General features: G+C 36.2%; 1 long non-coding RNA gene and 2 other non-coding genes across 3 annotated transcripts; 1 reads left to right on the forward strand and 2 right to left on the reverse strand.

Annotated features, from left to right (window-relative positions):
- Positions 1-18,235: 18,235 nt before the first annotated feature.
- On the reverse strand, positions 18,236-20,531 carry LOC128280413 (uncharacterized). The gene is made up of 4 exons (XR_008270578.1): positions 20,383-20,531; positions 19,141-19,211; positions 18,377-18,460; positions 18,236-18,295 (listed from the first exon to the last, which is right to left on the reverse strand). It is a non-coding gene; the product is annotated as an uncharacterized LOC128280413 (long non-coding RNA).
- Positions 20,532-44,670: 24,139 nt separating this feature from the next.
- LOC128282329 (small nucleolar RNA R71) lies at positions 44,671-44,777 on the reverse strand. Its single transcript, XR_008272573.1, has one exon. It is a non-coding gene; the product is annotated as a small nucleolar RNA R71 (small nucleolar RNA).
- Positions 44,778-55,722: 10,945 nt separating this feature from the next.
- On the forward strand, positions 55,723-55,829 carry LOC128282606 (small nucleolar RNA R71). The gene has a single exon (XR_008272932.1). It is a non-coding gene; the product is annotated as a small nucleolar RNA R71 (small nucleolar RNA).
- The last annotated feature ends 16,260 nt before the right edge of the window (positions 55,830-72,089 follow it).

The following is a 72,089-nucleotide window of genomic DNA, read 5'->3' on the forward strand; positions in this document are numbered from 1 at the left end:
GCTCTCAAATCATTAACAACCCTTCGACTCAACGCATCCGCCACCACATTAGCCTTTCCTGGGTGGTACTCTATCGAACAGTCGTAGTCTTTAAGCAACTCCACCCATCTTCGTTGCCTAAGGTTCAACTCCTTCTGAGTCAACAGATACTTTAGGCTTTTATGATTTGTGTATATGATGCACTTTTCCCCATATAAGTAGTGTCTCCAAATTTTTAACGCAAAAATCACCGCTGCTAGCTCCAAATCATGCGTAGGGTAATTCACCTCATGAGCCTTAAGCTGTCGCGATGCATAAGCGACCACCTTGCCCTCTTGCATCAGTACGCAACCTAACCTCACATGCGACGCATCGCTGTATACAGTAAAGTCCTTCCCAGACACCGGTTGAATCAACACTAGCGCTTCGATCAATACCTTTTTCAACCGATCAAAAGCTTTTTGCTGTTTCTCGGTCCAGACAAATGGTACTCCTTTCCTTATGAGTTTTGTCAAGGGTGCCGCCATCACCGAGAAACCTTCCACAAACCTTCTGTAGTAACCTGCCAACCCTAGGAAACTCCGAATTTCCGATACTGACCTAGGTGGCTTCTATTCCAAAATCACTTCAATTTTACGAGGATCCACCTTAATCCCCTCGGCAGAAACCACATGCCCTAGGAAGGTTACCTCCCTCAACCAGAATTCACACTTGCTGAATTTCGCATAGAGCTCATTCTCCCTTAACACTTGTAGCACAATACGGAGATGCTCATCATGCTTCGCCTCTGTTTCAGAGTATACCAGGATATCGTCGATAAAGACGACTACGAACCGATCCAAGTAAGGTTGGAATATTCAATTCATCAGATCCATAAAAGCTGCAGGTGCGTTCGTTAGCCCAAACGACATGACCACAAACTCATAATGTCCATATCGAGTTCGAAATGCTATTTTATGAATATCCCCTTCTTTTACCCTTAGCTGATGGTATCCAGAACGAAGATCGATTTTGGATAATACCGAAGCTCCCCTCAGTTGATCGAACAGATCACCAATCCTTGGTAGTGGATATTTATTCTTAATCGTCAGTTTGTTCAACTGGCGATAATCGATGCACATGCGCATCGTTCCGTCCTTTTCTTCACAACAGACCGGTGCTCCCAAGGAGACACACTAGGCCTAATGAAGCCTCTATCTAACAACTCTTGAATTTGAGCCTTCGTTCCACTAACTCCTTGGTGCCATCCTATAGGGTGCAATAGATCTGGAGCTGTTCCAGCAACAAATCGATTCCAAACTCCACTTCCGATTTGAGGTAATCCAGAAGCTCTTAGGAAAAACATCCCGAATTCCCTAACAATTCGATGGTCTCCACATCAGATCCTCGCCACTTGGCTTACCAAAGCGATATGCCTCGCATCCCTTGCACATCGTTTTCCACCCTCAACGCCGATACTACATTGGATAAGTAATCCTTCGTTCTCCAATAATCATTACCTCTTCATCATTGACATCCTTAACACCATCCTCTTAGTCGCACAATCCAAAGTTGCCTTATGCTTGGTCAACCAATCCATCCCTAGTATCAAATCGAATTCTTCAAACAAGAACTCCATCAAATCCCCACGAAAACCCCGCCTTGAATCTCCGAGGCACCTCCTTGAAGAGTTTCTCTACCTTAACCGAATGACCTAAAGGACTTATCACAGACACCCCACATACGGTCTCCTCAAGTGCACGCCCAAAGGCCCTGTAAATGTTATATGCCACATATGAATGGGTTGATCCCACATCAATCGAGCAAAGATAAGGTACACCATAGATAAAAACGTATCAGTTATGACATCAAAAGTCACCCTCCTCATGGCGATGAGCAAGATACACCAAAGTGGCCGACGAGCATCCGCGTTATCGATACCCTATTTGGGTGCCCCACGTCCAAGGCCATTACCACCGCGACCTTGTCCACGACCTCTTGGCGTGGCGGTCCATCCTCACGAGTTGAGCGACCAGACACCCCTTGTTCGCCACCGAGCTGAGTGGCCCTCCTAGGACAATCCTTAATCCTATGCTCCTTAGACCCACAACGAAGACAAGCCCGTAACGCTTCCAAGACTCTCCTTGATGCGTTTTGCCGCAATCCCCACAAACTTGTGGTCTACGTGTTCACCGGAATCGCTCGAATCGGTTCCTCCATCCTAACTCTCTTAACATTTCGATTTGTAGCACCCATTGGTCCAAGATCCCTCCCGAACCGATTCCGATCCCTATCACGATTCTTCCATTCGGTTTGTTTCACCTCCTCGGCTATCTTAGCCTTCTCTACCAAAGGCAATGAAATCTCACTCTCTCATGAGCTATGAGCACCCTTAACTCATCTCTCGAGACCATCCTCAAAACGAACGCGTGTGCTCAGATTCAAGGAAACGATGCCATTAGCATACGGACTCAATCGTAGAAACTCCGCCTCATATTCAAAGAATGGTCTTATTTCCGAGTCGATTCAGAACTCCTTTCTGCGTGCATCCACATAGCTAGCTCCAACATATTTTGCCTTAAAGGTCTGCATTTGAACAGCTCCCATGTTACCCTCTCAACTGGGTACCTCTCTCACAAGAATCCACCATCGATATGCTTCATTCCGCAGAATGAAACCGCCCTTTCAACTTCATTCTCTTGGCGAGTCCAGTCATCCATGATCCGCTCGGTGGCTTCCAACCAAGATTCACCACATTTGGGGCCACCCAGACACGCCCTAAAATCTAAGCTCGTTGTTCAAGTCGTTCGAAATAGACCCCTATTCATGGGCCCGACGTTAGCTCGCCACCCTTTCCAAAACCCTCAACATGGCTCGAGACAAAGCGTCATCCCCGCGGCCCGATCATACGGCCCATTTTCATTAACCGGTGGTGGACGTACCTCGCCGGTGGCATGTGTTCGATGACGCAGATCCGGCTTGAGTGCTACCTCGGCCTCGACCACGGCCTCTTCCCCAAGTAGCCCTTTGTACGCATAACGATTTATCGACACGAAATTTATGACATTAGTGTCTTGGTTTCACTGTTTATTACTGTAATGTCTTATGAAGCAGATAGAGTTTTAGAGTTATTTCACAGAATCACAATTTAGCTACTTGCCGATCTTGTAGTCCTAATACTACATCATCAATAGCGCTATCCCTAAGGCTCAAGATTATCTACAGATTATTTACAAGACAGTTCTATATAAATATTTAAAGCGTAAAAGAACACTTACAGACTGGTGCGGGATTCAGCAGCCACTTCCTTATCATCCATAAAAAACCCATGTTTTTGTTTCAGAAAATAAAAAGATTTCATTTGAAAACACTTTCATTTTAAACTATTGATTTAACCTCGCTCAATAGAAAATTTTGAACATCTTTGAAAAACTTATGAATTTTTTTTTAAAAGATTTTTCGGACCGATCCACGTACCGAGTTATTGCAACTGAGCTCGATACCACTAAATGTAACACCCCAAACCCGGCCTAGACGATATGACCGGATCTGATGCGCCACATCGAAGCGTTCAAAACATTCCGTATTACTTAGTTTGGAAAAACTTAGTTGGTGTTGTAAAAGGTACTTTTAAAAGTAGGTTAAAGTGAACGGAAGCTGTGCACCAGGTAGGAAACCAGGAAGAAGAGGAGGTGAGTCCGTCGGACTGCTTAAGTACCAAGCTCCCTTCGGATCCAATCCTAGACATGCACACCGCCATTGCCACACTCTAACATCTCGTATAATTTTTGCGAAAATCGTGTGATTATGCCCATCTTAAGAAAATGATTAAGGTTGAAAAACGTTTGCTTAAAATATTTATTCTCTTGGAAAAACATTTACTTTGCGGAAACTTTGCGCGTCATCGTGATCTTTTAAAACAAGTAGTTTTTATAAAACGAAACCTAGTGCTAACCAGTTTAATAATTCCCAAAATAAAATTAATTAAAAGAGCGACCTTATTACAACTTTAAGCACAATAAAAATAATCCAAATTAAATGCTAAATTTATTTAAAATCGGCAATCAATCTTTGTGGCCACTCTAAATCCCGCCCAGCTCCAAGTCCACCAACTAGGGCTCACCTGCAAGGATGGAAGGGGAAGGGGTGAGTTTGGGAAAACTCGGTGTATCTGAAGCCCATCCAAAGCCCAAATCAGCTCGAGCCCATTGGGCCTAAGCCCTATCTGAGATAACGAAGACACAAGAGAACAAAGCCCTTTTCGAATTGAGAGCAAGGCCTTAGCCCTTTTAACATAACAAGATGGCCCATAGGCCCAGTTCAAGAACATATGTAACAATATCAAGAATGAATGCAAACCCAACTGGGAGACTACTCAACCCACCAACCGCTACACCGCCTGCACCAGCCCTACACACCATGTGGGAATATCTCAACCCACCCAAACCTTACACTCCACAGCCAAAGAACGCCACTCAATTATCATCGATTGAGGCAAAGCCTCCAAGACGTGGATGAACCACATTCAAGATTTCCTCCATCAATACCCCAATCCCATGCAACAGATATTAATAAAAGCATATCATGCAAAATACAGATCAATCGGTCATGTAGTTTAGCCAATTTAAACCCTAGGGTATTTGGTAATTATGCTCTTTAGGGTAATTTCAGTAACTTACGCAACTACACAAGTTACTTCATAATTTTAGCGCTTTTATGCAATTTGGTTCCACCATCTAACTAACATGCTACTTTGCCCATATTTTACCCATATTGGTCCGTAAGCCCATTGGGCCCGATTTTGGCCCATCGAGGCCCTATTTTCAAGCACGTTGAAACGTCACACAAACTTACTTACCACTTTGCGATGCTAGATCTAACAATTATTCTATGTCTTGAGAGCATTCAGATACTCACAAGCCTATGAAATGCCTAATTTGGCATTTCGCTTTTGTCGAATTGAACTAAGAAAAGGTGTTCGACACACCGATTCAAGAACGATCTCATCGAGATCTCTTCGATATCCTACAATTGATTAGCACAGTGCTTATTTACAAACTATAATCACTAAATTCCAAAACTTACTCACCCATGATCGAACCATGTCCCTAAAAGCCTTTGAAACCTTACCTTTTTGTCAAAATCGATAGCTAGCTCCGAATCCGATTGCTCCAATGATTCACGCTTTCAATCCAACCCTTAAGAAGACTCTAATCACCGAGAGAAAACATTAGTTACAAACCCTTAAAGCCTTATGCTCAAATCGACAGCCTCCCTAATTTTTAGGGATTTCGGCTTTTCCTAACATCGCAAAATAAGAACAGATCTGAGATGATAAGTACTTACCCCTTACTCCTACTTGATTTCCACACAATCTAGTGTAGATTTATCCTTAGAACAATGGTAAAACCCGAATCCAGGAGTTTGAAGAAGTTTCGGCTATAAGCCCCTAAACCAGTGGTACTTTCGGCTTTTGGGTGGTGAAGAAGATGATAATGTGGAACTATAACCTTGAAGTAGAATTGCTGTCAGGTATCTAGGATTAAGATAAGATAATCGTAGATTTAATAAAAACAAAAGAACATAGAAGAACCTGGCTTTGAAGAAATCGGCACAAGCAGTGATCACAGGATTTCGGCTTTTATAGATTCGGCAAAAGTATTGATGAATAGCAGCTATGATGAATAGTTTTGAAGTAGAAAAATAGAAGAAGAAGAATAGAGGAGGTGGTAGTTTCGGCTAGAGAGGAAAAAGAGAGGAAAAATAGCCCTAAGGTGTTAAAGCAGAAGAAAAACGGCACCACTCAATACCCTAAGTGCCGAAATACCAACCTAATACCCCCTGCCAATTTTCCCTCTTCAATTCCCATAATTCGGCCAACTCCTAGCCTCATCCAAATCCCTTAAATCTCTCCCCTTATACCTCCTTAATCCAAGCATTTAAACTGATCCAACTCTCTTCTAGCAGAATCCACCTGAACTCCAACACTTACCCCTCCTGCACTTAAAAAAATAAATAAATCTATTTGTCAACACAGGGAATCGATCCCATGCCTTCCCCACTGCTCCACATGCCACTTTTCTAGGAGCCTAGTGGCGTCACCCTTGCCACTTTACCAAGGCTCTTTTTGTGATGCAATTTACCCACAACTCTACTTAAGGGCCACTTAGCCAGAACCCCTAACTCCTAAGTCTAAAATTCCAAAAATTCAATTGGGTTTTGGCCAACTCATGGGCCTTCCATAAGCCCATTTACTTACTCAAAATATTAATTTCACATCCAAATACAATAATTTAAAGTCTTTATAAAATATTGAAAACCACGAATAAATCCGAAAAAAATCAGGATGTTACAATAATTATCAAATTCATTTTCTTATTTCATTATTCTCCATTTTTGAAACTTAGAAAAAGAAAAGGAAAGAACAAAAGATAGGGTTCGGTCAATTTGAAGCTCAATTAAGGTATGAGTTTAGCCCGGTTTTTGATAATTTCTACGTTTTTTAGATCGTTGCTTAGTAATCTTCAAGACCCAAGCTTTAATTTTTGATTTTGATGAATATTTTGAGTTGTGCCATCGTTGATAGCTTGTGATTTTTGTTATTTGATGATGAAATATAAAGATATGTTTTAGATTAACATATTTTGTATTGGAGTTTTTGATGATTTTGAGTAATTAGGACTAAATTGCAAAAAATAATAATTTGAGGGACTAAAATGTGAACTTAATGAAATATATGGGTTGGTATAGGTATGGGTACTATTCAGCCTAACATGGGTACTTTGAAATTTTGTGTATTTTGTGTTTTGTGCAATAGGGAGTAAATTGTAAAAATTATAAATGTCAGGGGTAAAATGGTAATTTTCCCATTTATGTGTTTTTGGACTAAATTGAATGAAAATATATTTTAATGAGCTTAATTTGAATATGTTTAGATCAAGAACCAAAGAAATCGAATTTGGATCGGGGAAAAACGAAAGTTGTCGACTAGCAACCCTGTCTCCTTTTATAACGTCTAAGGTAAGTTTTTAGGCAAATAGATGTACTTAGTTTTAAATGAATACAAAATATATATGCTGGAATGAAATTTATGATTTTATTTAAGCTATAGTCGAATATGTTTAAGCTTAATTACTATGTTTTCGAATTGGTTTCGATCGAGTTACGAAGTCTGGAAGCCCCGTATGAACCTTAGGAATAGTTAAGATACGTATGTCATGACATAGGATTCTGATTTATGTGCGAGTAAGACCATGGCATCGATATGTGATTCTGATATGTGTTTACAAGTAAGACCCTGTCTGGGATAGTGGCATCGATATGTGATTACATGTAAGAACACGTCTGGGACGTTGGCATTGTACGACTTGTGTGATTATCTGAGTGTCCTATCCAATTCCGAATGGTTCATCGGGCAAAGGTAAATCATGATCGGATGTGTAAAATGAGCAAAAAGGGACACGTATGATTTAGCTTGTTAGCTATCAGTGATAAGGTAAGTATGTGACTTGCATGATGATATAAGTTATATATGATGTAAAGAATAAACTTACATGATTTAAATAAGTGTATTCAGCTTTAAATAAATGGTGTGAATATTATGGAAATATTCTTGGATATGCATTTATATGTAATCATGTATATTCGGCCATGAAAGTAGTTTATGTACATGATATTATAATTGGATTCTTGAGCTTATATAAGTGTGCATATGTGAGTTTGATTATATAATGACATTTTAACTTAGAAAGTCAATTAATACATGGTTAATATTGTTATGTGAGCATTTAGCCAAGCTAGTATTGTGCATGAAAATTTAATAATTATCTAATTTGTAGGTTTAAGGTTAATCTTGATATTGATAATAAAATTTGGATTTGCTTAAAATGGGTTGGACATATCATTGGGTTGTTTATTTGCTTTTGACTTACTAAGCAATAATGGCTTACTGTGTGTATTCTTGTCTCTGCTTTTCTGATTTTGGAATCAAGCTACGAGCTCGGGGTCGTCAAGAAGTTCATCACACTACCAAATTGTTTTGGTACCTTTATAAGTCAAACTCGAATTATGGCATGTATAGGCTGGGATGTGTTTTTGAAATGTTGAAATTCGGATATGTAAAGTTAAAGCCATGCGAAAATGGCTTACTTCGAAATTTGGTTTTTAATTGTGCTTGATTGTGGTTTAAAATGTGTTAGTTTTTATGCTATGAAATGGGAATGAATAACATAGGTGATGGATAGAAAATATTTTGGAATGGATGAATAGTGATATGAGTTTGAGTATTAAAAGTGGATTACGAGCTTGAAAGTGGCATAAATGAATTGGCCATAAATAACAATTGTTTGGTTTGGACATGTTTTATACTAGAATATGTATGTAGGTGAATATGATTATTATGATTAGTTTTGACCTAATATGCTTTTAGATTAATTGTTTGACATGTTAGGTATGATAATTCGCTGATGGAAACTTTGGTTGTATATGTGATTTTAAATGATATGTTCGGTCATGGTATAATTAATAGTACTTGTAAAAGGACTATTAATTGTTTTGAACATGGTAATTACATACAATTTGATTTGGTTGTATAGATGAGAAAATACTTATATTATATTCTAGATAATTAGTAAAATAGGTATGGTTGATAAATGGGTTTAATGTAAAGTTTGGATTATATGCTCGTAAGTCAAAAATGTTTGGAGTAAGGTGGTTAGTAATTTAGACATGATCTATGTCTATTGCTAAGTATAAAACCTATATATTTTGTAACATATATGTTCGGTTATCATGACAAGGCATATCCTTGAGTCATAAAGAACAGTTTTATAAAGGAACCATTACTTGGTGTTAATTTGCACAAATATATGGTACTATTTAGGATAGTCACTTTGAAAATATATTTGTTAAGACATGTGTTTGAACAATGTTTTGATATGTGATTTGTTAGTATAAATTAAATTATTAGTAGACATTTAAGTGATGCTAAAGCTTGGATTTGAGTAATGATTTCTTTAATAAATTTAAGAGTCGATATATATATCTTGTTGCATTATAATAATTGAATTATTCATTTAGGGGTATATTTTATCTTTGTTAAGTTCAACATATACCTTAATTTTATAAATATTATATTACATATTATTGCTTATAAATGATATGATGTATATAGGTATGATGTTAAATGTTTCGAAATTAAGAGTTGTGTTAGTTTGTGAAATAAATATAGAGTGACTTTCGAAACTTGTTCATGTATATATATATATGTATGACTGTACAGAATTGTGTTTTATTCTGTAATGCCTTAAGACCCTATTCCAGCGATGGATACAGATGTTACAACCATCTTTGGCGTTACCATGGTTGACCTCCAAACCACCACCACCCTATCCTTTTTTGTCCTTTTTCAACCCATCAATAGAAGAGCCACCACAACTTGGATTTGACTATCTTTTTCTGTTTCCTAAAGTCATTAACTCTGAAAAAAATATCTAAATGGGATTGGATACAATTTGGGTCAAACTATCAGTACCTATTATCAAACTAGTGAGAGGAAAATCCTCCAAAGCAACATTATCAAGTCTGGGATATGATATGATATAAACAAAAAGGGGAACATCCAGACAAAATCAGAAGTAAAACAAAAACAAAAGAAGGAAAACAAAAGAGGAGAAACTCTATTGCCAAAATTATCAAGTTGCATAAAACAAAATCAGAAGCAAAACAAAGGGAACATCCAAACAAGCCAAACAATCGATTAAACCCATGATTTTCAGGAACAAAGGAAACAGTTCCTCCAAAGGGACAACCAAATGTCGACAAGTGAAATTTTGGGTCGGGTCAATGATTAGCAAGATCTCAAAATCGAAATCAGACTAGGTATTGTAGAAAAAGGAGGATGGTAGATGGATCAGAAGAAGAGTAGCAAAGATGGTCGATGACGAAAGCTAGGGTTGAGGTGAGGTAAGCGCAGTCCTTGGAAAAGGATTTGAATCGAGTCACAAGGTCAGCTTCTCCATTTATTCTCCTCCTCTTCTTCTTCATTTTATCTTTTTCTTATCCGCCTCTTCTTCTTCTTCTTTTTCTCTTCTTTTTCTACTTCCTAAACCTTAAACTAGTGCTAAAAGGGTTGTTTAAATTGGTGCTACCCTTCCAGCTAGCCGGTTAGTGACAACAAGGACTCTATTAAATGTCTTATCACTTTTCTATTAGTTTGTGACAGAAAATGGTTAAAATGATTATTTTGTTATTTTTCAAAAGTTGAGTGACTGAATTGAAACTAGAGTGACTATTTTGTCAGGTGCATCAAAGTTGAGTGACTGTTGGTATAATTTACCATATTTTTATTAATAAGGATTTTTAATCTAAAAAACACGTAATGTAAACTTAATTGTGAGTTATCCTGCTCAGTTATCATAATTTCAAATTTAAATAATAACAATTATATTCTAAAAATAATTATAGATTTTGTTGAACAATCTCATTATAGATTCTAATAATATCTGCTCTTTTTGACATAATATCTAAAACTACTCATAGCTCCTCCCCAATCCATAAATAGGAGTATAAAGTGCTTCAGCGCACTCGAACCCACATCCTACTACATTAGTAACAATACCATGCCAATCGAGTTAAGACTTAAGCAGCAAAAATAATTATGTTATTAAAAATGTATCTTATCATTTATATTAATAGATTGTGCAAAATTTTAAAATTATATATACTTTTTGCTATAATATAGTAATATGTTATAATCTTCTCCCTAAAGTATTCACTACAAGAAAATAGACTTTTAGCGGCGTTTTTTTTAGCCTTTAGCGGCGCTTTTAAGCGCCACTAAAACTTTTAGCAGCGCTTCTTAAAACGCTGCAAAAAACGCTGCTATAGGAAACACCACAAAAATTTGTAGCGTTTACTTAAAAAAAAACGCCGCTAAAAGCCATGGCTTTTAGCGGCATTTTGTTGGGAAAGCACTGCTAAAAGTCATGGCTTTTAGCGGCGCTTTTACCACAAACACCGCTAATTTTGGTAGATTTACAAAAAAAAATTTCACCAATATCCAGCCCTTCCTGCATTAAAATCCAACCAAAATAACAAATATAGTATAAAATGCAGCCAAAAACAGCAAATTTAGCATAAAAATACAACAAAAAACATTAATTCTAAATGATACTTCAAATTTAACGAAAGATATATGATATAATTAATAAATAAATTATAATTTAAAATATTCTTACAATAATGTTAAACGTGACAAAGTTAAAACATTCTTACAATGAGAAAACTAATGTCTAAGATGGCGGCTTTGCGATTTTTGAAACATCTCGCATCATCTGCTGAAGTCAGAGTGGAGGTCATCGTACTTTTTGCTCTTCTCTGCGCCATCGCTGCTGCCTTTGTCTCCTCACTCGTGCCTCTCGCCTCCTCATCTGCCGCCGCCTCCCTCGTTAGTGCCGCCGCTCTCCTCTCTCTTTGCCTCGGCTCTAAGTTGTTGCTTGGAGTTCTTCATATTTTCGTTGAACCTCGGCAATTTGCTCAACCGTGTTCTCTTACATCCGAGCCATCCGTGTCGTTAACCTCTCGAACTTGACTTGAGCTTGACTTCGGAAGGCATGTATTGTGGGAGCGGATCCAAAATATTGGGTCGGGGTAACACCGGATCCTTGAAATCGAACCCATTGTACCTTTCAGACCCAATACTTTAGTGATAATTCATTATCAATGTTCTCAAGATTAACATAACTATCAGTCGAAGCAATCGCTTCATATTCCGTCTTTTTCTCCTTTAGTTTCTCCTAAAAAATCAATTAAAGAGTTAGAAACGAAATATATAATAAAAGGAATGCAACATAACTTAACATTATTTAAAACTACTAATGATGAATTGAATTAAACAATTATAATTAAACATTATAAATATTTAGAATAAATCAAATATTATTAAGTAAATATACCATAATTTCTCCAGCTTCGGATGTCATAGGAGATCCATCTTTCTTCCTATGTGTAATCTCAAAAAGCTGAAGGCGTCCAATTTTTTGTCCAGATTTAACTTCCTACAATATAGTAGTAAAAATATTATTTAATAGTAGAAATTTAATAGTAGAAAGTTATTAATATTTGAAAGAATTAATAAATTCATAATACCTCGGCCTCAGCTACAGAAGCAAAACTTCTCGACCTCGCCGGTGCGTGAATTTTGTTTTTGCTCACGCTTGTTCCAACTCGCTCACGGTCCTACATAATGAAATTATTATTACGTATATAGTAAACACTATATATAAGAGTTTGGAAATACGTAATACCTCTCCTTTCTTTGAATTCCAGAATCTAACCGCATCTTCCCATTGGTACATCAGCATTCCCGGCAGGACATTTCTCAATTTTTCCTCGAGGCTTATGTCTTTCTGAAAATATTGTTTTTTAAAAGTGCTTTTATTGTCTCTCCATTTTTTACCTAATGCCTTCTTTATATAATCATTGGAGACCTCTAAAGCAAATCTCTCCTAAAAAAACACAAGTTTAGAATGTAAATATAAATGAAACTTAAACCAAAGTATTATAAATTACATTCACATTTTGTTACCTTAATATTAGCGAGAGCCTGATTTTTGTTGCTATCAGGCATGTGATGCCATGATTCGTAGTTAATGGGCAACATATTGGCATTTCGTCCTAAAATGCCCAAATAGCCTGCTAAAAGTCTAGCTTCAGATCCAACAGGCTGACCATGAGTATTTCTATTTACTTTGACACGCTCGACAGGATCTAAGTCATATAAATCTCTAAGAAACGTACGTCCTCGAACTCTGCGCGTCCCACCACTTTCAGCTGAAAAATGATATACTATAATTATATTAAAATTGACAAATAAATCAATAATAAAAGTCAACACATGTAAAATGAACTTAACATTACTTTGAAATTCTTCAGTTTCGTCAAGTGTCTCCGACACATTCAAGATCCAACAAGCGTCTGCTGTTCACTATTTCCTTCTTCCGAATTTGGAGTATTCGGACAATACTTAAATCTCGTAATCTTTTCTACGCATTTTCCTACAATACACATAAAATAGTTAAAGTTTTAGTAACAAATTACAACAATAATAAAGACATATAAAATAGTTAAATTATATAACATGATCAAGATTAAAATTATAATATTACATATAATTAAAAAATCGTAAAATCTTACTACATCATTATTCGTAAATATCTTCATCCACATCATGTCGAACCCATTAATGTTGTGTACTAGTACTAGGAATATTTTCATCTAAGTTTTGTTCTGGAAAAGGTAATGTTTCTGATCTTTTGACGATGTCATCTCTACTTCCATTACCCATGTCAAACAAGTCTCTAAGGGTGTTCCGGAGTACAACATATCAATCCTCATCAGTTGGATCTTTCGAATAAAAAACTTGTTTCACTTGAGATGAAAATACATATGGCTCATCCATCAATTGTTGTCCTGTGTGAATCAAACGAGAGAAATTCACCATTGTAAAACCAAATTCATCTTTTTTAATTCCTCGAGCAGTATTAACATCAGCCCAATCACACCGAAATAAGACAACTTTCCATCTGCCATAGTAATCCAACTCAATAATGTCGGTAAGAAGCCCGCAATACTCCACATTACCCTCAATCAGATTACTGTCCCTAGCACTAGCATAACTTGTAATTGAAGAATTAACAATAACTCCACAATTTTGAGTTCTTCTCATTCTCTCGCGATACTTTGTATGAAATCCGTATCCATTGATGAGAAAGGCACTATATCTTTTTATTACTCTGTCCGGACCTTGGGAAAGCCATTTAACTTCGTCATTGACGTCCTTTCCACTCCAAACCTATTGAATCAAAAGTAAATTGAATAATTAACTAAATTTCGCGATTATATGTAACTTATTAACTTTAGTTACATACTGTTTAGCTTAACCATTCATGAAAAGATTCTGTGAATAACTTATTAATCTCTCGATGTTGAAATCTTCGAGAGCGTGCACGAGATCTCAAAATTTGTTTGTACTCACAATGTTAAAAACAAGTTTAATTGGTTAGAAGATAAACAAATCAAAACGGCGAATATGTGAGGAAATTTTAGAACTTACTTGCGTAACGGTTCAACTAAATCGTAGTGAAAAAGTACATATCGATGTGCTTGTATCCACGATATATCATCTAATTCTGCAATTTCGACTTTGTCGACTGATTCTCCATAACTTTGGAATAAATAAGTTTCGGCCAAGTTATGATCATTGAGCCCAACATTTCTAGTTGGTCTATTCAATCGTGTTTCAACATCTTCTAAATATCTAGAACAGAAGGTCATGCACTCCTCTGCCAAGTAGCCTTCAGCAATTGATCCTTCTGGATAACGCTTATTGCGACAATAAGATTTCAATTTCCTTAGGAACCTAAACACGATATACAATATTTATCAAAAGTTGTAACTAAATGTATAGAGGCGAATGAATAAATACTTGACAAATAAATTAGCACCTTTCTATAGGATACATCCATCGATAAGAAACAGGTCCACCAAGTATTTCTTCGTGAGGGAGATGGAATACCAAGTGCACCATAATAGTGAAGAAGGAAGGTGGAAAGATCTTCTCCAAATTGCATAAAGTCAAAGCAGCTTGATCTTGTACTTTCTTAAGTTCTTCAACATCCAAAACTTTGCCACAAATAGTTTTCATTATATTAGATAATTCAATTATACAGGACATCACATTTTTTGACATGCAGCACCGTAAAGCAATTGGGAGTAAATCTTGCATCAAGATGTGGTAATAATGTGATTTTAATGAATATAATCTTTGATTTTTAAGACTCACACATCGAGATATATTTGACACATATGCATCTGGGACCTTTATATCCTTCAACACCATGCAAAACACCTCTTTCTCTTTCTTTGACATTGAAAAAATAGAAGGCGTCAATCGATATTTCCATTCGGAAGTACTTGAGGATGAAGATCACGCCAAATTCTCATGTCAACTAAATCAAGTCGACTCTGAAGATTGTCTTTTGATTTTCCATCGACATTTAAAATTGTCCCAATTATGTTCTCACAGACATTCTTCTCAATATGCATGACATCAAGATTGTGGCGTAAAATGTTGTGCTCCCAATAAGGCAACTAAAAAAAAATGCTCATTTTTTTCCACAATTCCGCCTCATTAGGATCATCATCTTCGTCAGACTCATCATCAGATTCATCCCTTTATCTTCTCCTTGTTTGCGTAATAAGTGGTTGATTCATCGTCCCGTAACTAAAGTTGATATCTTTTAACATAAACAAGATTTCAGATCCAACGGTCTGTTCAGGAGCTCCTCTGTACTCTTCAGTACCGTCAAATAGAGTCCTCTGAAATCTAAATTTATGATTTCCATCTAACCACCGGTGATGGCCTATGTAAGAGAACTTCTTCCCATTATACAACCATTTCGAACAAGTTTACCCAGCACAACAAGGACAGGCATATCGTCTTTTAGTACTCCAACCCGATAAATTAGCAAAAGCCGAGAAATCATTAATTGTCCACAATAAAGCTGCACGTAAATTAAAGTTCTCCTTTCTTAATACATCATATGTCTCAACACCCGATCATAACTGTTTTAACTCTTCAATAAGTGGCTGCAAATAGATGTCAATATCATTTCCGGGACCTTTCTCTCCAGGGATAATCATTGATAAAATAAATGAAGATTTCTTCATGCAAATCCATGGAGGCAAATTGTAAGGAACAAGCACTACAAAGCCAATCATCGCATTGAAGTACTCATGATTTTAAAAGGATTAAAGCCATCAGCTGCTAGCCCAAGCCTCACATTCTGAGGATCGCTTGCAAAGCTTGGAAATTTACTATCAAACGATTTCCAAGCTAAAGGATGCCTTAATAATCCATCATCGCTTCGTTGATCATTATGCCACCTCATAGAATCGGCCGTCTTTGACGACATGAAAAGCCTTTGAAGTCTTGGTATTAGGGGAAAATATCGCAAGACCTTGACTGGCTTCTTTCTTAACTGTGCCCTACCTTCATCCGCATTCACATCTTCTGTATTTCCTTTCATCCAACGAGACTTATCGCAAACATGACAAGACTGTTGGTTCTTCTGATCACCCCAGTACAACATGCAGTCATTAGGGAAACTATGAATTTTATCATACCCGAGACCCAAATCTTTTATTAGTCTCTTCATATCTTGACAAGACTGGGGGATTTTTGCAAACGGAAACATCTCTCTCAGAAACTCTAGCAGCATTGTAAAAGAGTTTCTGGTCCACCCTCCCAAACATTTTAAGTGAAATAGACGAATACAAAAGGACAATTTCGAATATTTTGAACCCTCATAAAGTTCTTCGTTCATTTCATTAAGTAAATTGTAGAACTTCTCCGCTTCTTCATTTGGGTCCTCATCACGTGCACTTGTTCCCGTTTCGCAAAAAACATTTCCACCAATATTACAATCATCGGGTGCAATAAAGTCAGTTGGAAACGATTGCTCACCATGACTGTGCATATTAAATGCATCCCGCAACATACCTTCCATGTTATCTTGTCTAACATATTGATGGTAAGCAGTATCAGGATAAGTCAGATTATTGAAGAAGTTCCACTAGATGTACACTCTCCATGGAAAATCTATTTTTTATACCCCCGAATAAAGCCATCAACAATTAGATGCTCATAGTCAACTTCACAAAAATGCCAATTAATGTTACCACACCTCTTACACGGGCATAGAATCATATTCTCTTGGCTTGCATTTTTAAATGCAAAATTTAGAAAAGTTTGAACTCCATTTCGATATCCGTTGCTTACCCTTGACAAATTCATCCAACTCCTATCCATTTTGTTGTTCTTGAAGTCTAAAGTTGACAATAAGTTACACGAGTAAGTTGTTTATTTATAAGTATAATTAAGTTATGTAAGTTATGATATGATATATATTTATGTATTATGTAAGTTATGTAAATTATTTAAGTTATGTATTATGTACGACATAAAGTAATGAAATTTGATCTTTAAATTATGTAAGTCATGTATTATGTAAGTTATGTATTATGTAAGTTATGTAAATTATGTAAGTTATGAAATTCAAACTTTAAATTATGTAAGTTATGTATTATGTAAATTATGTAAATTATGTGAGTTGTTGGTGAACATGAAAATAAAATTTAATTTAATTAGGTAATCTGAAAATAAAATTAAAGAAAACAAAATATTTTTCGTGATTAAATTAAAGTGAAATAAAATAGAATATTTAAAATAAAACTTTAAATACAATTTAATTTAATTAGGTAATGTTAAAATATAATAAAATATTGAAATTATTTTTCTTGATTCAAAAAATGAAATATTTAAAATAAAACTTTAAATACAATTTAATTTAATTAGGTAATGTTAAAATAAAATAAAATATTTAAAATAAAATAAAATGTTAAAATTATTTTTCGTGATTCAAAAAAATAAAATATTTAAAATGAAACTTTAAATATAATTTAATTTAATTGGGTAATTTAAAAATAAAATAAAAGAGAACAAAATATTTATACAACTTCGCTTTTCATCTCTCATTGTATGAAGCTCGTCAATTTGGAGCAGACAATGATGGCTACCATAAGATTAATTACCGTCGTTACTACTAAAAATGGCTATGATATAGGCAAGTTTGTCATACGTCCAGCTTTTCTAATGTAATCATCGTAGTATTCCATTGAATCAACTGAGTTTTATTTTTGATAAGTAATTTTTGAATGAAAAAATTTGAGTTAAGTAATATTTTATGATAAGTATTATTTTAGTATCTTAACTAAATTTAATATTTTATCGAGTTAAGTAAAATTAAATTTGAGTCGATCGAATAAAATTGAGTGAAATTATTCAATTCAATTAAAAAGGAAAACATATCAAATTAAAATCTTATTATCGTGTAACTAATTTATAAATATTTTCAACAACAAAAATTTAAAAATAATTTGGAAACAAAATAGTTCTGCTCGAAACACAACCAACAATTAAATCTATACAAAATCGCAACCCCAAATATTAATTTTTCCAAAATAATCATAATAAAACTATTATTGATTAGAATTTTGAAGTAAAACGTACCTTAATAATTTCAACAACCTGGTCTACTCCACTCTCACCAGCAAACGGAGGTTGGAGTCAAAAAAGTAGAATTTGTTAAGTAAGTTAAACCGAAAATGCATAGAAACAAGGAAAAAAATTTAGCAACGAAACATGTACCTAGAACAGATGTCAATGGTTGTGGTGTATTTAGTTGCACCAAATATTAATTCAGGTGCTCGATAGTACCTAGAACAAATGTAAGATTATAAGAGTAGCACCAAATATATTTAGTTTAAGAAAATATAAAAACTTTATCAATATCAGTACCAAATATTAATTCGAAGATTAAATGGCAGCTTCAGTTGAACCAATAGTTTCAGGAGGAGTAGGAAGCAGTAACTGGTGCTGAATCTGGTCCAAGCAGAAAGTGTTTTTTTTTAGTGAAGCAGCAATCAAAAGAAAAATCTGATATGCCTTTTTTATATGCCAAGAATTCCATTACTAAATCTCATGCTACAAGAATTGATTTAAGCTAATCTATTGTAACCCTTAGATAATTGCAGCCTCATCAAAGTACATTTAGTATAAACTCATCCTCGCAAAAAATAACTCTTTCAGTACTTGAAAACAAATCAGTTAGAGGTGAATAAAAAGCATAAAAATGCTCAAACTCAATTGTTGTGCTTCCAGATTTCCCTCAATCTTACGACTACATTGCTTATTTACAGGCTTACAAGACTTCAGCACCAAACAAGAAATAAATGAGATGAACATATTATTTCGTTCTTGATTTTTACCATATTAATTATCAATACGATACCCTTGAATTGTCACCAAAATAATTTTCAATTCATCACAATTTTAATCACCAAATACTCTTCAAATAATGTTTAGGCGAAAAATTCTCTATCTTATTAGCCATGACACTTTTTATATGCTTATCATAATCCATCAGAGTAGGTTTGACCTGTTAGGACTGTGTGCATTGAAGTCTTTACTGTCCTAAAATTACATCTTGAGAATTATCAGATAAATCGTTGTAATGTTGCTGTCAACTAAATTGAATGATATACTATGTCAGAATTGCCAACCTTTCAAAGCGGCGCAAATCACCTTATATGTATGGAAAGAGATGTGCCAACATATGCAACCATGCCGCAGCCTGTGCATAAACACATTTCATTTGTGAATATTTTGCAAAATGTTAAATCTATTAAATAAGTTTAGAGAAAATATGAAACACTTCATTGAAAGCTTGACTGAAATTATAAAAAAAAAGTTACTTCATTGAAATTATTAGTTTCAAATCTTACATTTTATTATTTTCAAATATGTAGTTTCTACATGCATACAAGCATGACAAAATTTCTACAAAAATAAATACTAAAAATAAGAGAAACAATAAAAAAATCATATGGATTATTATTGTTGTTTTTGGATATTATAGTATAAAAGCAGCCAATATGTTTATTATTTATTGTGTTTTTGGGGTTTTTTTTGTGTGTTTACAGTTGTAATTACCCTATTTGGCTAATACAAATATTGGACCCAATCCAGAAATGGACATAGTCCTTTCTGTCTTCCAGAATCCAACAAACCTGCATGCAACATACAACAAAGGTTCCATATGTATCTTACAAATTCCGATCTAACCATTTTTTTCCTTTTTTTCTTTTTGAATTGAAGCCATAATTGTTGATATTTTTATTTTAACAACTACCTCTCTTTCTTTTTATAATTTGGTTGACTTAATAAAAATGTCAATGTTATTTATATATTATAAAGGCACAGCTTGCCAATCTTCCATATATTGTCTCTAGTCTCTATCCCAGGCTTTGCATTTTTCATATGCTTTCCCTCCTATATCTGGACTCTTTTCGCTCCATTCAATATGCTTTATCTCCACCATTATTATTATCATTATTATTATTGTCTCTTGTATAATCTATATAATTATTCTTTCTTTGTAACTTAATGGCCATGATTCGCCTATAAGCAAATTCCAGTTATGGGGGATACTGCACAGGTTGGGAAAATCCCATCATTCAACAATCAAAATCAATGGAATTTGGTAAAATTAGGGTTAATAATCAGAGACCAATGGGCAACGGCGAATGGGGGAGATGAACAAGCAACTAGGGTTTTCTATGTTAAGATTTGAGAGTGAGGGTTTTTAATCTCTTATTTGAGTAAATCCCAAGCAATAATTCATTTATAACGATTAAAATTCTTTCCATGAATCAAAGTTTTATATACACAAACATATGTGTAATTATATTTTTTCTTTCCATGAATCCTTATGGCATGAATGATAATTAAAGGAAAATACTTACCGATTAGTGGCGGCAGAGGACGGCGACGCAGCAGAGGGGACACTCGACGGCACAGGGCGAAGGAGACGGAGGAGATGGGGAAATTGGGGATTTCAGAATTTAGGGAAATTGGGGATTTCAAAATTTAGGGAAATTGGGGATTTCAAAATCGGGGCAAAAAACCTGATGAAAGTGTTTAAGTTAAAAGTTTAATTTGTTTGTAAGGAAACGACGCCGTTAAAATCGAATTTGGGATGCAACTTTGCGGCGTTTATATAACAAACGCCACTAAAAGTTTAATTGCGTGTAGTGAAACAACGTCGTACAAGGCTAATAGGTAGTTCACTTTTGCAGCGTTTAACAAAAACGCCACTAAAACTTAGTTCCTTGACTCAAAACGGCGTCGCCGTTGGCAATTTGGTATTGAAATTTGAGGCGTTTATGGAAGCGCCACTAAAAATTTGTTGTGAAACGCAGTCGTTTAAGCCAAATGCTAATGTAATTTGGCGGCATTTTTCGGAAGCGCCACTAAATATAAATTGAAATTGCACCATTTTAGTGGAATAAAAAACATATTTGCGGTGTTTTAAGGCTAAACGCCACTAAATTTATTTCCCCTGTAATGAAACGGTGCCGTTTTTACAAATTTTATTACATTTTAGTGCCTTTCTTTGTTTATCATTTTTTTAAATCTAATATTTTAATATATCAAATGGTTTAGATTAAATATTTCTAAATATAAAAGCATTAATTCATATATATAAATTAATTAAATAAAAAACGATGTTAATTACATCAATAATTGCGTTAATATTTTACAATCATGTGCACGCTAAATCACTTTTCATGTATGCTTTTGAGATTTAACCATTTTGATATATATTCTTTTAAAACAATAATTTATATATATTTATCTTATAAATTAAAATCCAAAATTATATTCTAGTTAAACCCGAAAGCTTAAACCCTAAACTTAAAATCCTAAACCCTAAACTCTAAACACTAGCTAAACCTCAAACACCAAACCTCAACACCAAACCTCAAACCCCAAACTAATTAAACCTCCAGAACCATAGCCGTAACCCCTAAACCAACCATAAATCCTAGACCATAAAGCCCAAACTATAAACTCTAAAAATTGTTAACCCATGAACTTTAATAGTAAAACCCTAAGCCCTAAAACACAATAAACCCCAAAACTCAAACTCTAAAACATAAACCCATAACACAAAATAATAAAAATTATATCATAAACCCTAAAACACTAATTTAATCGTAGACATTAAACCTCAAATACATACCCCTAAACCTTAAAATAACATAATCTTTTTGTGGCGTTTTTAAAAAAACGGCGCCCTTTCTTTGTTTATCAATTTTTTTTAAATCTACTATTTTAATATATCAAATGGTTTAGATTAAATATTTTTAAATATTAAAGCATTAATTCATATATATAAATTAATTAAATAAAAAAATGATGTTAATTATAACAATAATTGCTTTAATATTTTACAATCATGTGCACGTTAAATCACTTTTCATGTATGCTTTTGAGATTTAACGCATTTTGATATATATTCTTTTAAAATAATAATTTATATATATTTATCTTATAAATTAAAATCCAAAATTATATCCTAAAACCGAAAGCTTAAACCCTAAACCCTAGCTAAACCTCAAACCCCAAAACCATACACCGTAACCCCTAAACCAATCATAAATTAATCCTAGACCATAAAGCCCAAACTATAAACTCTAAAAATCATTAACCCTAAATCTTAAAATAACATAACATTTTGCGGCGTTTTAGAACAAACGCCTCTAATTATGATATATTGCGGCGTTTTACATACAAATGCCACTAATGCCTCCATATAACGACGCCATTTTTCTCAACAATTTTGCGGCGTTTTAAGACAAACGCCGCTAATTATGATATATTGCGGCATTTTACATAAAAACGCCACTAATGCCCCTATATAACGACGCTGTTTTGCTCAACAATTTTGCAGCGTTTTATGACAACTGCCGCTAATGCTGATATATTGCGGCGTTTTATATAAAACGCCACTAGTGCATCTACAGCCACTGTTGCGGCATTTTCACAGAAGTGCCGCTAATTCTTATGTATTGCAGCGTTTTAGTAAAACGCCACTAAAGCCTCTATAGCTACGTCGTCGTTTCTCTCGAGACTTTTGCGGCGTTTTTATAAAAGTGCCGCTAATTCTGGTATATTGCGGCGTTTTCCTTGAAACGCCACTAATGCCTCTATGGCTCATTAGCATACGTCGTCGTTCTGTCAACACTTTTGCGGCGTTTCCTAAAAAATGCCGCTAATGCTCGATTATTTGCGGCGTTTGTTACATAAGCGCCACTATAGCTCTGACCTTTAGCGGCGTTTTCTTGCATGCGCCACTAATGTATAATTGTTGCGGCATTTTTTGTATAAATGCCGCTAAAAATGCCGCTTAAAGTCTGTTTTCTTGTAGTGATTATATATTCAAAACTCTATCGTTACACATTTTATGAATTTAATGACTTAATTGTAAGTTAACCTACTATAGGTTTATTAAATTAAAGGAATTTTATATGTTTAGTTTATTTAAATTTAAATAAATTAATAAAAGACATATTTCAATAGAAAAACAACAATTTTAAATTTAATTAAATTAATAGAAATTTCATATTTAAATTTTATTAATTTTAAAATAGACTAGTATCACGTTAACTCTCTTTTCAAATATTTATTACTTTAATTTAAATAAAATAATAAAATCAAATGTTTAAATAGGATTACTTTATCATTTTTAAAATTTTAAAGAATATTTTCATTTTTCACTTTTATTTTTCTAAGTTCATACTTATAAACATAGACAAACAGTTAGATAGATTCTATTTAGAAATTAGAAACTAAAATATAAATATATATTAAAAGTATGGATAAACATAAAATGATACTCAAAAATACATTAATATCGGTGCGTACCACTATCAAAACAAAAATAAAATGTTTAACAATACGGTATCGACAACGTTGATAAAATATTGAACTTTTATTATATCTTCAATTGATCCAATTGTTTAATTTTTCATACAAAATATCATCATGACATCGGTCATGATCCGTTGATCAGTAAGGTACTACCATTTTCTCGGGCTGCATCGAATCGTCGTCATGAGCATAATATCAAATATTATTCTTTCTGGATCAAATAGTATCGGGGTTGCGACCAAATGTTAAGTTCAAATATGGAGAAATCCACCTTCGAGAACCTTGATGGGTCAGTGGATGGCCAAAACAGACTATGAATATTCTGTTCATAATACTAAACATGATTCAAGGAAATGATAGCCATCGTGATACATAATTGATCTATCAAATCACCCTAACATTCATAAATAAAGTCATGGAAGAATAATTGATTTGTTGAATTTTTTTATTAAATTTAAGATTGAGTGGGTCATTTGTTCGAGCAATAAGGTGACTGGCGGCCTTGTACCTTCTCTTTTAACATGAAATATCCGAGGCAATATTCATAGACTTATAGTTTCTAATGCTTTTGAGATAGTGGCCTTTGATTTTTTTTTTTTGTTAAAAAAAATCATATGTAACATCATTAAACTATTCGGCTAATTTGTTTTCCCGGGATAAAATGACCAAAACTTTATTAAATTTAGCAAAAGTTATAAAGAGAATGAAAGCAACTTTCAACCTCTCTTACAATATGAGAGTTTGGTACCCAACTTATCTAATTAATAGACTCCTTTAATATCTCCATCTCAACTACTTTGAATCTATTTATTTCATAACATCATTTCTAAATTTGTACTTTTTAGAAATTAGTAAAAAATGTGGATATTCAACATTGATTTTTGCTGGACTCAAGAACCCGAAAGCACAAGGGAAAGGAATACATATGTTAACATTCGAATTCCCTTAAATATTAGATTTCAAAAGTGATGATATAAACTAATTGAATTAAAACTCAAAATCTTTTAGACATGAAAATCAAATATCAATAGGTCAACCATTTATGCATATCAACCAAAGGACAACCTGAAATTGATATCAAACACTTAAACTGCCAACTTTAGTGTCTTAAAAGAAGAAAAAGAAGTTTCAACGTCAAATTATGGTTTTCATCCCTGTACTACACGCAACTTGAGGATTTACCGTTATAAATCAGCTAATGTGAAATGTTTTTAAAAAGCTAAAACTTGAAATTTCCTATGTTATTTAAATGGTAAAATTATGGCTATGAAAATGGTTATTTTTCACTAATTTGTTATGTTAAAAATCATTTCATTCTCATTATTTGGATTATTTTAGAAGAAAAAGACCACATCAACCAACGAATGGAATTTTTTAATGTTATTAGTGATTTGGACTAAAATATAACATTAATAATAATGAAAAGATCAAATTATGTTAAATTAAAGTACATTAATTAAGTATATAAATTTATTTTAATAAAGGGACTAAAATCATAATTCGACCAATAACTTGCTTTCAAGCTGACATATGCTATCATTAAAAAAGAAAAAAGAAAAAAAAGCCGGTAAATGATCACACACCAAGAACAGAAAATATTGATATTTGATAGTCATTTCATCATTCTTAGAGGAATTCTTCCATGTGAGGTCAGCAGACACTATATTTAAGCAAAACTAGCAGTTTGGCACTGATAGGAGAATTGGATTTTCTTGAAGAAAACATCAACGAAAAACAACCTTCAGCTAAAAGTAATTCATACCCCAACTTTTATTGTAATCACCAATGCCATTACCACTCTATATGTTCTCTTTTATCTTCTTAGGAAATTGTTGCAGGAACCTTTCTGATTGGCAGAAAATTATGAAAACAGTTCCTTAAAACATTGGAGAAAATGGTCAATTGCATACAACATCATCTAGTCTCGCGTGTCTTCCTAGTTGTTATGCTTTATCCTTTTGTCCTTGTTAGTAAAGTAATACACTGTCGAGCTCAGGGACATAATCCGGTTAAGAGTTGCCAATTTTGGCTTTAACACTATTAAACCCGATCCCCCATTGGATTATAAAATTAATTATATGAACTTTAAATTTTTGAATCAGAAATGATCTGAATAAGTAACCAAAATTTGATCTAGATCAAATACAATAATTAAAATCAAATGATAAAGTCCAAATTAAACCAATTCAAACAATTAGATTAACAAACTTAAATTACTTAAATCTAAAATTTTGAAATTAACTTAAACTTAAAGTTATCTAAATTTTAAAACTCGAATTGAGGTAACTATAATCAACCAACTCACCCATCTAATCCGTTTAACACATTCATCAGCTGACTACTGTTTTGGATTGGAATATTAAAAAGATTTTCCAATAATTTACGAAAATTGAAGAATATTAACAAAAAGAATCATTCCCTCCCTATTTACTTTTCCAAACATAATTAAGTTGGTAATAGGTTGTAAATCTTTGTATCATAATTCACTCTACAATTGATCCTTTCCTTTTGATGGACAATCTTTTTTTATCAATAATCTTCACGTTTTCGAAGCCATGATCGAAAACGAGACAAAGGGTCAAATTTTGACAATTTTGATTCAAGGAAAAGCAACAGGAAATCCAAAAATGGTTAAAAAAGAAGAGAAGAGGGTAACGAAACAAGAACATGCATGTTTCCAGGTAAATAACTGGAAGAGGAATAATTAACGAAGGGAGAGAATGATGAAAAAAATATAATGTTCAATTATGATCCATTCATCAATAGTGCTTTCAATTTTGATTGTACAAATCAAAATATAATATTAAGAATGAATTACATTGGTAGCTATTCTGTTGTGCAGATTCTTTGTTCGAACGAGACAGTTAAATTAAGATAGTTTAGATGCAGTGAGTTTTTTATACATTTTTTAGTTTGATTATTTTAGTTGACTTTCTATCAGCAAATAGTCTATGATTTTTGCTTGACTTGGTTTTCAAACGGGAGAAGTTGATTAAATGCAAACTTTATCAATATCTTAAAAGGCTTTTGTCTTATTCTTACTTGGTGTTCAATCTAAGTCAAATTTGCTTGGATATGAAGATCTTGATTTCAAAATTCAAAAGGGAAAATTTTATGGATTATTTCATCAATTTAAAATGCTGAATTATCTCCTCAAATTACTTGGAGAAGTTATATATCTATCTCATCATATAACCAGACATCCTTGATGCTCATTGGAGGAACCTTAAGAGTGCTTTGTTTTTTTAGCTATATTTATTGTTTTCATCTTGTATTAGTTGTGCATTATTGCACTCTAGTTTTTAGATATTCTTTGGAGAGGAAACATTGTTTATAAGTGGAACGTTTGGGGGTGAGTGATTGTAACATTGAGTTTTTTTGTTGGGATTGCAATTATTCCACAATATAAGGGTAGATTGGAATTTAGTCAATAAATTATTAGATCTACTGTTGAATAAATCATTTATTGAGCAAGACAGCACAAAGTAAGATTGCTATTCGAACTGCATTAACAAATCCAATGTGCAACTTTATTGTTTTGCTTTACTCTCTTATGATTTTTGTGTTAATTTGTTAAGTTCTAGTTTGTGTTGGAACATCAAATTGGGGCATTAGTTTGAACATGTAGCAAACAGAAGCTTTCTAGTTGATATCAGAGCCGACTTCAAACATACATGAAGAAGATCATGTGTATGATTTGCAACCATGGAGTCTATTAAGGTAGACAACTCCATTTCTTGGGTCGCATTGCGTGTTGGCTCATCGAATTATGTGTATTAGAAAGCTTATATGAAGGCTTTTATCATGTCTATTGATAAAGCTATATAGGAAGTTGTTGAAGATGGATGGACTCTACCAATAGTTACTGATGCTTATAAGAACACTTATTTCAAAGAGAAAAATAATTATACTCCTAATGAAAACAAGGGCATGTCATCGATGCTCGAAAGCTTTGTATGTTATTTTCAGTGGTGTTGACATGGAATAATTCAAAGTCATCTCCATGTATGAGTTAGCTAAGTAGGCCTAGATCATTATTCAAAATCAGCATGAAGGGAATGCAACTATGTGAATGTCTAAACTGCAAATTTAACTACCAAGTTTGAAAAAAATGGGAAAATATTTTTAAATTCTATGCTAGGCTATGTGGGATTGCTAATGAAACTTGTAACACCCTATACCAGACCCAATCATCAAGTTTGGGTACCAAGTGTCACAAATAAATTGAATATCTTAACAAAATTTCTAACCTAATTCACATGCAAACTTGGATAATACTAAATTATACATATATTACTACTATTCAACATTTACTCAACACTATGGATAACAACAAATTTTAAATTTTAAATTTGATTAATATTCTACACCAAGCGGTACTGATTTCTTATAGTCATTCTCCCTCATTAACCATGGACAATTATTTACTGATTGTAACTTAAGACTTTACTGTAATTACACTAGTTAATCCCCGAGTCATGGCCTCTAAGGGAGCCCTTCTATATGCGTGAAATAGCTACCATGCCCTTAGCGTGAACTTGACAGTGTTTGGCTTGACCCTCTATGTGACACTTGAATCAATCCCTGTCCCTACATACAAGGCAATACAATCGTAAGTTCAGATGAACTTAGTGAGATTTTGTACAGCAAAATCAAGGATTCTCAATTTTTGGGTAAATAAGATTAAGAGCACAGGATTAAAACTCCCGGACAAAACTTAGGTGATTTCATTGTATAACTAGCATAGTTGACATTCATGTGTCAACTGGACCAATTGTTGTCAGATATTTCAGTCGATTGATCAAAGACATACTTTTTCAAGTAACCCCGGTCGAGGGCTCAACCTTGTCTAACTCCAGCTTCGACTCCCATATTACCTTTCTGGCTCATCTCATCAAAATACCATACACGTGAATATGCAATTTGATGACTACTTTTGGTGAACAATTAGATATCTCGCCTCTCGTGTGAATTATTGCCCTAATCCTTTCATTCCATTCCAAACTTAAATATAGACTTTTCTTTTATAATACCCTGAAAATTTCCTTCCTATGACTTAGCCTCTACTTGAACCCTTCTTCTAAAGAAGACTCTTGTTGTCTTGAACTTGAAATTTAACTGGTACATAAACACCCCGTTCTTTGTAGTCTTGAACTCGTAAAATAATCTCGTAGGACTTTCCCACATCAGACTATTCTATTGAGATACTCATAGCAACAAATAGTTCTTGGCAAACTACCTCTTTCTTAGGTTTCCTTTGGCGGCTTCTGCATTTGATTGTCCTAAGTTGACTTCCTCACGATATATAGTCTTGATGGACTTCTGATTCTTTCATTATTTCTTGGTGGACTTCCCTTTTAAAAGAGTCTTAGGTTGACTTCCACTTTTCTGGTGACCTCCTTTTCAACATCACTTAAGATTTTAAATTTAGTAAACAATTCTATAGGCACTTAGCTTGTAACACCCCGAACCCGAGACCATCGCCGGTGTCGGACACGAGGGGTTAACGAGACAAATCCTCTTAAAGTACCGACCAATTTGGCATTTCCGGACAGGCTGGAAAACTGCGTCACTGTCGCCTTAAAAATCATATCTCGAGTTTCAAAACTCGGAAACTGATTCCGTAAATTTTCCCTGAATTTAGACTCATATATCCATCCATGGATTTATTTCTAGAATTTTTGGTCGGGCCAATTGGTACAGTTTATTAGTTAAAGTCACCCATGTTACAGGGGTCGACTACACTGACCTTCGCACGTTACAACTTGAATATCTCTCTGTACAGGGCTTTAATACTGGTGGCGTTTGTTTCTAATGAAACTAGACTCAAAATGGAATCTGCACATATAAGGCATGACTTATAATTATTTCTAGATAATTTATAGTAAATTTTCAAAGTCGCGACAGGGGACCCAGAAACCGTTCTGGCCCTGTCTTACGAAATCTCGAATATCTCTTAAAATATGCCTCATATGGTCGTTTCGTTTCATCCATATGAAAATAGATTCATCAAGGTTCAATTTCATAATTTATTCACTATTTAATTCTACTTATACTATTTTTAGTGATTTTTCCATCTCACCTCGCTGCTGCTGGCAGCATCTGTTACTAAAGCAAACAATGACTATTTCATAATTCTTCCATGGCCAACTATTTCATCATACGTAATGCAACTATGGCCACCTTATCAAAATTAAGGTTTCTAAGGCTCGTGACCATAGGTTTTAGAATCACACTCAACCGACCACATAGGCCATTTTCGCATGGCTTAAAGTTTACAACCCACAATTCAACAAAACAAAATAGCCTATACATGCCAAACGTTCTCCTAGTTCAACTACGAAGACAATACCAAAAGATTTCCAGCCGGTGTGATGACTTCAACGACGGTTCCGAGCACGCAAACGATACGAGTCCAAGAGACCTAAAATGGGTGACAAGAAAACACCGAGTGAGTTTATAACTCAGTAAGTCATAAGCATTCATCAACCAACCATTAATAAAATTATCACAACATGAAACGATAAACGAGGCTAGGTACTCCATCCATATCGAAACTATACTATAATTCCTCGGACCTTCGGTTCAATCTCATACCAAGTCATACATCCACATTTCATATTCTATACAATAAGATATTTGAGGCATTTTCACACACCAACTCATTTTCACCACAATCATACAATTGCAATCATCACATAGATTTAAAGCTTACCAAGCTCAACCCCGAGCATGAACATATTGCCTATTTGTCATGAGCTCAAGGTACTTACCGATCCGCTGTCCGGATTAACTCGGTAATGTCGCACACTCAGTGCCAATTGTAATGCAAGAGCATATAGTGAATCCGCACACTTAGTGCTATATACATTCAGCTCGCACACTTAGTGCTATATAATCAAACTCGCACACTTAGTGCTGTACAATTTAAACCCGCACACTTAGTGCCAATCTTGTCACCGTGTCCATTTATACCCGCACACTTAGTGCCGAGACGAATACCTTATGCATTTTGCTGCCTTTATACATTCAACAATGGCATCATTCCATACACATACATTTCCATTTACACATCAACTCATTTAAACACATTTGCATATATATTATGATCATTCAAATCAACACCAAATATATGCTTAATGACTTACCTCGTGTTGGGTAAAATAGTTCCAAGTCGGCTACTCGATGACCTTCGTCTTCCCTTGCTTGATTCTCCTTCTTTAACTCCTTGAGCTTAATCAATAAATCACTAGTTTAACCATCTTGCTAAACATTCATAATTCAACTACACATGCATATGTATGCTTGTATATTCGGCAACCATTCTTACTAATCGCCCATTTGGTCGATTATACACCTAACCGAATATGCACCAAAAACTTGATTCAACATTACCTACATACTCACTTTAATGGCGAATATATATATATATGTACAATGTCAACTAACATCTTTTAATCACCTAATTTCATCTCATGAACATTTCATCAAATTTTCCCAATCTAGCATATATTTTCACATCCATTTGTAACATCATGTACAAACACATATACACATATATCAAAACACAAATTTTTACCTATCATGCAACAAGCATAAATCGCACTTATGAGCATGCCATGGCGAATACATCCCACACCATCCCCTTTCAATTTTTGGTCATGGTTAAACAAAGAAAACTCCATGTCTTACTCAAGAATGCTAAAAGAAATTTCAAGAGTAGTCAATCCATCATTACATGCATCATCAACAAGCTTCACATTTAGCATGCAATGGCTTTAACACAATATCAACCTTGGCCAAATACCATTTCCATGGCATAACAAGGATTTGAACCATGGGCTAACATGAACATCAAGTTAGCAACTAAAACATGCATGAATCTCATGACACAACCTCAAACATACCTTAATCTTGACACAAGTATGACCAAATCTCCTTCTAGTTCTCTTCTAAACCAAGCATGAAGCAAAAATCCTTCCTTTTCCCTTAGTATTTTCGCCAAGATTTGAGAATGGATGAACAAATTTTTCTCCTTTCTTTTCCTCTACTCACGGCAACAAGGGGGCATCCATGCTCATTTTCATTTTTTTTTTCATTTCTTTATTTTTTCTACATGATCCACTAACTAAACATGTTGGAAACATGTTCCCTTGCCCATATTCTTGTCATGGCCGGCCACTCTTCCCTTTTTTTGGGCAAATTGACATGCAAAACCACTCTTTTGCATGCATGTACTATTAGACCATTGTAAGATTAGCCTATCACCTTTCAACAATGTTTCATACAAGTCCATTTTAATAAATTCACATAGAAATGATCAAATTAATGCATGAAACTTTCACACATGCATTTACTAACATCATAAACATAGAATATAACTTTTAATTACTTATAAGACTCGGTTTAGTGGTCCCGAAACCACTTTCCGACTAGGGTCAAATTAGGGATGTCACATAGCTAATGATGGTTCTACACCAACTATAGCAGACTGATAACTCTTGAAAAGAGTTATATTTCAGGCCTCTAAACTTGGTTAATTGTTTGTACTTGAGTAAATTTAGTTTCATTTTGGGAAGTTATATTAGTATTTTTATAACATTGCATCATGAAGCTTAGATTGTGCTTTCAATGTCACTATATGTTACTTTTACTTGTGGGAGGAAAGGAATTGTATGTTGTTTATAATAGGTGCAGAAAGGAGGAAAAGAAGTGAATTAGTGAAGTTTTGTCATGAAAAAAGGTTGGATAGATTGTCAGTACAAATGCCATGGCAATTCCAGAAAGATGTTGACTCATCAGTTAATCCATGCCATTCCCAGCCAGCTCTACTTGCACCAGAAATATCCACATGAAAAAAAGAGAGAAAGGAGTGTGTGCTGAGAGAGGGACTTGTCCTATAAAAAAAAGAACGAGAAAGAGAAAGGAAAGTGGTTTTTCCTCACACAATTTCTCATAGGAGATCCAAAGACCCAAAGGAAGAGGGTAGAAGCTGAGGAACAAAATAGCAACAAAAGGAAGAAGGAGAAGCATTCAACCTTGGGCTTCACAAGTACTGCAGCACTAAAGTTGAGGGCTGGATTGGAGAAAGATTCCTAAAGTTCTTCCTTCATCATCTTAATTGATTCCATGAATTTTAACTGTGGAAATATGTTGTTGAATGATACTTTCATTTTGGATTTTAATTTCCAACTCATGATCTAATCTCATCAAGTTGGGATTACTAGATGAATCTTTAGTTCCTTTAATGACCAAAGCATTATTCTGATTTGATTTACGGTTTCATTCAATTTGTGCTATTATAGAACATATGCATGCAATCTTTAGACATAGATGAATGTATGTTATGTTCATAAACTTGATTTAATTCTGAAAAGGTTAGATGAGTTGGATTGTGATCGAATGATACAAACGAGTATTTGACAGAATACTTGTAACATCTCGATTTAAGGTCTAGTCAAAATAATAGTTTCGCGACCACAAATCTGACATAAGAAAATTTATTTTTATTATATTTTTATGGTCTACAATTTCACGGGATGATTTCGTGAAAATTTTGTTCGAAAATTTTGACGTTTGGGCACTCAATTTGGTCAAAAAGTCTAAATTGTAAAAAGTACAAAACTTGAGTTCTAGAAGCTAGAGGTGTCTAATTGTTATGAAATTTTAAGTTGGATGTCCTTATATGGTAATTATACCATTGTTTAATTTTTTTGGACAAAAATGGACATGAAATAGGTAAAATAGAATATTTTTAAGTTAGGGGCATTTTGGTCATTTAGTAATTAAAATGAATTAAAAACAAAACTAAAAGCCAATTTTTTTCCATCTTCAAGTTATGGCTGAAACTTGCATGGAGAAACCATGGTTAGGGTTTTCCAAGCTTCCAAACTCGATTGTAAGTCTGTTCTTGCCCCATTTTTAATGATTTTTACGTTTTTAAAATCCTCGTAATAAGATCTAGCTATTTTTACCATTTATTTGATCTAGGGTTGATGTTTAAAAATTTAAACATGTTTTACATGTGTGTATTTTGATGTTTAAGGGAGGAATACGAATGTTTTTTGTGTGTTAAATGACTTTTACTAAGTAGTTTTCGGTGAAAACGCTAAAAATGACTAATTTGTAAAAGTTATAAAATTTGTCATAAAAGTGCGATTTAGTGGAAATTGTGGGCTGCTATAGTTATGAAAATGATTTGGCTAGGCTTAAAGTAAAAAGAAATTGAATAAATTTCTTTTTACGAGCCTAGGGGAAAAAATGTAAAAATGATAAAGTTTAAGGGCAAAAATGTAATTTTGCCACAAATGATTTTTGGGTCACAATGAATAATGTGACTAATTAGTAAGATAAATGTGGTTTATAGATCAAGAAAATCGAGATTCAGACTTAGATCGGGGAAAAATAAGTATCTGACGGTTGTCTTTTTTCACCATTTTTGGTAACGGGGTAAGTTCGTGCGATAACAATAATACAATGTTATACTTGAATGTTAATGCTTGATATTACATGAACTGTAACTACATGTGTAAATAATGTGACAATATAATATATTTTGATGTATTGATATTATGTGATAAATATTTTATTTTCATTATGTATGTTATACCTAATAGTGGTTATGAAAGTATGAATGATATTATGTTCGTTATCCACGACATCACAAGCAAGTGCAATAGAGATGTTATGTGCATGTGAGGAAGAATCCCATTTGAACCTTAGGAATAGTTTAGGATACAAGTGATATGTCACTAGAAAATTATATGATTTGAAATCATTGAGTTGGTTTGAGCTCATGATATATGTGACATCTGAACTCATTGAGTTGGTCTGATTTCGTGATGTATGTGACACATGTAATTTTGGTTCCAGGTGCTGGTCTTGTGCGTCCTACCAGTGGCTGGGTAGTCCTGAGAGTGTCGGATACCCAATAGCTTGTGTGAGCAGCCCGTGTAGTTACACCCTAATCGACAGCTTGTGTGAGAAGGCCCGTGAGTAGCTCGATGACGAGCGTTACATGATATGGGGTAGCTTTGGCTACGTATGTATATGTGGCACTTAAGTGCAAGGTTTCCATGTATCCAATGGTATTCCAAGTGTTCAACAAGTAGTTCAAAGAATGATTTGATGATAGTCTGAAAAGGGTATGTCAAATTCAAGAATGAATATGTGAAAAATGTTGAAAGGGTACAGGTATGTACGCTAAGCTTATGGTTATTGAGATTTTGAAATGTCGACACCTCGGTGAGCTAAGATGTATGAATTATGATTATGAATTTTGTTGCAATATCATGCTAACTTACATTGTGTAATTGAACATGGAACCCATGAAATGGTGTGTTCATGATTAGTTGAAAATGAACTTATGATAGTTATCATTATATTGCACTAACACAGTTTTGGACAGCAGTAGTAGTCCGACTTTGAAAATCCACCAAAAATAGTGGAAATCAAATTAGTGACTAAATAAAATATGAAATTAGATCTTATTGAGTCTATTTTAACATCGAAGCAACTTTGTAAGAAAAATAATTTCATAATATGAGATATTTGAATTTTTGTAAGACAAGGTCAGAATGATTTTAGATTCCCTTGTTCTGACTTTGGAAAATCACTAAAAATTGTACAAAAATAATTATTCATTAGAATTTATATGAATAAATTCTTAATTAGTCTATTTTCAATACAAATATACAAAAACATCATCCGAATCCCGTATTAAGATATAATTAAGTTTTAGTAAAGAAAGTCAAAGCTGTCAAACAACAGAACAGGGGTAAATTTGAAGAATAAACTGTACTTATTGGCTAATCCATAAATTCTAAAAATTTCATTCTAGAAAGATATATGAATCTAGTTTCAAATTCTTTTAATGGATCTTAATTTAGAATTCTGTAGCTCCATCTATAAATAATTGAGTGACCATGACTCGAGTGGATAGCTTGTCATGAATATAAGTAAAAAAGTGCAAATACGATTGTATTACTTTGAGATCATGTTGTGAGAATTGGTAGAAGCGTGTTAATAAAATGCTTATTATTTTCATACGGACTAGACTTACTATGCTTTAAAGCTTACTCCCCTTATTCTCCCATCTCGTATAGGTTAATTTAGCTAGCTTGGGTTGGAGATCGTCGGAGATGCTATCACACTATCAAGCTATCATGTTAGGTATAAGTGAATGGAAACCCCTTTAAGTTTATGGCATGCATAGGGACTTGGTTATTTTCTGTATGAGTCATTATGAATTGATTAAATATATTGGCTTGTGAAGGCTAAAGGTTGGATGTAATTTGTAGCCATGCAAATTGGCTATATTGGCTAACTGGTTGTAAGCCCATATAATTATGCATGTGCATATGGCAATGTTTTGTGATGTGATTTATATTTGCTTGATATATATAATGGATATGAATTTATTCATATGTTAATGCCTTTTAAGTGTGAATTCAGCATGAAGTGATATGGTAAGGCATGATGTTATAATGCATGATAGATGATGGTGGGAAGATGATATGTTATTGTCTGCTGGTAGTTTATTTATGCCATGAAATGTACTATTGTAGTTGTGTTTAAGTGTGTGCAAATAAAGGTGACAAATGGCTTGGTAAATAGCCATTTTTTCAGCCACACGGGCAGAGACACGACCGTGTGTCTCAGTCGTGTGGAAGACACAGCCTAGCACATGGGCTAGTGACTTGGCCGTGTGACCCTTATTTGTTGATGACATCATAAAAAGAGAGTTACACGGGCTGAGGACACGGGTGTGTCCAAAGCCACACAACGGCGAGTGACTCTCCAAAGATGGAAAATTTCTTAAGTGTTGTAAAATTTTTAGAAATTCTCGGTTTAATCCCGAATCACCTTCGGTGTATGTTTTGGGCCTCATAGGCCTGTATAAGGGACAATGTACGTGTGTTTGATTCACTTTAAATTGAATGAAATTTTATGGCCCAATTTTATGAAATTGTGTATGTTTAAGTCCGGTAATGCCTTGTATCCTATCCCGGCCTCGGGTTCGGGTAAGAGGTTTTACAATACTCGTAGCACTCTAGATATAGAACTGCGCTTTGTACAGAGAAAGACGAAAACAATGCTAGGTACCCTTATTAAGGTTTGTAGACATGCAAAGCCTTAGGTAAGGTAGCTTGAAGTTTGACTCTCGAAAGAAGCAAACTACCTTACATTTAACCTGAGTAGTAAATTGGTTAAGATTTTTCCATGGCATTATTGTGTTATGAAGAAAGAATCTTAGTAATCCTAGCTTTCCCATTCAACAGTGTAGATTCTCTCAACTTTCTTTTTTATATCTTTGCCACAACATTTTAAGATAGTTATTTGATTTGAATAGGGCATACATGATTCTTACTCTGGAAATTGTTATTTTGTTTTGCCGAAACCTGGTTCATATATTTTATAGTAATAACTTAGCCGAATTAATCCTATTCGATCTTTGAAGAGACAATCTTACTTACTACTTTATTACTTGATTCAACGTGTATACTTGCACATTCGCATATTATATTCACATAGGACACAAGCTCTTGATGGTGATACTTATTAGAAATACCTGGAAGGAAGTACCCCTTCCTTTCATGTGTTCCACATTTAAACGCTTCCATCGTTCCTCCTATCTTTGCATGTTGACGTATCCTCTATTTAGCACACCCACTCGTGTTTTCAAATGCACCCTATTCATTTTGTCAAACTACTTATTGCGTGAGACATACAACATCCTCCCTTTTTATGCCCTGATAAGCTTCTCTATTCACTATCCTGGCAGACTCCATCCTTGTCATATTGTATACCTATTTTCCACTAGATCATTCCATGGTTAACCATGGAATTTCGATTCTAAAGAATTAATAAACACCTTTTGAGGTGTTGCCCTGAAAGACCTATATACCGTTTACATAGTGTCACCCCGAAGGATCAGTCACAGTGTCACCCCCGAAAGACCAATTGTTATTTGTTCCACTATGCCAATAAACTCCCCTGAATCCCATAACAATCCACCCATTCTTCCATTATGCCAAATTTTCCTATCTTTTCTACCCCGTCAAGTAACTCCCTCCATACTTTGCTTATAACACACATGCATTTCACTCAAATCATCATAGTTTTTACCATAACATTCAATATGTCATTTATCAATACATCAACACACAACCACAGTTGGCATCCATAATACACACTTGCAAACACCCAGATATTTACCCAACTTTATGCATGCAAAGCATACTCATTCACCAATTACACATAGCCATGGTATTCAGATTGAACTCATAGCAAACTCATGAATAGAACATTCTAACTCATCAACAACATTCACCCAAATGGAGTACAGAAACTCACCTTAAATCCTTCATCCTCACCAGCTTAGCTTGTCCAAACGCCAGAGCCTCCTTCTTCCTGGCAGTAAAGCATGTCAACCATATATGCCTATTAAACCAATGGTATTCCCTAGAATCCATTATAATACAGAAACCTTTTAGGAATCCTTACTTCTTTCTTCCCCTAATTCACAAATGTATAGCTTAGGATATTACCAACTTACTAGATTCTTTACTTTCCCATCTTGAGTCTCGCATTCACTGCCCCATGCATTGCTTTCTTTAACTTTCTCTTCTTTAAGGAAACCGAAGAAAATGATGTAGATAAGAAGAAAATCATAGACAAAATTGAAAAGAATTACTTTTGTAGAAATAACCCCTCTCACACATGTATATATGTACCCCTTTGCATAGTCTATATAGTCCAAAACAACCGTCTGTAACTAATAATTCTATCTCCCATTAAGGAACCAGTCAGTTCCAACCCAATTGAACCAGAAGTACATCTCAACTAATTACCGATTAGCCAAAAAAATTTTCAAAGTTTCCCAGTGAAGCCCACCAACCATTTTATTCAATGAACTCCCAAAATTTGTCCATAATCTTCCTCCCATAGCCAAAAATTAGTGACAAGGTTCCCATAGTCAGTTCCAAGCTCGATTATGAAGAAAAATAAGGTTCAGACCTAGACTGTGAGAAAAACAAAGTGTTTTGACCATTAGGTTAAATTCCAGTTTTTTTATACCAATGTAAGTTCGTATGTAAATAATGCATTGTTAAATTTAAGTTTTAAATGTTTTAATATTGTACGAATTGTGATTTACTCTTTTAACGTATTCAACAAAGTTTTTACAAGTGAGAATTCTTGGTTGAGTCTTAGGAATAGAATAGGATACGAGTGACATGTCACTAGGAACCCATGTGTTATGTGATCCGGGTGCTGGTCTCGTACGTCTTACCAGTAGCTGGGTAGTCCGGCACATGTTGCAGATACCTAATAGCTTGTGTGAGTAGCACTGAGTAGCTCCATCTGACTGACAGCTAGTGTGAGCAGGCCCGTGAATAGCTCGAAAACTAGTCTATATGGATTATGAGATGTGAGGTAGCTTTGGCTACATATATGACACTTTTGTGCAAGATTTCTAAGTATCTGTTAATATTTCGAGTGTTCAAAAGGAATGATAAAGTTGTGAAAGACTATGGTATGTTACAAGTTGGTACAGGTATGTACGTAAAACTCATATATAATGAGCTCGATATGTGATGAAACCTTGGTAAGGTTGTGATTGAGTAAGTATGACTATAAGATTTTATAACATTCATGCCAATTCTCATTATGCTATTAGTATCTTAAATGTATGGTTATGATGCTTATTATTTGCATAGGAACTTACTAGGCTTTAAAGCTTACTCCCCTTTTCCTTTCCCTTGTCTTATAGTGTCACCAAGCTAGCTCGAGGATCGGAGATCGTAGGAGATCCACTCACACTATCAACAATTGTTTTGATACCAATGATTTTAACATTTTGAGTTCTGGCATATACAAAGGACTTGGTCATTTTGTTATGTGTCATAATTTATTTGGTCAAATGTGTTGACTTATATTGGTTGAGAGTTCATTTTGTAAAAGGCCATTTGAAATTGGCTACTATTGGTATAAGCCATTTATATGATGATGCCTTTCATAGATGTGGTATTTTACATGATTTGAGTTAATGAGTATATGATGTTTGTGTATGATAGATGGTAGCATGTGAATGATGGGCTGATGTCTTGGTTATGGTTGATTTGGTTGGATATAAATATTTGGATTGGTGCTATGTTGAGTTGTGTAGGTGTGTGCAACAAAGGGTGGAAAAATGGCTTGGTAAATAGCCTTATTTTTGTCCACATGGGTAGACAAAAGGGCGTGTGTCTAAGCCGTGTGCGACACACAGTTTGCCCCACAGGCATGTGTTAGGCCGTGTGTCCCCCTGCACCCTAAATTTGCAAAATAGAATGCTCAGAATTGAGCACACTGGCAGAGACACAGGCATGTGTCTCAACCGTGTGGATGACACGGCCTCAAGCACAGGCGTGTGTCCTGGGCGTGTATAGTCTGCAACTATTTTATGAAAAATCATAAATTTTAATTCGACCACATAGCCTAGCACAAGAGCGTGAGACTTGGCAGCATGTCTTCAATTTGTTCTTGGGTGACAAATAGAGAGTTACACGGGTTTGGGACATGGGCGTGTCCCCTATCCACACGGGCGTGTAACCCCTGTTTAGTGAAAATTTTTCTAAGTGTTGTAAAATTTTATAAAGTTCTCGGTTTAGTCCCGGACCACCTCCAAAGTATGTTTTAGGCCTCGTAGGCTCGTATTAGGGACTTTAAGAGTATCTACAAAAAGTTTTAATTTGGACGCAAATCGATAAATCGAAATTGTATGAAAGTTCGTTTGTTAAGTCCGGTAACGCCCCGTATCCTGTTCCGGTAACACCCTTCACCCGTATTCAACACCGAAATAGGGTTACAGAACATTACCAGACTTACAACACATTTAAACATACAATTCACATTCATTTGTCAGTTCATATATATTTCATTCGCAATCAATCATTTTGTCCCTAATACGAGCCTACGAGACCCAAAACATGCATTCAGGGTGGATCGAAACTAAACCGTGACTCAGGAAATTTTTCCACACTTAGAAAAGTTTTGCATAAAATATAGGACACACGCCCGTGTGGCCCGCCCGTGTGTCTCACACGGCCAACAGACACGCCTGTGTCATAGGCTGTGTGGACATTCGGAATGGGAACACATGGCCGTGTCCCAGCCCGTATCCAACCCCATAGCTCTCTGACTTGGGTCACACGGCCAACACACACGGCCGTGTGCCCTAAAAATGGCCATACATGCCTGTGTGCTAGGCCATCTGCTAGGCTGTGCCAAACCTGTAAGATATACTGAATTATGCCACACGACTAAAGTCATACGCCCGTGTGTGAGGCCGTGTGGAGCATATTGACCTGAATTCAATTTCAGCCGTGTCTCTGCTCTTGTGGACAAAAATAGACTATTTACTAAGCCAATTTGCCACCCAAATTTGTACACACCTACACAATTCAATTGGCACTCATTCATAGCATAAGTGGACATCCAATTCAACCATAATCAAAGCTAAAACATACCATTGCAATACCAACAACTAACATACTTATTATCTCATGTTTTACTCATTCAAAACATACTAACTTCACATATTTAAATCAACTAATTTAGCTTTTCCAAACATGCATCATCATGCACCAAATCACAAGCACAGAACTTTTCAATTATCAATCATTTAACATTCAATTTACCTATTATCAATAAGCACCATGAATCCAACCTCAATTACAAAACATAGTTCAATTACCAAACTCAAAACATAAGCCATTTGCACATTTATTTACATCATCAAAATCACCAATATAAGCCAACTCACATGGCTATATATACAATCCCAAAACATAAACATTTACAAACCAGTTCAAATGCCATATGACCTAAAACTTAATCTCAAAGGTACCAAGTGATAGTTGGATAGTGTGAAGTGATCTCTGGCAGTCCCTGAATCCTAGCTAGCTTTGAATCACTATAAAACATAGAGAAATAAACAAAGTAAGCTTTATAGCTTAGTAAGTTCGTATAGCATTTAAAATCAACTTATCAAATGTATACAACTTGAACAAATAAAACATAATATACAAATCACATATGAAATCGTCATCCTATCACAATTTCTTTCACAAGATTAGTTATCACTTTCATTATCTCCTGATTTCAATACTTGAATGGTTCACGTACATACCTGTACCAATCCGTGTCAACTCATATTTATCCACATTTATGACGTACTAGTTGAACCATTCGGAACAATATTGGATACTCGGGAAACTCGCACACTTAGTGCCAAATAAATAGCGATAGTTATATTACTTTCGCACACTAAGTGCCAATGTATATATATAGCCAAAGCTATCTCAATCTCATACACTGAGTGCAATATATAACCGAAGTTATCTCAATTCCGCACACTAAGTGCTTACAATATCCAAATCATCCTCAAACACGACTGTAACCTCAAATACACAATATATGCAATATCAAAGCATTTAAAGCGTAATTATAACAATGCTTATTACATACGAACTTACCTCGGATGTAAAAACGGCAAATTAAGTCGATTAGTCTATAACTTTGTTTTCCTCCCGATCTAACTCTGAGTTTCACTTTTCTTGATCTATATGATATCAAATTTAGCTTATTTAATAATCCTTTTATTCAATTTAGTCCAAAACATACTTTAAAGTACTTTTACATATTTTCCCCTATTGTTTCACCACTTTTACAATTTAGTTCTTACTTCATAAAAACACAATTTCAAGCAATTCAATCACAACCCATGCTAGCCAAGTTTCAATTAGGTCCTTAACAGCCCATATTTTTCATTTATTTCACATTTTAACCATAAAATTTTCACATTTCACAATTTAATCCCTAATTTGCATTTTCACTAAAAATCACTTTATAAAACTTGTATAATTTACAACCAACATTCATAATCTATCATCAAACATAAAAACACACATGTATTCATCAATGGCATCATTCAAAATCTGTAACAGTTTTGCAAAATAGTCCCTGAGCTAGCTAGACCTAGTTGCAACGATCGCAAAAATGTAGAAATCATTAAAAACGAGACGAAAATCACATACCTATTGACAATTTAGGGCTGGCCGAAACAAGCTTCTTCCATGGCCATTGTCTTCTCCATTTGAGCCACTACAAATGCCTTAGCCACATGTTTAGCTCAAATAAATGGATAACTGATGTTTTTATTCAACATAACATAAAATTAATTAAAAAGTGCATTTGATAAACCGTAATTTATACATGTTTTTATCCCATGCTTAGCACATTTTTGGATGGTTTCTCCTTAGATTTGGTGAATTCGATGCTTTTAATTCTTTAATTTCATGTTTTATACTTAGGTGAGCATAGGAGAGTAAAAAGAGCGAGAAACGGGCCGAAAACAGAGAAAGTGGACCCACATGGGAAATCAACATGGCCTGGACTCCCTCGCACGGGCGTGTCACACGGCCATGTCCCTTTGGCAAGATCGAAGCACGACTTACACGGGTAGACTACATGCTCGTGCCTATTCAACAGCCTTGACCATGGGCTGGAGTAATCACACACAGGTGTGTCACACAGGCGTGTCCCTGCCAAGCCCAAGTATAACCTACTCGAAAAAGGCCAATTTTGAGGGCTCTTAGGAATTCTAAAGCCTATTTAAACACCCGAGGAGGCACTTAGGAGGGGAGACGCAGAGTAAGAGGCAAGCAAGTTAAGTGGTCCATCTTAGAAGCCGGATTCATCATCAAGACTGAAGATCTCCCTTCAATTTCCATTCAGGGGTTTTGGGTTTTCTTTATGTTTTGTATTCATTATTCTTCTGATATGTTTTCTTCTATAATTATGAACTAAACCCCCTAAATACCTAAGGGGAATGAAACCTAAGATAGATCCTGTTATTATTATCTGAGTTGTATGATAAATATTTAATTTGTTCTTAATTATGTGTTCTTAATTCTTGTTTTAATATTCCAGGATATTGATTCAAGTTAATGCTCTTATTCAGAGGAGGAATAGACCCTGTTTAAGAGTAAATTTGTCATAATTAAGCGGAGTTGATTGCACGCCTAGAGATAGGGTGATAAGATTTTTTCGGATTAGGGTGAAACCTAATAAGAGGATCCATAGATTGAGTTAATGCAACACTAGGTGTTAATTAGAAAGAGATTTCAATTAATCAACCTAGGGTTAGATGTTATTAGTCTCGAGGGAGATAATAATATAACTTAAGGATTTCTACGGATCAAGTCAAATGAATAAATCGTCTGATTCAGAGTCAAATAACAAGTGAAGTCTAGGTGAATTTTTCCTTGGGTATTGTCTTAATCAATCGAGTTTTCCTGAAAGTTTTTTTCCAATTTTCTCTCTGTGCACTCTTAATTTAGTTAATTAGTTTAGATAAACAAATCCCTTAATTTTTATGCTAGATAATAAAAAGAAAGTAATTACTAATACTCTTGGTTCCTTTGGGTTCGACAATCCGGTCTTGCTAAAGCTATACTACTATTCGATAGGTACACTTGCGTTCATCGTGATAATAGTTAGTTTCAAGAACGCTTAATTATAAATTTTTAAAACCTGTCGCGAATATCACGTATCAAGTTTTTGGCACCGTTGCTGGGGAACTAGAATATTATGAACACTCAATTTTTATTACTTTAGCCATTCTACTTTATTTGCAATTTAATTTTTTATTCTCTTTTCTAATTCTTCATTTATTTTATTCTGATATTTTTTTCTAGTTTATGACCAGAAGAAACCCGTCAGGACCACTACTTTTTGACGGTGAGATCGACCGCACAGTTTGCAAAAACTGAAGAGAAATAAGGCGTTGCTTACAATACATAGAAGAAGAGCAAGAGGACGATACTTCATCTACAACCAAGGAGATGACTGAAAACCAAGAAAATCTGCTACCTCCTGCAATTGCTGCTAATCAGAATCCTGCTCCACGTACTATGTATGATTATGCTAAACCTTCTTTAACAGGAACTGAATCGAGCATAGTTAGGCCTACTATTGCTGCAAATACTTTTGAACTGAAACCTAACACAATTCAAATGATACAGCAATCTGTTCAGTTTGATGGTTTGCAGGACAAAGATCCCAACGCTCACTTGGCAAACTTTTTGGAACTATGTGATACATTTAAAATTAATGGCGTTTTTTATGATGCCATTCGCCTTCAGTTATTCCCTTTTTCATTGAGAAACAAAGCTAAACAATGGTTGAATTCATTACCACGAGGGTCAATCACTACTTGGGAACAAATGATAGAAAAGTTTTTATTAAAATATTTTCCACTAGCTAAAACGGCTAAATTACGTAATGATATCTCCTCTTTTGTGCAGATGAATTTAGAAAAACTCTACGATGCATGGGAGAGATACAAGGACCTGTTGAGAAGGTGCCCTCACCATGGGTTACCACTCTGGCTATAGGTTCAAACATTCTACAATGGCCTGAACCCTTCGACTCGACAGATGATCGACGTAGCCGCTAGTGGAATTATCAATAATAAGACACCTGAAGATGCTTATGAATTTATAGAAAAAATGTTACTGAATAATTATCAGTGGCAAGTCATGAGGACAAAGTCAACAAAAGCAGCTGGCGTTTTTAACGTCGATTTAGTCACCATGCTCTCCAATCAGGTAGAACTTTTGAATAAAAAAATTGACGGTTTTCTTAGTTCTTCACAGGTTTACCCAGTAATGCAGCGCGAAGCAAGTAGAGGTGGATCAAGCAATTCAGAATACCCACCCTACGGCCACAACATGGAGAACAAGCAGTTAAATTACATGGGTAATAATCCTCGATCTCAAAATAATCCTTATAGTAATACTTACAATGCAGGTAGGAGCCGCCCAAATTTCTCATGGGGAGGCCAAGGGAACCAGCGACCACCACCACCTCTAGGCTTCCAACAACCACCCTACCAATAAGAGAAAAAGTCGAACCTTGAGGAGATGTTAACAAAATTCATCTCGGTGTCATAAACTCATTTTCAAAATACCGAGACAGCACTTAAAAATCAACAAGCATCGATCCAAGGGCTCAAAACTAAGATAGGTCAACTAGCTAAATTGATATCTGAACGACCACAAGGTAGCCTACCGAGTAACATTGAATCTAACCCAAAGAAGCAAATCAATGCAATTACCATTCAAGATAAGGAAGGGTTAGTTGCACCTGAACCAGAACCAAGGTAAGAAACAGTGGTAAGTAAAGGTAAGGGTGAGGTGGACCACAATGACCAGAAACTGGTAAGTAAAGAATACAAACCTCGTGTATAATACCCAAACCGATAAGGAAAGACCGCACAGAAGAACAATTCGGTAAATTCCTTAAATTATTAAAGAAGTTACATATTAACCTACCGTTTATTGAAGCTCTTTCGCAGATGCCAAATGCAGTCAAATTCTTAAAGGAGCTTTTAACAAATAGGTGGAAATTGGATGAGGCATCGCATGTGGAACTAAATGCGGTTTGCTCAGCCATACTACAAAATAAGCTGGCCAACAAATTAAAAGATCCAGGGAATTTTACGATTTCCTGTTTAATTGGTAGCCTGGATATAAATAATGCTTTGGCTGATTTAGGGTCTAGTATCAATGTCATGCCTTACAAAATGTTTAAACAACTAGGTCTTAGGAAACCCAAATAAACTAGGATGAGTTTTCAATTAGCCGATAAAATAATCAGATTTCCTAGGGGGATTATTGAAGATGTACTCGTTAAAATTGACAAATTTATATTCCCAGTTGATTTCGTTGTTCTAGACATAGAAGAGGATAATAACGTTTCTTTAATTTTAGGGAGGCCCTTTTTAGCAACCGCTAGAACAATAATTGATGTTGGCATAGGTGATCTCACACTTCGTGTGGGAGACAAAACAATCACCCTTCAAGCTCGTAATTCGAGTAACACATTAAAAATTGAAGGTGGTTTTATAAATCATTCTACTAAAACTGACCATGTGGTTCAACCTACTTTGCAGGAAATAAGTTCGAAGAACCTACACGAGCCATGTTCAAGCAACAACAAAGGACCTATTTATGAAGAACGAAGGCCACAAATTGAGTAACTAAATGAATGGCAGATACAGAAACCGAGAACACCCGATAAATCGAAACTGAGCCAAGACAAGCTTAATACATCACCAAATCAACTTAAGGTTGGAGAGAAAGTACTACTAGATGCAGCAGATCCTCGCATTACCACTTCTGAACCTAATGAAGAAATTCCTCTCACGGTACTCAATATTTTCCCATATGGTACAGTAGAGGTAATTCACCCCAAATTCGAAACTTTTAAGGTAAAAAATACTAGTCTTCAACCTTATATTGATAAAGTTGATAGCAGGGATGAGGAGTGTAAACTCCTTGAGCCATCATGATCACACACTAGAGAGGTAAGTCAAGCTTGGACTATAAATAAGCGCTTCTTGGGAGGCAACCCGAGCACTAACAGTAATGATTTATTTAAATTCTAGTTTTTCACATCTAACCTACTAAGTCTTGAAACATAGGGTTTTCTCATCCACACGGGCATGCCTTATGCCGTGCACACACCACAGAAGGAGACACAGCCGTGTGAAAACAGGGCAAAAAAATTTCCCCAACACCGGATACGATAAGTCGTCACGGCCGTGTGATAAGGTCGTGGGCGAAACTTCCAAACCAACACAGGCGTGCGACACTCCTGTGTTTTGAAATATTGGATGAACCTATCAATTTAGCACGAGCGTTCGACACGCCAGTGCCCAGCCCCCGTGGTTGACACTGTCAAATTAACATGGGCGTGGGCTATCATACACGAGCGTGGGAGAAACGAACGAAGCAAGACACAGCTGTGTGCACCTACATACCCAAGGAACACGGGCATGGGGTATTTGTCAGACGCACCTAAATTTAAAAATTGCGAAACACACGGGCAAAAATTAGGGTACATAGGCGTGCCCCACGGTCGTGTACCCCAAAATCTATATAAATTTTGTGCCCCAAAATCTATATAAAGCCCTCACTATTTATCATACTCCTCCCAAAAAATCCCTAACCCTAGCCGCTGCAACTCCACACGCCCTACCTGCCACGCCTGTGCGCCGCCTACAACACTGTTTTTGATGACCCAAGCTTCTCCCTTTTGCGTTTGTTTACTCTTTTCTCTCTATTTTCTTTAAATATTTTACCTATTTCATGATTTCTCTAATCCATTTGACTATTTAAAGTGAATATTCATAGTAGAATAATAATACTCATGTTTGTCATTTTTCATACTACATTCATCAATTTTTCTCGTTTCCATGGATTTTATGCTTACCCACATGCATTCATACATTAGATATTTGATCGCGAGGTTTTGTGATAGGTTTTAAATATTTATAATTACTCATACTTGAACTAACTATTATCGCGATGCAGGCAAGTGTATCTATCGAATAGTAGTATAGTTTTAGCAAGACCAGATTGTCGAACCCGAAGGAGCTAAAAATACTAGTAATGACTGTCTTTTTATTATTTAGCCTAAGAATAATGGGGTTTTGTTTTAATTAACTAATTATCTAAACTAAGAATGCACAGAGAAAAGAATTTCAGAATTAGTTTTGAGAAAATCGATTGACTTGAGACAATACCTAAGGAAAAATCCACCTAGACTTTACTTGTTATTCTGGCTCCAAATCGGACGATTTATTCATTCAACTTGCTCCGTAGAGATCCCTAAGTTATGTTATTATCCCTATTCAAGACTAATAACGTCTAATCCTTAGATTGAATAACCAAGACTTTTTTCTAATTAACACTCTAGGGTTGAATTAACTCGATCTATGAATCCCCTTATTAGGTTTCACCCTAATCCGATAAAATCTTGTCACCCTATTTCTAGACGCACAATCAACTCCACTTAATTATGGAAAATGTACTCTTAGACAGGGTCTATTCCTCTTTTGAATAAGAGCCTGTCTTGAATCAGTATCCTGGGATATCAAAACAAGAATTAAGAACACATAATTAAGAACAAGTTAAAAATTTATCATACAATTCAGAAAATAATAACAAGATTCGTCTTAGGTTTCATCCCCCTTAGGTATTTAGGGGTTTAGTTCATAACTAAATAAGAAAACATCTCAGAAGAATAAAGAATACAAAACATAAAGAAAACCCAAAACTCCTGAAAGGAAATTGAGGAGAGATCTTTAGTCTTGATGATGAATCCGCCTTCCGAGATGGATCAATTAGCTCCCTTGGAGTATTTCCTTACTCTCCCTTCTCTGCCTCCCTTTTTCTTCCTTCTCTAGGGTGTATTTATAGGCTTTGGAATGCCTAGAAGCCCTCAAAAGTTGCCTTTTCTGAATTGGACTTAACTTGGGCTCGGTAGGGACACGCCCGTGTGCGATTACTTCATGCCGTATTTGAGCCTGTTAGAATGGCACGGGCGTGTGCTATACCCATGTGAACCGTGCTACAATTCTGCTAAATTGACACAGCCGTGTGGTCTACCCGTGTGAGGAGGTCCAGGCCGTGTTGATCTCGTACTTTGGCTCATTTTCTCCCTTTTTGGCCCATTTCTCGTTCCTTTCGCTCTCCTATGCTCTCCTAAGTATAAAACATGAAATTAAAGCATTAGGAGCATTAAATTCACCAATTCTAATGAGAAATCATCTATAAAATGCATTAAACATTGGGTCAAAATATGTATAATTTACGGTTTATCAAATACCCCCACACTTAAGCATTTGCTTGCCCTCAAGCAAAACTCTCAACTCATAATCAAAATAAATTCTTCTCAACTTACAATTCCTATCGGTAATATCTCAGAATAATCCATAGGTAATCATACATTGAGAATTCAACTAAGAAGAACATAAAATTTTCAAACATTCCAAGTTGAGTATTTAATCATGCAAACATAGGTGTCTCTCTGGATCTAAGTAATTACTTTTGATTTAGAGTATCACAGATTTCACATCTTCACTAAAGATTCACTCAAATCACTCGAGGTATTTAAGGAAAATAAATGAAGCACTTAATAGTCAATAATGAAAAGTCATTACCATAGGCTTGCATGAAAATCAAATCTCCACCATTATAATTTAAGATGATAAATCAATCAAAAGGTCTTTAGAGGGTTGTGTGAGGCTTGGTTAGGGGGGTGTGGTCACAAGCTGAAATAAAGGGTTAGAATCGAGATTGAATTGAAAAATTGCCTAACTAGAAAAAGAGTTAATCTTCACTTACGTAGAACAGAGCTTCCCTCAGAATATGAAAGTATAGATATGTATACATAGTTTTTTTTTTTTTACAAGAACAAGTTAAAATAATATAGACTAACTATCAAGAACAAAACATAGCTAGGCAATCCGTTCAACTCAAATCTCGACAAAAATAGGGATTAATTTAGGGGATTTCAACAATAATGGGTTAAAGGTTAATATTAAGGGTTATACAAGAAATGGTTTGTTAGGCTCAAGGGAGTTTACTAGGGGTTAATCGTGGAGGTAGGCTTTCATGGCATGAGTGGGTTAATCGTAAGTGCCTTAATCATTTTGACATATCAAATCAAATGGTGTGGTCTCGACATGCATAATCAAGCAAGTTCTAGAATAACAGTTCAATACTGACGCACTCAAAGCAATAATAAAAGTGAGCATGAAAGGATTAATAGATGCTCAAAAGACTAAAAAATGTCACAAAAATTATCGCTTTTTGATGTTTAGACTCGTGAATTCCAATTCAAAGTAATACCTAGACTTGGGGAAACAACCTATAATTTTAAATTCTTAAAAATCAACTTATCATGCTTGATTCTTTAATATCTTAAAGTTTAAATAATCAATGCATAAATCCCTATGTTTTAATTCAAGATATATCAATCAAATTCATAAATTAATTAAAATTTATTCTAAATATGATATGAGAGTTTTTCAAGAGAACAAGGCAATCATTAATAAATACCCCCCACACTCAATGTACAAAAATAGATATTAGAGTATAAAAATAAGATAGGGGGAGGGGTGAAACTTCCTGTATTAAGAACAGATGATATCCTTGGATTGGTTAGATCGAGTATTAGAGATAACTCTGGATGGCAAGCTTGACTTTGAAGGCAAGTCATTTTTTTGAAAAGGAAAATAAATGAATCTTAAAAACGAATGAGTCTTAAAAACTTAATAAAAAAAATAAAATAAGATAATTATTCTAATTTTTCAAGTGGCACGGCTGGGGCACACGCCCGTGTGCGCCTTGGCTTGGCCGTGTTTGTCACGAATTAAGATGTCGCCACACAGTCTTCTCGCACGCCCATGTATATAGGCCATGTTGCTACAAGATCATGTCGCACGGTCGTGTCTGGCATGGTTCGCTTCTCCTACGGTCGTGTAGGTTGGCGTACGCCCGTGTCATTCTGGCAGTGTTGTCCACTAGTGCTAGACACGGACATGTCGCACGTCCGTGTTTATTTGGCAGATCCAACCACGGCAATGTCGTACGGCCATGTCGTTTTATCGCAACCTGAGTTTGGGGAAATATTCTACCCTGTTTCTACACGGCCATATCGAACGGCCGTGTTTCTATCTGTGTTGGTCACACGGCCTTAAGCACGGCCATGTGCTAGGCCGTGTGGAGTTGGGAACCTGTGCTTTAAGTTCTCTGTTAGTGACCTAAATGTTTAAAACCGTTAGTATTCAGGTTGCCTCCCGAGAAGCACTTGTTTATAATCTAAGCTCGACTATTACCTTGTTGGTTTATCTAGGGTGGTTTGTGGAGCCGTAGCTCCTCTCCATTGACTTTAAAATTCTCACCATTATAAAGTTTGAGACGGTGTCCATTTACTTTGAAAGTACCGTATGATGGGTGACTTACCTCTATTGTGCCATATGGTAGAACAGATTGAATTACGAAAGGTCCTGACCATCGTGATTTTAGTTTCCCGGGAAACAATTTAAGTATTAAGTTGTATAGTAAGACGAGATCTCCAACTTCAAATTGTTTTCGTTGCTTTAAACGAACGTCATTGCGCCGCTTTGCTACTTCCTTGTATAGGCATGAATTTTCGTATGCATTGGCTCCCCATTCATCAAGCTCGTTCAGCTGCATCAACCTGTTTTTTCCTGCAAGTTCGGGATCAAGGTTTAGAAATTTAATAGCCCAAAAAGCTTTATGCTCTAGTTCGAATGGTAGATGACAACTTTTTCCATAAACCAGTCGGTAAGGTGATGTCCCTATGGGAGTCTTAAAAGCAGTTCTGTAAGCCCATAAGGCATCATCTACTTTTGTTACCCAGTCTTTTCTGTTTGATTCTATTGTTTTTTCAAGGATTCGTTTGAGTTTTCGATTTGCTATTTCAACTTGTCCATTAGTTTGAGGATGGTATGGGGTGGCTGTTCTATGATGAAATCTGTATTTCTTAAGGGTTGTTTCAAATTGGGTATTATAAAAATGAGTGCCCCTGTCACTGATAATTGCTCTAGGTGTTCTGAATCTCAAGAAGAGTTTTTTAAGGAAACGTACTACCACTCTATCATCATTAGTAGGTAGATCTTGGGCTTCTACTCATTTAGACATGTAGTCAACTGCTATTAAGATGTATTTATTCCCAAATGAACTGGGGAATGGGCCCATGAAATCGATACCCCAAACGTCAAATATTTCACATGAAAGCATATAGTTTTGAGGCATTTCATCATCTTTAGATATGTTACCTGTCCGTTGGCATTTGTCACATGAAGTAACATACCTGATAGCGTCTTTGAATACGAAAGCCAATAAAAACCAGATTCAAGTATTTTGTGTGCGGTCTTAGTTCCACTACAGTGTCCTCCGGTTGGCCCTGAGTGGCAATGTTCCAATATTTTTGATATTTATGATCCTGTAACGCATCTTTTAATGACTTGATCTGCACATCTACGAAACAGAAATGGATCGTCCCAAAAATAGTTTTTCACATCATTAAAGAATCGCTTCTTTTGCTGGTGTGGTAACCCTTTTGGGATAATGTTAGCAGCTAAAAAATTAGCGATGTCTGCAAACCAAGGTACCTCGGAGTTAGATATAGCGAAAAATTGTTCTTCAAGGAACGAATCATTTATTTCAACGTCATCTAGTTCTCTGGTATTGGATTTCTCGAGCCTGGACAGATGATCAGCCGCGAGATTTTCAACTCCTTTCTTATCCTGAATCTCCAAGTTGAATTCCTGCAATAGGAGAATCCATCGAATGAGTCGAGGTTTTGCATCAGTTTTAGTTAAAACGTAGAAAAGGGCGGAATGGTCAGTGTAAACAAAAATTTTAGATAATATGAGATATGATCAAAATTTATCAAATGCAAAAACCACAGCTAGCAACTCTTTTTCCGTAGTAGTATAGTTTTTTTGTGCACCCGTTAAGGTTTTGCTGGCGTAATAGATAGGTTGAAAATGCTTGTCTCTTCATTGTCCCAATACCGTACCTACTGTAAAGTCACTCGCATCACACATTAGTTCAAATGGCAAGTTCCAATCAGGTGCAATTATGATTGGAGCATTAATTAATTTATCCTTTAAAGTATTAAATGCTTCTAAACATTCCTAATTGAAGTTAAAAGGTATATCTTTTTCTAGAAATTTAGTCAAAGGCTTAGCTATTTTAGAAAAATCCTTAATAAATCTTCTATATAAACCTGCATGTCCTAAAAAACTCTTAATAGCCTTAACCGAACTAGGGGGTGGTAATTTTTCGATTGTTTCTATTTTAGATTTATCCACCTCAATCCCTTTACTAGAAATTTTATGCCCTAATACAGTACCTTCTTGAACCATGAAGTGACATTTCTCCCAGTTAAGCACAAGGTTTGTTTCCTCACATCTTATTAAAACTCGTTTTAAATTTTTAAGGCAGAGATGGAAAGAGTTACTGAATACCGAAAAATCATCCCTGAAGACTTCCATGATATCTTCCACGAGTTCGTCGAATATGGCCATCATGCAGCGCTGAAAAGTGGCAGGAGCATTACATAATCCAAAAGGCATTTTACGATAAACGAACGTATCATATGGGCATGTGAATGTTGTCTTTTCTTAATCTTTAGGAGCTATTGGGATTTGGAAGTAACCAGAGAGTCTGTCTAGAAAGCAGTAATACATGTGTCCGGATAATCTTTCCAACATTTGGTCAATGAATGGCAAGGGGAAGTGATCTTTTCTTGTGGCATCATTCAGTTTCCTGTAGTCTATGCAAACTCTCCACCCTATGACTGTTCTTGTTGGGATTAATTCATTTTTCTCGTTGGTCACAACCATCATGCCTCCTTTCTTGGGGACAACCTGTACTGGACTTACCCAAGAACTGTGATAAATAATTCTAGCATCTAGAAGTTTAATTACCTCGACTTTTATAACTTCCTTCATGTTGGGGTTCAAACGTCTTTGAGCTTGCACACACGGTTTGTATTCATCTTCCATCAAAATTTTGTGGGCGCAAAAAGAAGGGCTGATTCCTTTGATGTCAGAAAATTTCCAAGATATGGCCTTTTTATGTTCTTTTAATACTTGGATTAATTCCTGTTTTTCCTTTGGTTGCAAATTAGAAGCAATAATAACTGGTAATCTAGAATTATTTACAAGGAATGCGTATTCTAAGTTGTTTGGTAATTGTTTAAGTTCTAGTTTGGGAGGCTCCTCAATAGAGGTTTTTTGCTTAAGTTCATCGTTTATCTTAATGCCCTCATATTCTACTTGTCTTGACGAATGGTTATTAGGTTCCTCACCTGTCTCCTCGTCTTGAGCTGGATACGGTTTCGTCGTCTCCTCTTGTACAATTTCCTGAAAAGAGTCTTGAGTAATATGATCAATAGAGTCAATGAAATAACATGAATCATCCTGTTCCCTAGAGAATCTCATAGAATCATAAATTTTAAAGATAATTTCCTCGTCACCTACTCTAAGTACCAATTTACCATCTCCCACGTCGATCACAGCTCTAGCAGTGGCTAGGAATGGGCACCCTAAAATTAAAGGTACTTCCACATCTTCATCCATGTCAAGCACAACAAAATCAACAGGGAATATAAATTTATCTACTTTTACGAGTACGTCTTCTATAATACCCCTAGGATATTTAACTGATCTATCAGTTAATTGAATATTCATCCTAGTAGGTTTGGGTTCCCCAAGACCAAGTTGTTTGAACATTTTATATGGCATCAAATTAATGCTAGCGCCTAAATCAGCTAGTGCTTTTTCAACATTCAGACTACCAATTAAGCAAGGGATAGTAAAACTTCCTGTATCTTTCAGTTTGGTTGGCAGCTTGTTTTGGAGTATGGTTGAGCACTCCTCGTTAAGTTCTACTGTAGATAAGTCCTCGAACTTCCTTTTATTTGTTAGAAGCTCCTTCAAAAATTTTACGTAGGTAGGCATCTACGAGATGGCTTCAACCAAAGGTAAGTTGATATGTAATTGCTTAAAAAGTTCAAGAAACTTACCGAATTGTGCATCAATGCGATCTTTTTTTTAATTTTACTAGAATGGAACTGGTGGTTTATATTCCTCCGGCACTAGTTTGTCACTATTTTCGGGTTTTTCTTCCTTCCTTTCGCTTTCCATGGATTCTTGTGCTAACTTCTTTTTAGATTCCGCTAACACTTTCCCACTCCTTAATGTAACTGCTTTGACATACTCTCTTGATTTGGTGTTACTAAGTAAATTTCCTAGTGGTTTTTCCAAGATCAGTTTGGATAGTTGGCTTATCTGAGTTTCGAGCCCTTGGATCGATGCTTGTTGATTCTTAAATGCTGTCTTGGTGTTCTGAAAATAGGTTTCTGACACTGATATAAAATTTGAGAGCATCTCTTCAAGGTTTGGCTTCTTTTCTTGTTGGTAGGGTGGTTGTTGGTAGCCCGGAGGATGTTGTAGTCTTTGATTTGTTTGACCGCCCCACGAGAAATTCGGGTGCTTCCTCCAACCTGCATTATAAGTGTTACTGTATGGATTGTTTTGAGGTCGAGGATTATTACCCATGTAATTTAATTGCTTGTTATCTATGTTGTGGCCATAAGGTTGGTATTCCGAATGGTTTGTTCCACCGCTACTTGCTTCGCACTACATTACTGGGTGAACCTGTGAAGAATTAAGAAAACTATCAATCTTTTTATTTAAGAGTTCTACCTGATTAGAGAGCATGGTGACCGAATCGACGTTATAAACGCCAGTTGTTTTCATTGGCTTTGTCCTCATGACTTGCCACTAATAGTTATTCAGTGACATCTCTTCTATAAACTCATAGGCATCTTTCGGTGTTTTATTGTTGATGGTTCCGCCAACAGCTGCGTCAACCATTTGTCGAGTCAAAGGATTTAGACCATTGTGAAATGTTTGTACTTGAAGCCAAAGCGGCAACCCATGGTGAGGGCACCTTCTCAAAAGGTCCTTGTATCTCTCCCATGCATCGTAGAGTGTTTCTAAATCCATCTACACAAAAGAAGAGATATCATTAAGTAACTTAACTGTTTTAGCCGGCGGAAGAGTTTTAGTAAAAATTTTTCGATCATGTTCCCAAGTAGTGATAGACCCTCGTGGTAACAAGTTTAACCACTGTTTAGCTTTGTTTCTCAGTGAAAAAGGGAATAATCGAAGGCGAATTGCATCGTCAGAAATGCCATTAATTTTTAAAGTGTCGCAAAATTCCAGAAAATTCGCCAAGTGAGTGTTGGGATCCTCATCCTGCAAACCATCAAACTGAACAAACTGCTGTATCACCTGAATTGTGTTAGGTTTTAGTTCGAAATTATTCGCAACAATAGCAGGTCTAACTATACTTGACTCAGCTCCCGTTAAAAAAGGTTTAGCATAGTCATACATAGTGCGTGGAGCAGGATTTTGATTAACTGCAATTGCAGGAGGCAGCTGATTGCCTTGGTTTTCAGCCATCTCTTCGGTTGGGGGTTGAGTATAGTCTTCTTGCTCATTCTCATGTATCTTAAGCTTCACCTTATTTCTCTTTGGTTTTTACGAACTGTGCGATCGATTTCTTCGTCAAACAGTAATGGTCCCGACGAGTTTCTTCTAGTCATAAACTATGAAAACCTGCCAATAGAAGGAAAAGGGAAATTAATAAATAATAATAAAATTAAATTAAATTGCAAGAAAAATAAATGGCTAAAGTAATAAAAATTGAGTGTTCTTAATATTTCAGTTCCCCGGCAGCAGCGCCAAAAACTTGATCGCGAGGTTTCGTGATAGGTTTTAAATATTTATAATTACTCATTCTTGAACTAACTATTATCGCGATGTAGGCAAGTGTACCTATCGAACAGTAGTATAGTTTTAGCAAGACCGGATTGTCGAACCCAAAGGAACTAAAAGTACTAGTAATGACTGTCTTTTTATTATCTAGCCTAAGAATAATGGGGTTTTGTTTTAATTAACTAATTATCTAAACTAAGAACGCATAGAGAAAAGAATTAGGGAATTGCTTTTGGGAAAATCAATTGACTTGAGACAATACCTAAGGAAAAATCCACCTAGACTTGACTTGTTATTCTGGCTCTGAATCGGACAATTTATTCATTCAGCTTGTTCCGTAGAGATCCCTAAGTTATGTTATTATCCCTATTCAAGAATAATAACGTCTAATCCCTAGATTGAATAACCAAGATTTTTCTCTAATTAACACTCTAGGGTTGCATTAACTCGATCTATGGATCCCCTTATTAGGTTTCACCCTAATCCTGCAAAATCTTTCACCCTATTGCTAGGTGCGCAATCAACTCCGCTTAATTATGGAAAATGTACTCTTAGACAGGGTCTATTCCTCCTCTGAATAAGAGCGTGTCTTGAATCAGTATCCTGGGATATCAAAACAAGAATTAAGAACACTTAATTAAGAACAAGTTAAATATTTATCATACGATTCAGAAAATAATAACAAGATTCGTCTTAGGTTTCATCCCCCTTAGGTATTTAGGGGTTTAGTTCATAACTAAATAAGAAAACATCTCAGAAGAATAAAGAATACAAAACATAAAGAAAACCCAAAACTCCTGAAAGGAAATTGAGGAGAGATCTTCAATCTTGATGATGAATCCGCTTTCCGAGATGGATCAATCGGCTTCCTTGGAGTAATTCCTTACTCCCCCTTCTCCGCCCCCCTTTTTCTTCCTCCTTTAGGGTGTATTAATAGGCTATGGAATTCCTAAAAGCCCTCCAAAGTGGCCTTTTCCGAATTGGACTTAACTTGGGCTCGGCAGGGACATGCCCGTGTGCGATTACTTCAGGCCGTGTTCGAGGCTGTTAGAATGGCACGGGCGTGTGCTATACCTGTGTGAGTCATGCTCCAATTCTGCCAGATTGAGACGGTCGTATGGTCTGCCCATGTGAGGAGGTCAGGCCGTGTTGATCTCGTACTTTGGCCCATTTTCTCCGTTTTTGGCCCCTTTCTCGTTCCTTTCGCTCTCCTATGCTCTCCTAAGTATAAAACATGAAATTGAAGTATTAGGAGCATCGAATTCACCAATTCTAATGAGAAATCATCCATAAAATGCATTAAACATGGGGTTAAAATATGTATAATTTACAGTTTATCAATATTCCCGTCGTATTATTCTCATAGTTCTATTTTAATAACTTGATATATTTGCTTTAGTTGTTTTAGTTTTGTTCTCTTCATCTAGTACACGAATCTCATGAAATATTCCTATTTAGTTTTGAGTTTCCATGCTATTTTTAGGGTGTATTGGTTGAACTTCGACTTTTCAATGCAGGTATACAATGTCATCCTCATATGGTAAGAAAACCGCTGTCCCCGCCTCGAAGAAAAGGAAAGGAGCAACGTCATCCTCGGGCCCTACTGTAACACCCCGTACCCGAGACCGTCGCCGGAGTCGGACACGAGGGGTTAACGTGCTTAATCCACTTACTTGCACAGTTTATTTTAAAAATTTCCAGACAGCCAGCTAACTGTGTCACTGTCACCTTAAAAATCATATCTTGAGTTCCACAACTCAAAAATCAGTTTTGTGATTTTTCACTGAAACTAGACTTATATATACATCTAAAAGTTTTTTTCTAGAATTTTTGGTTGGGCCAATTAGTACAGTTTATTATTTAAAGTCTCCCCTGTTACAGGGTGTGACTACACTGACCTTCCTGCATTACGATTTGGATATCTCCCTGTACAGGGCTTCAATACTGATGCCGTTTGCTTCTACGAAAACTAGACTCGAAAAGGAATCTCTAAATATATGGAATGACTTCTAATTATCTCTGTTCAATTTATAATGAATTTCCAAAGTCGGAACAGGGACTCCAGAAACCGTTCTGGCCCTATCTCACGAAAACTTAAATATCTCTTAACATACTGTTCATATAATAGTTTCGTTACTCTCCTATGAAAATAGACTCGTCAAGGTTCGTTTACATAATTTATTCAATATTTAATTCCATTCGTAATATTTTTAGTGATTTTTTACATCCACGTCACTGCAGCTGTCAGCATCTGTCTTTAAGGTAGGCTTTACCTATTTCATAGTTTCCATGATTCAACTAGACCTTAAACATAAATAGCACAAAATATGATCATGATTAACCATCCCAATGGCTAATCGTTTCCAAACATTTCCATACCTCTTAATGAACAACATACAATGATTATAATACCATGCCCAAAGTATACTTAAGCCATTTTCGCATGGCTATCCAAATTTACACAAAACCGAAAGGTACATGACCTACAACAAAAGGGTAGTCCTATACATGCCATTTCAAAGTTCAACCAAAATAGTATACCAATAAGGAGCTTTGATAGTGTGGGCGACTTCGACTTCAAAATCCCGAGTCCGATAGCGGAAGAACCAAAATCTATAAAACAGAAAATCAAAGAAAACGGAGTAAGCATTTAATGCTTAGTAAGTTTGAGCCATGAATTTAAACACAACCAAAGTATAGCATTCATGTAGCTAAACAGATAATTTCATATGCACAAATTCTCAATATCATACTTACTTCACATTACCAACCCTTATATTCATACACAAAGATCAACTTAGCTAAAGGCGGTAGCTCATTTATCAAGCGAGCGAATACTTATTTGTAAGGGCTCAACTAATTCAAAGCACATCTGAAACATACCTCATTGTTGGGATTTCACAAGCGTATTAACTGAAATTTTACAGCAAGTTCATTCATTCCCAAATCACGTACCTTGAGTTTAACCGGATATAGCTACTCGTTCAAATGCCTTGGGACATAGCCGGTTATAGTAACTTCATACAGATGCCTTCGGGACTTAACCCGGATTTAGTAACTCGCACAAATGCCTTCGAATCTTAGTCCAAATTTAGTAACTCGCACGAATGCCTTCGGATCTTAGTTCGGATATAGTCACTTAACACAAAGCCTTCGGGACTTAGCTCGGACATCATTCGAATAACCATGCACATTTATCAATAAATCATGACACATTCGTATTTCATTTTCATTAGCAAAACTCAAACACAAGGCACTTTTCACACTTGCAATTTCGGCTCAATAGCCACACACAAAGAGCATGATTTTGATTTGCTTAAAACATGATCTAATCAAATCATAATCTAAGTTCCATTACTCGAAAACTTACCTCGAATGTTGTCGAACGATTTCGATGGCTATTCGACCACTTTTTCCTTCCCTTTATCGGATTTAGTTCCCCTTTGCTCTTGAGCTTAATATCGACCTAAGATGACCGATTGCTTCACTCCTTTCTTCCCCCTCTCTAATCGGCCAAGAAGAACCAAAGAACACAACTTGTTTTCCTTCTTCCTTAGAATTTTCAGCCAAAAGAAGTGAAAAATGATGGACACTTTTTTTTTCTTCTTTCCCTCAACTCACGGCAATGGGGGGAACACTCACACCATTCTTTTTTTTTCCCATTTCTTTATTACCCATACTCCTTATTTTATTTTTCCTAACATACACCATTGTCACAACATGTTTTATGACATGTTTTGCCCATCACCCTTTGTCATGGCCGGCCACTAGCAATTAAAAAGGGGGAAATTGACATGCAAGTCCACCCCTTTGATTACATGCACTAATAGATCCTTATAGATTTACCTATCACATTTCAAAAGTGTCACACATAAGTCCTATCGACTAATTTCACATGCAATTTACTAAATCAAGCTTAAAACCTTCACACATTCATAATCACATATTTTAGACAATAGATATCATATTCAAATAATTTGGTGATTTCGGTTTAGCGGTCCCGAAACCGCTTTCCGACTAGGGTCACTTTAGGGTCATCACAACTCTCCCCACTTAAGAAATTTTCATCCCGAAAATCTTACCGTAAATAGGTTTGGGTATCGCTCTTTCATAGAGTTCTCGGGTTTCAAGTAGCTTCTTCCATCCCGTGTTTGAGCCATAACACTTTTACTAACGGAACCCTTTTGTTTCGCAACTCCTTCACTTCACGAGCTAAGATACGAATCGGTTCTTCTTCATAACTCATATCAGCTTGAATTTCGACCTCGGAGGGGTTTATTACGTGTGAAGGATCGGATCTGTAACGTCAAGCATCGAAACATGAAAAATGTTGTGGATCCTTTCGAGTTCGGGGTAAAAGCAACCTATATGCAATCGGGCCAACTCGTTCGGAGATCTCATACTACCAACGAATCTCGGACTCAATTTGCCCTTACGGCCAAATCGAGTATCTTTCTCCAAGCGACACCTTAAGAAACACTTTGTCTCCCACCTGATACTCAATATCTCTTCGTTTTAAATCCGCGTACGACTTCTGACGATCTGATGCTGCCTTCAGACTTTCACAAATTATTCTTGCTTTCTGCTCAGCATCTTTAATCAAATCCACTCCGAAAATTTTACTTTCACCAAGCTCGGTCCAAAACAATGGCGTACGGCATTTTCGACCGTACAAAGCCTCGTAAGGTGCCATCTTAATACTTGACTGAAAAATATTGTTGTAAGCGAATTCAATCAAAGGTAAATACCGTTCCCATGAACCACTAAACTCGAGGATACAACATCTCAACATATCCTCAAGTATCTGAATTATCCGCTCGGATTGACCATCTGTTTGTGGATGAAAAGCGGTGCTAAAATGCTGCTTGGTACCCAAAGCTTCTTGCAATTTCTTCCAAAATCGTGAGGTGAATCTTGGATCTCTATCCGACACGATAGAAATAGGTACCCCGTGTAATCTCACAATCTGAGAAACATACAATTCAGCTAATTTATCCATTGAAAAATCCGTGCGTACGGGGATACAGTGAGCCGACTTAGTCAATCTATCAACAACGACCCAAATCGCATCTTTCTTACTTGCCGACACTGGCAACCCAGATACAAAATCCATCGTTACTTGATCCCATTTCCATTCAGGTATCATGATCGGTTGGAGCAAACCCGTAGGCACTTGATGTTCCGCCTTCACTTGCTGACATATTAAACACTTCGAAACAAAATCAGAAATGTCTCGTTTCATACCATGCCACCAAAACTGACGTCTTAGGTCGTGGTACATTTTTGTACTCCCCGGGTTAATTGACATTCGGCTACAATGAGCTTCGTTCAGAATCATTGAAATGAGTTCTAAATTTCTTGGAACACACAACCGATTTCTGTACCTCAAACAATCGTCATCATCAATTTGAAACTCCGATTCCACATTCGGAACACATTCAGCCCGTCTTGCAACCAACTCATCGTCGACTTTCTGAGCTTCACGAATTTGATGAATCAATAATGGTTTGGCCTTTAATTCGGCTACTAACACATTGTCGAGTAGAACAAACAAGTGTACATTCATTGCTCGTAAAGCAAACAGTGATTTCTGGCTTAAGGCGTCCGCAACCACATTAGCCTTTCCCGGGTGATAATCAATGACCAGCTCATAATCTTTCAACAACTCAAGCCAACACCTTTGTCGCAGATTCAAGTCTCTTTGAGTCATCAAATATTTGAGACTTTTGTGATCCAAAATACATGGCACTTCTCACCAAATAAGTAATGTCGCCATATTTTCAAGGCGAATACGATGGCGACTAATTCGAGATCATGGGTCGGATAATTTTTCTCATGTGGCTTTAATTGTCTCGACGATAGGCCACAACTCGACCTTCTTGCATCAATACGCAACCTAACCCAAGTAGGGAGGCGTCACTATAGATGACAAACTCTTTGCCGATTCGGTTGCACTAAAATTGAGCTTCCGTCAAATAAGATTTCGTTGCTCAAAACTTTTCGACATTTTTCCGTCCATTCAACTTAACATCTTTTGAAGTAGCTTCATCATGGGTGTGGCTATCATCGAGAAACCTTTTACAAACCGTCGGTAGTAAGGAAAGTCCCAAAAGCTCGAACCTCGTAATATTTCTGAGGCTTCCAGTTAAGTATGGCTGAAATTTTGCTCGGTCAACTCGAATACCGGTGCGGATACCACGTGACCTAAGAAGCTAACCTCTCTTAACCGTAACTCACACTTCATTGAACTTAGCATATAACCGCTTATCCCGTAAAATTTGCAACACTAATCTCGGTGCTCAAGATGTTCGGTCTCGTCTCTTGAATAGACCAAGATGTCGTCAATGAACACAACTACGAACCGGTCCAAATCATGTTCAAGATCCGATTCATCAAATCCATAAATACCGCAGGGCATTAGTGAGCCCAAACGGCATCACTAAGAACTCGTAGTGGCCGATCTCGCTCGAAAGCGTTTTGGGTATATCCGAATCTCGAATTCGCAACTGGTAATACCCCGATCTCAAATCTATCTTTGAAAACATTGAGGCTCCCTTTAGTTGATCAAACAAGTCATCAATACACGGTAACGGATATTTATTCTTTATCGTCACTTTATTCAGCTGACGATAGTCAATGCACAACCTCATGGTTCCGTCCTTCTTTTTCACAAACAATACTGGTGTACCCCAAGGTGAGAAACTTGGTCGAGCGAAACCTCTATCCGTCAACTCTTGCAATCGAAGCTTTCAATTCTTTTAACTCGGTTGGTGCCATACGATACGGAGCTATCGAAATTGGCGTAGTCCGTGTACAAGCTCAATACCAAACTCTACTTCCCGAACAGTGGTAAACCCCGGTAATTCTTCGGGAAAAACATCCGGGTATTCACAAACCACCGGCACAGATTCGGGTTTCTTTTCCAATTCCTTCTCATCAAGTACATACGCAAGGTATGCTTCGCACCCCTTTCTTACATATTTCTGGGCCAACATTGCTGATATTACAGCTGGCAACCCCTTTAAGTCCATAGACTCAACTCAGATTATCTCGTTATTTGCGCACCTCAAATCAATAGTCTTGCTTTTGCAATTCACAACCGCATCATGCACGGTCAACCAATCCAAACCAAGAATAACATCAAATTCATCGAACGGCAAAAGCATCAAGTCCGCGGAAAACAGAACCTCGAATTACTAGGGGCATTTCTTACACACTTTGTCAACAAGCACGTAACGACCCAAGGATTTGACACCAATTACGAACTCAAGAGAATCAATAGGTAGAGTCTTCTTTGGATGCTAAGGTTTCGCATATATAAGAATGAGTAGAACCAGGGTCAATCAAAGCAATCACATTAGTATCAAAGAGAGTGAAAGTAACGATAATAACATCTGGCGAGGAAGCATCCTCGCGTGCGCGTATGGCATAAGCCCTAGCAGGAGCACGAGCCTCAGATCTGGTGGTAGCATCTGTAGATCCTCTCTGACCGCTGCTAGCATTGCCCGTATTCCTAGATGGTCTACCCCGAGCAGTGGTAGCACCCAGTTTCCCACTCTGATTTACATTCTGTTCAGACAATCTCGGGCAATCTTTGATAAAGTGGTCGGCAGACCCGCACTTGTAACAGGAGCGGTCATGGAACCTACAACTCCCCGAATGCCATCTACCACAATACTGGCATTCCGCTCTATCTCAACGGTCAATTCCAACACTGGCGATCGAAGTGACTCGTGTGCTCACAGGGGGTCGATCGCGATCTCGTCTAGAAAAGCCCGAAGTGTCCCTAGACCGGCCCAAGCCATCTCTAAATTTCTTCGATGACTATGGGAAGGGCTTCCCCGAAGACCTCTTACGAAACTCCCTTGCTCCCACCTCAGCTTTTCTTTTCTCCATACTGAGCTCCTCGGCCTTGCAAGCTCGCTCAACAAGTACCACAAATTCTCGGATTTCCAAGATGCCAACATACAGCTTTATATCATCATTTAGTCCATCCTCGAAACGTTTACACATTACGGCTTCTGAGGAAATGCATTCTCGTGCATACCGGCTAAGCCTGTAACACCCCATACCCGAGACCGTCGCCGGAGTCGGACACGAGGGGTTAACGGGCTTAATCCACTTACTAGCACAGTTCATTTTAAAAATTTCCAGACAGTTGGCTAACTGTGTCACTGTCACCTTAAAAATCATATCTTGAGTTCCACAACTCAAAAATCAGTTTCATGATTTTTCCCTGAAACTACACTCGTATATGCATCTACAAATTTTTTTCTAGAATTTTTGGTCAGGCAAATTAGTACAGTTTATTTGTTAAAGTCTCCCATGTTACAGGGATCGACTACACTGACCTTTGCGCATTACGACTTGGATATCTCCCTGTACAGGGCTTCAATACTGATGCCGTTTAATTCTAAAGAAACTAGACTCGAAAAGGAATCTGTAAATATATGGCATGACTTCTAATTATCTCTGGTCAATTTATAATGAATTTCTAAAGTTAGAACAGGGACTCCAGAAACCGTTCTGGTCCTGTCTCACAAAAACTTAAATATCTCTTAACATACAACTCATAGGATCATTTCGTTTCTTCCATGTGAAAGTAGATTCATCAAGGTTTGATTACATAATTTATTCACTATTTAATTCCATTCCTACTATTTTTAGTGATTTTTCACATCCACGTCACTGCAGCTGTCAGCATCTGTCTTTAAGGTAGGCTTTACCTATTTCATAGTTTCCATGATTCAACTAGCCCTTTTACATATATAGCACAAAACATGATCATGATTAACCATCCCAATGGCTAATCGTTTCCAAACATTTCCATACCTCTTAATGATCAACATACAAATGATCAAGGGGTATGTGACCAATAACAAGAAGGGTAGCCCTATACATGCCATTTCAAAGTTCAACCAAAAGTATACCAAAAGGAGCTTTGATAGTGTGGGCGACTTCAACTTCAAAATCCCGAGTCCGATTGCTGACGAACCAAAATCTATAAAACAGAGGATCAAAGAAACGGAGTAAGCATTTAATGCTTAGTAAGTTGAGTTATGAATTTAGACACAACCAAAGTATAGCATTCATGTAGCTAAACAGATAATTTCATATGCACAAATTCTCAATATCATACTTACTTCACATTACCAACCCTTATATTCATACACAAAGATCAACTTAGCCAAAGGCGGTAGCTCATTTATCAACTGAGCGAATATTATTCGAAGGGAATCAACTATTCCAAAGCACATACGAAACATACCTCATTGTTGAGATTTTACAAGCGTAATAACTGAAATTTTTACAGCAAGATCATTTATTCCCGAATCACGTACCTTCGAAACTTAACCGGATATAGCTACTCGTTCGAATGCCTTCGGGACATAGCCCGGTTATAGTAACTCGCACAAATGCCTTCGGGACTTAACCCGGATTTAGTAACTCGCACCAATGCCTTCGGGCTTAGCCCGGGATTAGTAACTCGCACAAATGCCTTTGGATCTTAGTCCGGATTTAGTAACTTAGCACAAAGCCTTCGGGACTTAGCCCGGTCATCATTCGAATAACCATGCACATTTATCAATAAATCATGACACATTCATATTTCATTTTCATTATCAAAGCTCAAACACAAGACACTTATCACACTTACAAATTTCGGCTTAATAGCCACATACAAAGAGCATGATTTTGATTTGCTTAAAACATGATCTAATCAAATCATAATCTAAGTTCCATTACTCGAAAACTTACCTCGGATGTGGTCGGACGTTTCGGCGGCTATTCGATAACTTTTTCCTTTCCCTTATCCAACTGTGGTCCTCTAAGCTCTTGAGCTAATTCAAACGAATTTAACTTATTAAAGTCTCGTTATGCTAGCTTATGGCCGAATATGACAAGGAGTTTGATAGGTCATATGGCCACCTTTTAGCTCAAATACACAATGATCATACGCATTTTTAATCACATCAACCAATTTAATACAATTCATTCGAACATCAAAAGAGAAGCTCAAGGTACTTAGCCCATATATACATTAGACATTAGAGTCACATATGTACGAAATCACGAATCGAATTCAACATACTAGCTAATATTTCCCCCTTAGCCGAATTTTCTAAGTCAAGCTAAAGCCATCAATAGGCTACCTATGGCCGAACATACACATCAACTCATGTACTCATTCATGTGGCCGAACATACATGTCTATGTTGGGGCCGATTGCAACACTTAATACATTCTACAAGTATGGTCACTTGTATTGACTAAACACCATTTTGTTTCAAGTTCAAAACTTGGCTAATACACACATATACACTAGTAAATCAAACACTAGCATTTGCACTTCACCTTACTACCATTTCTCATCCAATAACGTGAACAACAACATATTTCTCTTCTACTTCCTACCATGGCCGAATGCATTACAACACCATACCATTTCAATTTTGGTCATGGTTGAACAAGGAACTTAATGTCTCACTCAAGGATGCTAAAAAGGAGATTCAAGAGTCATCAATCCACCATCACATGCATCATTACAAGCTTCACTTTTAGCATGCAAATAACATCAACACAAATCCACCTTAGCCGAATATCATCTCCATGACATAGTAAAGATTTGAACCATGGGCTAGTTAGAACTCAAGCTAACAAAAAAAAAACATGCATGAATCTCATGGCACAACATCAAACTTACCTTCACCTAGCTACAAGCATGGCCGAATCTCTTCAACATTTCCTCCCTTTTTTCTTTTGAATTTTCGGTCAAGAAGAATGAAAAAAGGATGGACACATTTTTTTTCTTTTGTTTTCATCATTTTCTTTCTCCTTTTTTTTTTTCCATTTCTTTATTACTAACTTTATTTTATTGTTTCCTCCCATGATGCACCAACACAACATGTCTATGACATGTTTTGCCCATCATCCTTTGTCCACCCTAATGTCATGGCCGGCCACTACTAGATGGGGGGGGGGAAATTGACATGCAAGTCCCCCCTTTTTAAACATGCACTAATAGGTCCTTATGTTTTGATCTATCACATTTCAAAAGTGTCACACATAAGTCCTATTGACTAAATTCACATGCAATTTACTAAATCGAAGCTTAAAATTTTCACACATTTATTTTAGACAATAAATATCATATTCAAATAATTTAGTGACTCGGTTTAGCGGTCTCGAAACCGCTTTCCTACTAGGGTCACTGTAGGGCTGTCACAAAGCCTCACAAATTTTCGTTCATAGTCGGTAACCGACATGGAACCTTGTTTAAGTTCAAGAAATTCCTTCCGTTTTTGATCCATAAATCTCTGACTGATATACTTTTTCCGAAACTCGGTTTGGAAAAACTCCCAAGTTACTTGCTCTCTAGGCACAACAGAAGTCAACGTATTCCACCAATAGTAGGCAGAATCATGTAGCAAGGAGATAGTACACTTTAGGCACTCATCGGGTGTGCAAGATAGCTCATCGAGTACCTGGATAGTGTTGTCCAACCAAAATTCAGCTTGCTCGGCATCATCGCTGTCCGTAGCTTTAAATTCAGCAGCCCCGTGTTTTCGGATTCTGTCAACTGGGGGCTTATTTGACCTTATTTGGTCAGCTACCGGAGGTATCATAGGTACGGGGGTGGTATTTGTCGGGAATAGAGGTTGTGGAACAGCCGTATTAGTTCGAATGTATTGGTTGAACCAATCATTCATCACGCTATAGAAAGCTTGTCTAGCTTCATCATTCGGATTACTAGCATTAGGTTGAGAGTCCGCCGCATTGTCCCTTGTGCGGAGCAGCGCTACACTCTCAAGATCATCACTACCGCTTCGGTCGGGATCGGGATCCATTACTATAAATAAACACATTTGCAAATGTCAGAAATCACCACACTATCAAATAATCACATAAAATGGCATGTATAGCTAATCTCAAACGCATTACGGTAGTCCTAGGATCGACTAAACCGTAGCTCTGATACCAATAAGACTGTAACACCCCGTACCCTAGACCGTCGCCGGAGTCGGACACGAGGGGTTAACGTGCTTAATCCACTTACTTGCAGTTCATTTTAAAAATTTCCAGACAATGGCTAATCGTGTCACTTGTCACCTTAAAAATCATATCTTGAGTTCCACAACTCGAAAATCAGTTTCGTGATTTTTCCCTGAAACTAGACTCATATATACATCTAAAAATGTTTTTCTAGAATTTTTGGTTGGGCCAATTAGTACAGTTTATTAGTTAAAGTCTCCCCTGTTACAGGGTGCGACTACACTGACCTTCATGCATTACGATTTGGATATCTCCCTGTACAGGGCTTCAATACTGATGCCGTTTGTTTCTACGGAAACTAGACTCGAAAAGGAATATCTAAATATATGGAATGACTTCTAATTATCTCTGTTCAATTTATAATGAATTTCCAAAGTCGGAACAGGGACTCCAGAAACCGTTCTGGCCCTGTCTCACGAAAACTTAAATATCTCTTAACATACTGTTCATATGATCGTTTCGTTACTCTCCTATGAAAATAGACTCGTCAAGGTTCGTTTACATAATTTATTCACTATTTAATTCCATTCGTAATATTTTTAGTTATTTTTCACATCCACGTCACTGCAGCTGTCAGCATCTGTCTTTAAGGTAGGCTTTACCTATTTCATAGTTTCCATGATTCAACTAGCCCTTAAACATAAATAGCACAAAATATGATCATCATTAACCATCCCAATGGCTAATCGTTTCCAAACATTTCCATACCTCTTAATGAAAAACATACAATGATTATAATACCATGCCCAAAGTATACTTAAGCCATTTTCGCATGGCTATCCAAATTTACACAAAACCGAAAGGTACATGACCTACAACAAAAGGGTAGTCCTATACATGCCATTTCAAAGTTCAACCAAAATAGTATACCAAGAAGGAGCTTTGATAGTGTGGGCGACTTCGACTTCAAAATCCCGAGTCCGATAGCTGAAGAACCAAAATCTATAAAACAGAAAATCAAAGAAAATGGAGTAAGCATTTAATGCTTAGTAAGTTTGAGCCATGAATTTAAACAAAACCAAAGTATAGCATTCATGTAGCTAAACAGATAATTTCATATGCACAAATTCTCAATATCATACTTACTTCACATTACCAACCCTTATATTCATACACAAAGATCAACTTAGCCAAAGGCCGGTAGCTCATTTATCAACTGAGCGAATACTTATTTGTAAGGGCTCAACTAATTCAAAGTACATACGAAACATACCTCATTGTTGGGATTTCACAAGCGTATTAACTGAAATTTTACAGCAAGTTCATTCATTCCCGAATCACGCACCTTCGAGTTTAACCGGATATAGCTACTCGTTCAAATGCCTTGGGACATAGCCCGGTTATAGTAACTCGCATGAGATGCCTTCGGACTTAACCCGGATTTAGTAACTCGCACAAATGCCTTCGGATCTTAGTCCGGATTTAGTAACTCGCATACGAATGCCTTCGGATCTTAGTCCGGATATAGTCACTTAACACAAAGCCTTGGGACTTAGCCCGGACATCATTCGAATAACCATGCACATTTATCAATAAATCATGACACATTCGTATTTCATTTTCATTAGCAAAACTCAAACACAAGACACTTTTCACACTTGCAATTTCGGCTCAATAGCCACACACAAAGAGCATGATTTTGATTTGCTTAAAACATGATCTAATCAAATCATAATCAAAGTTCCATTACTCGAAAACTTACCTCAGATGTTGTCAAACGATTTCGATGGCTATTCGACCACTTTTTCCTTCCCTTTATCGGATTTAGTTCCCCTTTGCTCTTGAGCATAATATCGACCTAAGATGACCGATTGCTTCACTCCTTTCTTCCCCCTCTCAAATCGGCCAAGAAGAACCAAAGAACACAACTTGTTTTCCTTCTTCCTTAGAATTTTCAGCCAAAAGAAGTGAAAATGATGGACACTTTTTTTCTTCTTTCCTCAACTCACGGCAATGGGGGGAACACTCACACCATTCTTTTTTTTCCCATTTCTTTATTACCCATACTCCTTATTTTATTTTTCCTAACATACACCATTGTCACAACATGTTTTATGACATGTTTTGCCCATCACCCTTTGTCATGGCTGGCCACTAGCAATTAAAAGGGGAAATTGACATGCAAGTCCACCCTTTGATTACATGCACTAATAGATCCTTATAGATTTACCTATCACATTTCAAAAGTGTCACACATAAGTCCTATCGACTAATTTCACATGCAATTTACTAAATCGAAGCTTAAAACCTTCACACATTCATAATCACATATTTTAGACAATAGATATCATATTCAAATAATTTGGTGACTCGGTTTAGCGGTCCCGAAACCGCTTTCCGACTAGGGTCACTTTAGGGCTGTCACACCTACCGAGGAGATTAGGCACCCTTTCCTCGAGTTCCCCTTGGGACCCCAGGAGGAGTTATTTTAGATATTACGGGCCCGACCCCTAGGTGTGGGATGCTACATTGACTGGGCCGTACTTTAATAAATTCAGATGCCTGACGCGGTCCGAGCCCTCCTGACAACTGAACTGTGGGGGCTCTTCTTTGAGATCATCGAGCCGACATACCTCGAGCTCACGATGGAAATATGCTTGAGCATCCATCTCCAAGTCGTCATGACAAACTTTGACGATCCTGGAATGGTCCAGTTCCACCTTAGTGGTCTAGTGCGCTAGTTGAGCATACTCGAGTTCGGGATTGCACTAGGGTTGTACACGGAGGAGTTCATAGATGACAATGAACTCGACACCCTCCACTGCCACATCCACTACTCTCCCTCAAAGTGTTGGATGGACCTCATCCCTGCCTCGGCCTACTATGATGTAACGCCCCAATTTTCGTGAATTCTGTGAATGTTGGCATAGGTTTAATTATGTTAGTGGGCCTCTAGAAGGCCCAAGCTTAAGATAGAACCCGGTAATTTTAGTTAATTTTTGTTCCATAAGAAAAAGGGAGTGAAATTATGAAATAGGACCTATGTGAAAATGTTTGAAAATGCTATAGGCTAATTTGTAGTGCCCAAATAAGTAGTAGTGCAAAATAGGAGGATTTGAATGTCAAATTCCCCACTTTTAATGTAGTGGCCGGCCAAGGTGATGGATAGTTGATAATGTATGCATTTTAGCATTTTAATAGTTAATGGATGATGGGCATTAGCATTTTAATAGTTAATGGATGATGGCCATGGTAAGCATTATGGGCATATTTTTATTGGAATTATGGCATGAGTATGGCACAAATATTAGTATATCATTTATGTGTCATAAAATGTTGAGTGATAAGAATAACAAAAGGAAGTAAAGGAAGGTTTTTGTTCATTCTTTGTTCTTCATAGCCGAATTTGAGAGAAAGCAAATAGGGGAGGAAACCCTTGAATATTCGGTCACTAGGAGGGGAAAAAATTGAAGGTAAGTTCTTGGTACTTTGCTTCTATCTTGATGTTCATGAGTTCTTCTTGAT

This window comes from Gossypium arboreum, chromosome 1 (assembly GCF_025698485.1).
Source record: "Gossypium arboreum isolate Shixiya-1 chromosome 1, ASM2569848v2, whole genome shotgun sequence".
NCBI classification, from domain to species: Eukaryota; Viridiplantae; Streptophyta; class Magnoliopsida; order Malvales; family Malvaceae; genus Gossypium; species Gossypium arboreum.